The 72,089-nt window shown below is 32.6% G+C and overlaps 1 protein-coding gene, 1 long non-coding RNA gene and 1 other non-coding gene across 3 annotated transcripts; 1 reads left to right on the top strand and 2 right to left on the bottom strand.

Annotated features, from left to right (window-relative positions):
* Positions 1 to 1,435: 1,435 nt before the first annotated feature.
* Positions 1,436 to 1,541, top strand: LOC121216647 (small nucleolar RNA R71). Its single transcript, XR_005912828.1, has one exon. It is a non-coding gene; the product is annotated as a small nucleolar RNA R71 (small nucleolar RNA).
* A 40,060-nt stretch (positions 1,542 to 41,601) lies between these two features.
* LOC107948763 (uncharacterized) lies at positions 41,602 to 45,062 on the bottom strand. Its single transcript, XR_001697554.2, has 2 exons — positions 44,800 to 45,062; positions 41,602 to 42,090 (listed from the first exon to the last, which is right to left on the bottom strand). It is a non-coding gene; the product is annotated as an uncharacterized lncRNA (long non-coding RNA).
* Positions 45,063 to 48,391: 3,329 nt separating this feature from the next.
* LOC107962308 (uncharacterized) lies at positions 48,392 to 48,904 on the bottom strand. The gene is made up of 2 exons (XM_016898680.1): positions 48,727 to 48,904; positions 48,392 to 48,660 (listed from the first exon to the last, which is right to left on the bottom strand). Exons 1-2 carry the CDS (start codon positions 48,902 to 48,904, stop codon positions 48,392 to 48,394), a joined length of 447 nt encoding a protein of 148 aa, XP_016754169.1.
* Between the last annotated feature and the right edge of the window lie 23,185 nt (positions 48,905 to 72,089).

Raw genomic sequence — 72,089 nt, 5'->3', positions numbered from 1 at the left:
TACCTTCCAATTGTCTCCATTCCCTTCCAGATCTCGCCATTTGTCTCATTCTCTTGCCTTATGAGTACCTACACATGCACAACTTGAGAAATGCCTTCGATCAAGACCATTAAGGATTAAATTAAGTAACACGTAACATTCATCTCTAAGCAATTCCTCACTTTGGGAACCACGACCACATTTGAATACTTCTATTTCATCATCAATTTTTATAATAAGCTCATTTCGCTTAAGATTGATAGTAAATTTAAAAGTGGTCAAAAATGGCCTACTCAACAGAATTAGGATTTTTCGATCTTTCTCAAAGTTGACAAGAATTAGGAATCCCCGCACCTTGACTAATATATCCTCGAGTACACCTTTTGGGTGCACCAAGGATCTATCAGGTAATTGTAGCATTATTGAGGTTTTTTTGTAACTCCCCGAGTCTGAGTTTCTGATATATTGATAGGGGCATTAAATTTATGCTGCCCCCTAAATCACAAAAGGCTTCGCTACAATATTGATCCCCTATCTCTGTTGGAATCTTAAAGCTACCCAAATATTTTAATTTCAGGGGTATCTTTGTTATGCTTTGAGTTGAGATTACCAGATTAGGCACCAATTCGACTACCTCATCGATCAGCTCATTGTTCTTGTCTTTTTCCTCCTTCATGGGTTTTTCGACCTTTTCGGGAAGCTCCTCCTCTTCATGGATGGGCATGGTTGGAAGCTTCAATTCCTTGCCAGATCAAAATTTAATCATCTTTATGTGCTTCTTTCCATCTCTTTAAGGATTATTTTTCATATTGCTGGGGAGACTCTTGCCATTTTTTTTAAACATAGACATTAACGGGCTCATTTGGTTGCATAGGTTATCTATTCAAGATTTGACTCGTCCACATGTAGCTTGGACTTACCAAATGTCCATCTTCATAGTTAGCATATCCTTTTCCAATCTACCGAATCTTTATAATTTACCGCGTGGGTGGAGGTTGTTAAGGAGGATTTTGTCAGGTTTTTTTCTTGATTTGATCCTCATTGGTTGCCTCCCCACTTAAGTTTCGGATGATCCCTCTAATTGGGATTGTAAGTATTTGAATAGGAATTTCAACCCCTATTACTTATGTGACTCGCTTCCTCCGGTTGGTTCTCCCAAAGTGACTCTACTTTTTTTGTCTTGACGGGTGTTTGCAAACAGTTAAGCTTTTCAAGGATTTGTTGGAACCAATCATCATTGTTCTCTTTGTTTACCACTTTCACCATTGGAGGCTTCGATTTGTACATACATATCTCATTAGGCCACATGTATGAATCCATGGCCATATCCTTAATGATTTTGTAGGCTCACTTGTATGTATGAAACATGTGAGATCTTTTGGATGCTTTATCTCGTTTAGATCTAATGTGACCGTCAACACCATTGTCAAATATCTGGATTTGGAGCCAGGCTTGCAGTCCATTATGTGGGCACTTTCTTAATGTCGTCTTAAAACATTCCCATGCCTTATATTGAGACTCACCTTCGTATTGTTTAAAGTTGGCAATTTCTCGCCTTAGCTGAATAGTTTGACTAATTGGGAAAAATTTATGGAGAAATTTTCCGCTAGATTGTTCCATGTGTTAACGGAACCCAATTTTAAAGAGTCCAACCAATCGGCTGCATTGTCGCAGAATGATAATTGGAATAACTGAAGACGCACTACATTGTTAGATACTCTGTTATACTTGAAGGTGTCGCAGAGTTGTAGGAAACACTTCAATTGTTGGTTCGGGTCTTACACCAGGTTTCCTTTAGATTGCAGTGTGTTTTGGATCATCTGGGTCATGCTCACATTTTTTTCAAAATTATTGGCGTTGATTGTCGGCCTTTCTATGCTTCTTCGCACTGGGGCTAGTGTAGGTAGGGCATACTCACGCAACATTTGCTGAGCCATTGAGACTTTTTCCAGATTGTTAGTTTGTTGCTCTCTTGGATCCTCAAATAAAAAATTTCCCCGAGGTAAATTAATAACCATGGGCAGATCGGTATCCATTGCTGGACGGTTGTGCCTAAGTAGTTGCTTAGGATCTGGGTACGGTTCATGTAATAGCCCGTTTTTCAGTGTGTCGAAAATAATGGTTTCGGGGCCACCAAATCTAACAGGTAAGTTTGTAATGATTATATCTAATATTTACGAGTTAATTGTGACATTGAAAAGGTTTTTGATATAGTGATTTTTGTTTTATAAGCGATTTATTAAGTTTAAGTGGTATGACCCTAAGGTTGAGTGGTTTTAGAAATTGAGGTATCAGGACCTCATTTTTATAAACCGAGCCGTAAAAATTTTTATAAATATTTACAGAGTGTAATTAAGGTGGTATTAAAGTTTCATTTGAAAATTTTATCGTTTCAATAGTTAATTAAGCAAAAAGGACTAAATCATAAAGGTTGAAAAAGTCAATCGCTATTAGTTTAAATCTGTTAATTGATTAAAGAATTATAATTGGAGGGACTTAATAGGTAAATTATCCATTCTTAAGTTGGTGGACGATTAAAGCTTGGGGTGAGTAAAATCCGATTCGATTCGAAAAACTCGATAAAAAATTCAAATTTTGAATTAAATAGTTCAAGTTATTTGAGTTAATCAAGTTATTCGAATAAACTCGAATAAAAAATTAAGTCTTTTGGTTTAACTCGAATATGAATTACACAATTCGAGTTATCCGAAAATTTGAATAAGAAAAGTCAAAACTACGTCGTTTTAATAAATGTTTACCTTTACTAAAGTTAAAAGTCAAACTATTAAGTTAAAAGGTAAAATTACGTTGTTTTGATAAATATTTATTGATTAAGTTAAAAGGTAAAACAATTATATTATTTATGTAGTTAAATAATCTTGTACTTCGTCTACTAGTAAAATAATCGGTCCATGTAAACAAAACATTGAGTATAAATAATATGATTCTTTAACTCGTCTCGACTGAACTCAAAATTTTTTCACTCGATTCGATTCGATTCAAAAAAATTCAAATTGAGTTTGGTTGCTAAAATATGATTCATCAACTCGACTAACTCAAATACTTACTCGATTCGATTGAATAATTACCCCTAGTTAAAGCTTTATGTTCTTTTAATTTTATATGTGATTTTTATATTATAATGTTATTATTAAATGAAAAAGATAAAATAAAGAAATTAAAGTTAATAAAATAAGAAACAAAGGTTTTCTTCTTAATTTGACATCTTCATCACCAAAACACCATGGAATGAAGAACCAAGGTTCAGCCATGCTTCAATTCATGCATGGTAAGCCATTTTCATCCGTTTTTAATAATTTTCTTTTGTTTTTGAGATCGTTGCAACTAGGTCCAACTAGCATGTACCTTCGATTTTGAAACTATTAAAGATTTTGAATGTCGCCATTGGTAAATCTTGTGATTTTTTTATGTTAGATGATGAATTTGGAATGTTGATTTATATTTAAAATTATTTTGTTAAGTGATTTTGACGAATTTTTCGATTAGGGACTAATTTGTTAAATTAATAAAAGTACAAGGATTTAATCTGAAATTGTTGCATAAATGGGATGTTTTGAATACTATTAACATTCAGATAGCTTGGTTTTGTATTAAAAATGGTTAATTTGCATGTTTTGGGCTCAGGGACTAAATTGAATAAAAGTAAAACTTTAGGGGTAATTTTGTAAAAATGTCAAAAAATGACCAAATTGTAGGAAATGAATTTTTTTATTGTCTAAATTAATATATTGAATGAAATTATTAATTTAGATCAAGAACAGGTGGAAAATTGAGAAAAATGGAAAATTACCAAAATGCCCCTAAACCTTGGTATTTCTGCAATTTAGCCAGGTAAGTTCGTATGAACTCTATTCTGTATAATTTTGATTAAATTTAATGCTAATAGGTGATTATATTATGATTAAATCAATATATATATGTTAGTATGGGATTTATCGTGTTATAAAACGACGTAAATCCAATGACGTACGACGATTACTGGGTCCGGTTTGAACCTTAGGAATTCATATGATACAAATGACATGTAATTAGGTTTACCAATTTAATCTCGTATGAGCTTACCGTTACTCAACTCGTATGAGCTTACCGTTATTTAGCTTAGAGGAGTTTACCGTTATTCAGCTTGGAGGAGCTTACCGTTATTCAGCTCAGAGGAGCTTACCGTTTACAGCTCGTAAGAGCATACCGGTTTAGAGCTCGTATGAGCATACATGTACAGGATTTGACGAATTACAGTTCAGTACACCTCGTGTGTGTTACCTGAGTATTCAACGATATTCTAAATGGTTCAACGAGAAATGTTCTGTTATGAGACAATATGAGTTTGATACGAACTAATATAGGTATATACATGAAATACATGGAAATGATGGTACATGATATATTGATATATTAAAATGGATGATATATGTATATGAAGAAAAGGTACGAGAATGATATGTATCATGCATGACATGTACATATATGAATATCTTTGATATGTTGATACATGGAAATTATGTAAGCTGAGACGAGTAATAAACTCAAGTGTGACATGTTGAGAAAATAAGGTTATCAATATTGAATTTATATGAAACATATTCAAGTATCTAACATGTGTTGTTGTTTGATGCTTAGGCAAGTGCCAAGCTGTTGGTTGAATGATATTATGTTTACTTATAAGTTGTATTGAAACGGTAAGTGCTCAAATGAAAACATGTTTGTGCTCATGAAAGAGTGGTAAGGTTTAAATTATGCAATTTCTTATGAAATGACTTATCATTTGATTAATTCGAAAAAGGCTATGTTTAAATGCACTAGCTTGTGGCTATGGTTGAATTATATGCTTATAACTTGTGTGTTATGCATATGGAACGGGTGTGAAAAGTAATGAAATGCAAATGAAAATAAAGAAATTTGGAAGAGTTTAAAGTTGTTTAAAATCCTACTATGCTAGGGATAATTGTATAAGTGATGCTGTGGATTTACTCATTTTGTGAGTTGTTGAATTTGGTTAATGTTGGCGTATGTATTTGAATGTTGAAATGGCTATTTAACTTGGTTGAGTTTTGGTATATTGATGATATAATGGCAAAGTTTGGCATTTATGTGTGTAGCCTTATTATGGTTAATGTTTGGCTTGCTTGTTTGAATGATAAAAGATGAAATGATAGTTGAATATGCATATGGCATATGTAATTTATGAAATGTGGTATATGTGGTGATTTGGTACCTTGTTATGTATAGGTATTTTGGTTAATTGATATTAGTTAAAGAATGACATTTTGGTACTAAATGGTTTGTGTTTTGGTAAGTAAGATTTATGATATGTATGGATGCAAATCAAATTGGAAGTTAGTTATTTATTTTGACCAAATGGAGTACTTGGTTATACATGTTTGTAAGATGTATTTGAGATGCCTATGTGCATATTGGTTGAGTGTGGTTATACTATGGTTGGTATACATGTGCATTTTTTACTGTAGGTACATGTCTTCTCAGGTGAGAAAAATGGCTTGTAAAATAGCATATTTTCCTCTACACGGGCATGTGTCTCAGCCACGTGTGTCATATGGCTAGGTGACATGGCCGTGTGTCCCCTATAGCTTGTAAATGTTTGTAAGTCAGTATGTTCACATGGCCTAGCACACGGGCGTTTGGCTTGGCCGTATGACCCAAGTCAGTGTACTCACACGGGCACGAGCATGGGCATGGGCTAGGACACGGCTGCATGTCCCTATTTTGAATTCCCACATGGCCTAAGACACAGACCTTTCTCTTGGTCGTCTGAGTCACAAGGCCGTGTGACCCCTGCAGTTTTGAAAATTTTAAGTGTTTCCAAAAAATTCTCTATGTTTTCAGTTTAGCCCCAATTTGTTTCTAATGTGTATTTTGGGTCTTGAGGGCTTGTATAAAAGACATTATGTATGATTTTGATTGGTTTTTGACATGAATGCTATATGATATGAAATGTTTGATTTTATATCTATTTGATTTGTAAACTCTGGTAATGCTTCGTAACCCTCTTACGGCGAAAGATTCGGGTTGGAGGTGTTACATTTATTGGTATCAGTACATTTTAGTCGGTTCTCAGACTGAACATAGTATGTGTGAAGTCTAGAAATACATGCCATTATATAACCTGTGATAGTGAGATATCTCCTAACGCTGATGTGATTTGTTTCATTTTAGATAGAGATGTTTTCCAACCGAGCTAATTTCGATAATGTTGAAAGTGATACTCAAGTATGAGTAAAAATGCTGCTTATGATGAGCTAGAACTGATAAAGGCATGAATATAATTTTATAATATTATTTTGATGATAAATGTTATGTTATATGTTTGTATTATGATAGTCAAATTTTGAGGCTTTACGACCTTCACCCCCTCACCTGTACGTCTTATACAACGGAATTCACAAGATTTATATTGATTAAGTTCACAAGTGTGAAACCAAAGAGTTTAGTGGCTGAATGATTAATAATGCGGTCAGAGCTGAGAATGGGTTAGCAAGTAAAGACTGTTCTAGAAGAGATATCAGATTTTTTTGAAGATCATTCGGATTACGCAATTTCACTGTTAAAGAAGAAGTTAATCTCGACTAATCGACTTATTCAGGTATGGTATCTAAAGAAGGGTTAACCAGGATTTATTCTGAATTGATTTCTTTAGTGTATGGGATAATGTGGGATTATTGATGACTTGGTAATCAATGGAATAATGTTTGGATTGCAAAGATATTTGAATGCAGTGGTTATAGTCTAGTATCTTTTGACGGACTCTTTGGGGTATCTGTATGTTCTTTTATTTCTAGAGATATATACAATTGTTTATCTTCAGATGTGATTCTTATCATGTGAGAACGCTAGCTAACCATAATGTTAGACAAAAGTATTGTTAGTCTGGTTGATTATGATCGACATTGATCTATCTTTCTTTGGCATTCTATTCCATTATGTTTGGTAGAAAATTTGATGGTAAAATTCATATGATCCTATTATTTTGTTTCTACTGGTTGTTTCTTTGCTTTATATATATGCAAATTATGTTGTCTCTATCACAAATGATCCCAATGTGTATGAGCGGTGTTCTTCTTCTAGATTTTCTCTGAGGAATTGTTGAGCTCTTTATCATTCAATTTGGGTTCTATTTTCAGAAATTTAGTATAGCTTCACATCTTGGATTTCATTATCGCGGTTTTCTTATCATTCTTATTGTTTAATTCATCAAACATGGTTCATCTGTAAAGGATATTCATTGGTCAGTGATAATTATATTTATTGCAGTTATAATTTCTGGTTTGATCATGGGAACACGATGATACATATCTCAAGTTTTTAGAGGTTGTGTTTCTGCATTGGTTGTTATTGGGGCTACTTTTGGTTTTCCTGTTCTATTTTGGAGTGCACCATTGATGGTTGGGGTATTATATGTCTATACAGTTGAAATGTTGGTCTTATTATAGCATTATGGTTTTAGTTTATCTGATGGTTGTGGCTCCAGTATGGTTCAAAGCTTTGATGTTAATAATTGAAATAGCTATATTATATTCCCTTTCTAGCTTTCGTGAAAGGGTTAAGTGACGAAAAAAAATATAGTTGTGGAAGATCGAGCTCAATTTCACATGATAGTTCTCATTTCTAAAGTAATCTCAAATTATGTTAACAAGCCGAAAAAGAAATCTCATATTTTACCAAGTTAATGCAGTTTGTAGAGATCTTTGATTAGTATTCTGAGGGAATTATGATAGATGGTATATCTGGATTATCTCGACAACAAGAAGAAATAGTTATTCTGAAATGTTATTATTCGATTGATAAAATTGAATCAGTTGTTTTAATCAGAGCGGGTTATTCACTTGAAAAGTTAATTGAGTTATAGGCATTTGAGTTTATCCTTATTCCGGTGACAGATTCAGGTTAGGGGTGTTACAGTTCGATTGGAGTGTTGGAGCTTTGGGTCATAAATGACCTTAAAGAAAATAAATGAATAAATAAATAAACAAAAATTAAAAATTGTATCTATAGGTTTTAACGTTCCTACTGACCACCTCCAAACGTACTAACATCCAGAATGTTAATACTGCAAGAAAATATAGAATGACAAGGCATTTTCTGCAAGTATACGGGTCGAGTTATAATATAGTGTTACAACGAAGTAGGTGAATACTCTGAGGATTGTACCTAAGGGTGGCGAGTGCTAGATCTATTCTAACCTAAACACTAAAAGATCTAATTAGTACTTTTAAATAAATTATAATTAGAGAGCAAAAATAGGGTTTTTATGGATTTTATAAAAATAATACTAAAATAACATAAAATAAATAAAACTCAAGAGATAGAATAGTAGATTAAATCAAATCTCGATTATGGGTGATTAGCCCTCTTCGGTAATCCACATCAACTGTTGCTTCATGTTCCTCATCAATCAACTAGTTGCTACACTAGCAGGGTCTTTTGATTTTCCACTAACATAACGAGTTAGCAAGAACTACTTATCTTTCGACCTCACAGTCCAAACTGTTTTGGGGTGAAGGTGTTCACTAATTGGCAATACCAAATTTGGGTTAATTCCCACCTTGATGACTTCTCGGGGTTGTCAGGCCTAGGGTTTGTTTCACGTTCTTCTTTCCCAAACAGTTGATCCATTGAGTGACCCTACAAAACAGTTAACAGATCATACCTCCACTTGCTAATCTCCCACAGAGGGGTTAGTTCCTTATGGCTTTCATAAACAACATGGAATAGATGGAAGAATTAAACATAATGAATGAATTGAAGTAAAGTGTTTAAGAAAAGATTGATTGATATTGATGATAATTGTGAATCCATTGAAGTTGATGTCGTTCACAATTCAGATCTCTTGAAATAAAATAAAGACAAATAAACTAAACTCTAGAAAACCTAAAAAAAACAAGGAAACTAAAATAAATCTGAAGAAAGAATCTAAGCTAATGGAATGTTGTCCATAGCATGTGCCAAAAGGTTCTATTTATAGCCTTCAGGTGGCCGTCGTCCTTAACCCTAGGTTAGTTGACGTTCCCGAGCTTTAAGTTCAATTGTACAGACCAAAATGCCCTTGCTTTGTGTTTATTGTCTGTCTTAGAGTCGATGTCACAACACACCAAAACCTGTTTGTGACAGAGGTGGGAGTATACTCCTCCTTGAGACGTCTTTAAGGGTATGTCACAACAGCCTCAATCTGTGTCGTGACTTTGAAGGCAATTTTGTAGTCTCTCCATTCTACTCTCTATGTTGCGACATCAGGCCTCCCGTGTTGCGACATAGCGTCCAGTATTAGTCTAAAAATTCCTTCTAATTGTCTCCTGCACACTCAGAAGGTATGTTAGCTATCCCTTAGGCCTCCTTTGATTCATAGGGTCAATAAAAGACTCAAATTGCACATTTTATTGAAGGTAATTAAAACTAAAGAAACTTAACTAAAATATAAAGAAAATGCTTGTATTCGAGCTCCTTATATGTGAAAACTAGTTTAATCTACTACATAGATTTACGGTATATCACCTACTTATCTTATTGATTGTAAAAAAAATATTTCCACGATTTATTATTGAAACCTCCCGGCAACGAGGCCAACAAATTGACCGTCTATAAATGAGTTTTCGTTTATAGTAAAAATATAACACCAAAAAGATACGAATTTAGAATAGAGATGTTCGCAAGTGCACATGTCAAATTGTAACATAGTTTAGTACAACAAAACACTTGGAAGCATTCCGAGGATCATACTCAAGGGAGGAAATAAATTATGAAAACGTTTTTACAATAATAAGTTTAAGTAGTAGTAATTAATTCCTATATTACGATGAACCATAAAAAAGATAATTGAGATAAAAGTAAATAACAAAAAACAAATAGATAAGAAAAATAGACAAATGATAAAAATCAATAAACCAATCAAGAAGATTAACTCGATTTAGGGTTTGTAATTAACTCTGAATTAGAGTTTTATGGTGGATTAGCTATCGATTAACCAATTATTGCCTCTTGGCCTCTAATTAACTAATCAATTTGCTGATACTTGTTTATCTCCCAACCATGATAAATTATGATTTACTCAGTTCGACTTATTTCTCGACCTCGTCTAGCCTATGATAAGTTCCTAGGGTTGTTAATCCTAGTGGTTTAAGAACACATAATCTATATCAACTAATCCTCTCGGGAAAACCCTAAATCTTCCGTTAATCACACCCCCATCCACTTGTTAATCTCCTCTAAGGGATTTGGCCACTCATATTATTCATAATCTCAATTTCAATGTAACAATTCATGTAAAGAACACGATTGAATCGGAAGAGAAACGAGATTTAAATAATCATGGATTTGATATCAAATAGAGAACGAAGTAGCAAATTGACCGATTGGAATAGAGAAATAGATCGAATTTAAAGAAAAATAAACTGAAATACTTCGATAAAATAAATAAACTCTTGAATCGAAACTGATTCCAAGATGAAAAACAAATAAGTTATGAAAAGCTGAAAGAAAACTAATCTTCTCCTACTCATAAATTACTAGGGTTTTTGAGTGCGTTTAGGATGACTTAGTGACATCAAACTCTTAATGTCTTATTTATAGAAGTGTTGACAACCCAAATTAGGTCTTCGACACGTCCTAGGTCTTCGTATAAAGTTTATTGTGCGGACAAAAATAACTTCGACATACTTGGGTAGGAAGTCAACTTGTGTCGCGCCATAGCACCACGCAATGTCTATGGTGCGACAAAACATATAAATTCTACCTTGTGCCATTTTTTTCGTGCTTTAATGTCCCAAGAAACGTGTGTATCACTTGTCCCTTACCTCCATGTCGATTGGGCCTATAAATCTTCATCCTACACACTCAATTAAACATATTAGTACTACCTAAAGCCCATGTCGGTGTATTGGGTTAAAACACTTATAAAATGTGTTAAAAAACACTGATTTTACTAATAATGAATCCTAAGGCTTAAATACTAGAAATGTAATATAAAATCCAAAATCGCCTACTAAATAAGCTCCTTAAATGTGAAATATTCCCGAATTAACTACTACATTTGACGATAGGTTAATACTCCAATTGAGAAACAATATTTCCTTTATTCTTTATTAGTTGTATGCTAGAATCAAAAGGAGTCTTCACAAGGATTACATTAAAGCTAGTAAACTTTTTTAACACTTTCTCTATATAGTGAGATCGGTTTAAAAAAAATCCCTTTTATGTTTGGTTACCCTTAACCCATAAGATTACATCTACCTCTCCCAAATCAGTATTATCAAACTTGGTAGATAGAAATTTTTGTTTTGTTTTGTTTTGTTAATGACTTCTATATTAGAATTGAAAATTAACATGTCATCCATGTACAAAACTATGATGACACAATCAGAACCAAACATCTTAGAATGCACACATGCATCACTACCATTAACAATAAAGCCAAAACTAAGAATAGCCTTATGAAATTTCTCATACCATTGTTTTAGAGATCATTTGAGGCCATACAAAGATTTTTTGAGTATGCAAACTTTATCTTCCATACTAGGTGTCACAAGAGAGTATGTATGAAAATAATCTACTCCAAATTTCTGAGTGAACCCTTTTATAACTAGTCTTGCCTTATACCTTTGTATTGACCCATCTGGTCTAATTTTCTTTTTAAAGATCCATTTATTTCTAATAGGTCTAAAACCTCTCGACAAGTCCACTAGTTCCCAATTGTGATTAGACATAATAGACTCTAACTCATTATTAATGTCATCTTTCTAAAACTAGCATCTATTGATTTTATGGCTTCATCATAGGTTTTTGGATCCTCATCTATAAAAAAAAAGCATAAGCAATAGAATTACTTATCCAGTCTAAATCACTAATTTCAGTTACAAAGGAAGTAAGGAAATCAAGTCTAGAATTATGACAGTCATTTGTCTTTTACTCCTCCTAGGTTCAAAATCATTATTAAGATGTATTAGAGGAAGAAATATGCTCATAAGTGTATATCAGTACTTATGCTAGATTTCTTTAAAGGAAACACATTCTTAAAGAAAACAACATCTCTAGATTCATATATGAAATAATCATGCAAAAACATGAATATATATGGAACATTATTTAAAGCATACCCAAAAATGCAGAATCAACAATTTTAGATATGGTAGTGCTTTTTTTAAAAATAGGAAAGCCTACTTTTACTAAGCGTCCCCTATAATAACCCATTGTCAGCGGTATCGAAAATGACAGTTTTGAAACTCCATTATTCGATGATTGAGTTAGTAAATATAATTTATTAATATTTACCAGTCTATTGTAGAGTTATATTGATTTCTATATGGTAATTTTATTAATTGACTAGTAATTAAGATACAATGACTAAATCGTAGAAGTTATAAAAGTTAATTGCTATAGATTTTAATTGCTAAAGAGCTTAAATGGTAATTGAACAAGGGTTAAAATGGAAAATGGCCTACTATAGATGTTAGTGGATGGTTACGTGTGTCTATTATTATAAACAATGTTAAAATTATATTATAATTATATAATTGAGTAGCAAACCATATGTTATTAGATAAACTAAAAAGAAAAAAAAGTCATATATCTTCTCTTATGCATCTTTTTATGGTCGAACCTTGAAGAAGGAAGAAAGCTTGAGCTTCAAACATTTCTTGCTTGAATGGTATGATTTTCTAAGCTCAATTTTCATAAATTTTATGTTTTTGAAAACATATAACTCGGTTTAGCTAACCCGGGAGTTAGTTTTCAAAACTATTAAAGTCTATAAAATTGTCATTGATGGTTTTTGAAGCCTTTGATGTTTAAATGGTAACTTTTAAACTTAGAGATGAAAAAATGACTAAATTGTTAAGTTATGATAGTTTCGGTTATAGGGAACTTCTAAAAATTGGAAATTAACTGAATTATACCTATATTAGGATGGTATTAGGCTATTGAAATTAGTAAATTGTAATGAATTATTATATATTGGGATTTGAATCAATCTGTAGATAATCAAGAAAAATGAGAAATTTTGGATTAATCCCTAACACCTTGTCTGTTGTCGTATTTTCAGGTAGGTTCGTATAGAACTTAACACATTATTTTATATTATGTTTTAATTGTATGATTATATTTGTTAAATTACATGCATGTAAAATTTTAATGACTTATGACATAAAAAGAGTTAATAAGAAAATGTGAGATTTGTGATAAATACAGATAGATATATGGTATAGAATGAATTGGAAATTATTATATGAATGAATGATATGTACAAGATGATGCTATAATGTTTAAAAGGTATATGGATTTCTATTTGAAATATGAAAAGTGTATACAATTACAGAAGTAGAAATGATACGAATTCGATAACAAGCTGTGTGTTAAGATGCAAATGGCATGCTATTACAGTTTCAAAAGGGAGAATGGGCGTCGTGATCAAGGGTCATTCAATGACTTGAGATATAGCATATGTTTTGGATTCTTTGAAGCTAGTGTTAGCAACCTTGATTTGAAGCTAGTGTGTAACACCCTCACCCAGCTCAATCATCGGATCCGATTGCAGGCATCACAACAGAACAGGGCTATTGTTTAAACTAAGATCTCACTACATTAAAACATACAATGTTACCTATTTAAAACAACTTATAATAGAGTCTAACTTTTATACAAAGTATATTGTCAGAACTCTAGACATTGATGAATCTAAATGAATAAACATGATCGCCCCCCATGGCGAAGTTCCTATCTGTGCCCCCTTCCTATGTGCATAACACTTTGCTACGGAGTTCCTTTATTCAACAAGGCCTGGCTTGGTCCCTTCCCGGGTTCCTTAATCCTCAATTACTGCAACCATAGGTCAAACCCCTGTAAGTTCAAATGAACTTAATGAGTTTCTTCAGTACACAAAACGTACCCCACCTTACTGGGATTCAGATAATAATATTAATAATAATAACAATACAACCAACTCCTTATTTGTTGGGAACATTTCTCTCAATACGTCCTAGTGGATATGATCAAAAATAGGATAATATCCACAGGCGAATAGATCGTTGAGTGATTCCCTTCTAACAGAATGCACAATGATACCAATCGTTATCAAGTAATAAGTAAGTAAAAGAGTTATTGTCTCCACAGGGGCTGTATCTATTAATCAAATAATTGCAAAATTATGAATTTACAAGTTGGTAAGAAAAACAAAATATTTTGGGGTGATGGATGTTAAATTAAATTAATTAACTAAATGCAAATTAACCTAAATGCAATGAAATACAAAAAAATGCAATTAGATGGTTTAGCAGATATTTCACAAGTTTAACAACAATAACATGAATAAGATAGAATAATTACAACATTTAACTCAATTCATTTTTCATCATGCTTAACAATTTTTCGAAAAAATTCCATGGCAACTCGATCATTCATTAACTTGGAATCTAATATAAGTTCTTTCAAAATCTTATACTTAGAAAAACATGCATATTTCTATGTCCATATTTAACAAAGGATTCTTTAGAATTTATGTGAAGTAACAAGGATGAGTTAGGTTTGAAACAATTTAATCAGACAAATCTAAAATTTATTCAAGGTAATAGAGCTCTTTTGAGTTATTAAAAACCTTTAATTTAATCGGGTTAGGATCTAAATTAAGCATGCACCTTCAAATTATTGTATCCATTAATTGCTTTCTGGTTAGGATTGATCAACTAATTCTAATGCATTCAAACATATTTTAATGCATGAAATACATAAATGATTTTAATTGGAAGCATGAAAAAATGAGGCACAAAACATCATAAACATGAATCAAATGAGCTTCATCAAATTAATGCAATCATTCCAGCTAAAACAAAATTAAGTCATCATTGTCAAATGGAAAACATCAAAACAATTTGCAAACATGTTGAATAACTAAGAACAAAAATAAAGATTAAGGAAGAAGAAACTCTTGATGATTTCAACGATTCTCCAAAGACCGATTGTGGTGGCCTCTTCCAACTCTTATGATTGATCATTCACAAACTGGTCCTCAAGGTGGCCAGCCAAGAGTGATTTTCCTCAAATCAAAATGCTAGCTAAAGGGAAAATGGGGAATGCTTTAGGCGTGGAAGGGAGAAGAGAAAAGATGAGTGATGTTGTGAATGAAGGATGTATGAATGATGAGGGCTGTGTGGGAAGTGAAATGAAGGTGGTATTTATAGTAGATGGAGAGCATGGGAGTTTGCTAAAAATAACATAAACATCCCTTGAATTCCTCTTATGCATCTCCGACCATGAATTGTGGAGAGTGGGTTGATTTTTTCATGATGTTTTTGCTTGATTCTTGCTTGAATTGTGGCATGGGTTGGGTGGAAATCAAGGAGATTTTGTTGGGATAATTGTTAATTTTTTCACACATGTAGGGACATTCCTCCAATTGTTTCGAAGCTGGTTTGGGCTGCTCTTTCATCCCTTTATTAGACGATTTGGTAACCTAATTTACAAGAAGATTAATTCTTTTTAGCCATAATCTTCAGGCTAGGTCAAGACAATACTTTTGAGCCCAATTCTTCCTCTAGCTGCCCACCTGAAGTAAACTATAGCTTATTTGCATGTGAATTTTTATTGACTCCCACATGAATTAATTCAATGGTCCAATTATAACAGTAAAAATTAACACATTGCATAAAATAGTAAAATTATGTAAAATTAACACTAAATTATATAAAATAATAAAATTTACTAAAATTATGCCTAATGTCTAAATATGAACTAAAATGACTCAATTAGCTATCCACATGCTCAAAATTTCAATAAATTATAAGTAAAAATGTGCTAAATAAACCTATATAATTTAGACGTATCATTTACTCATCTTTATGGTGATGTCATAGCATCTTTCATCTATGTTCTTATTCATCTTTATCATGATGTCATAGCATCTTTCAGTTATGGTCTTACTCATTTTTAGGCGTATAGCCTCCAATCGGACCCATGGCCTAGCCATGATCTTTTATTTACTTTCCCTGTTGCCTTCCATCCATTCCTCCATTCGCCATCCTATAACTTGATACTCGAACATTGCATTGTCCCCTATGCAAGGCTCGGAGCTTCGCACATCACGGGTGCATACTGCAACACCTATAAGGTGGTATCTAACAAAATCTTACTTTTTCCCATATCTTAACTTCTTTTAACCCCTTTGGTAATTTCTTTTCCATATCATTCATGCCTAAATAGAATGGTCAATATATAAATCATGCAACCATACAACATAATTTAGTAGTTGAAGGTTTGAGTATAGAAACTTACCTGATACTTCTTCACCTTGTCTGCTTAGATTTTCCAAACATCGGATCTTTCTTTCTCCTGGTAGCTAAGCAAGAAAACTAATTCATGAGTTAAGCTTAGTAATCCCAGTTTAAAACTTGGTTTTCTAGAAACATGCAGAATCCTTAAAATGGTTTTTGGAAGCCTTAACTTTAGTTCCTAAATATTACATATAAAAAAGGACTCAGAACCTTACTCGCTTACTAGATTCTCCATTTTTTCAACTTAAACCTCATGATCATCGCTCCATGCAAAGCTTTCTTTAATCATCGTTTCCTCGAAGCGACCAAGGAAGAAGGTGAAGAAGGGAAGAAAATGAAATAGATTAGAGAAGAAGTCTCTCAATAAGTCATTTCCCCGCTATATGTAACCCTTCTCACACAATCTTCAACCATTTAGAAACGATTCATTGACAATAATTGTGTCCCCCATTAAGGAACCGACTGGTTCTAATCCAACCGAACCAGACTAGGTTTCAACCCTGTCCAATTTCAGTTACTATCTTTTCCTAATTTTTCAATAGAGACCAAAAGCTTACAGTCTCTTTCAAGTTAAACCCTAAAGGTTCCTAATATTTGAGTTTAAAGGAAACCAGGAGTGACATAGTGTTAGGAGATTTAGTATATTAGTCTATATTAATAGATGGGTGTTGTGATCAAGAATTGATTCAATGGCTTGAAATCCAATGTATGTTGCAGATTCTTTGAAGCTAGTGTTAGCAATCTTGATCCAAAGCTAGTGTTACCAGGCCAAATACATCTGTATATGTAAGTAAATCAGTTCTATGCAATTGATTTTAATTTACTGTAGCCTTTAGGCGAAAGACAGAAATGGAAATGGCATCATGTGGTAGTAAATGATTGAAAGATTGGTATGAATGGAATTATACATTTTAGAATTGAAGTGTGATTAAATTGGTATATTCTATTCAATAAACTATTATGTTCTATATGGATATATTATAAGTTTATGATAAGTAACGTACTAATCTCTGAATATTCGTTGATGTACATATAAAAATAATAGGATGCCAAAGGATTTCCATGCTTAATTTCAATATGTTTTAATTGCTTAGATTATTTGAATATCAAGGTAAGTTAAGTAAGTTTTGTATGAACTTAATAAGCATATTTAATGCTTACTCTATTTCAATTCTTGTTTCTGTAGTTGACATTTGCGAAACAAGTCCATCAGATCATCTCCAGAGCTCACACTATCCACCTATCAATTCGATAGTCTTTTGATCATTTTGGCCAATACAAGTGGCATGTAAATAGGTGTAATGGTTAATAGTTTTGTTGTGTTTTGGTTAGCTGAACCATGTACATGCATAACACCTTTGGTATTTAAGCTTGCTCCAATTGGTAAAATATGATATATTTAAGCAATTAATGTTATGGCATGATTAAAGTTGAATGGATTGTTTGATCTTTTGTATATGTTTTTCGTGTGTGATCTACCATAATTCGGTGTAGCAAATTAAACAAGTTTTCGTATTTTAGGAGCTTGAACTTGAGCATTTTAGTTAAGTTTTAATTACATTTCCTAAGTAATAATTAAGTTAATAAAATGTGCAATTTGAGTCCTTTATTGACCTTAGGGGCCGAATGAGGCTTAAGGGTGAGCTAATATAATTTATGAGTGTGTAGGAGACCATTAGAAGGTGTATTAACTCAATACTGGTTGCTAGGTTGTAACACGGAGAATGCATTGTCGCAACATAGAGAGTAGAATAGAAGAATTCCAAGTCTGCCTTCAATGTCGCGACAAAACCTAAGGGTGTAGCGACATACCCCTACAGACACTCTAAAGCTAAGCATACTGCCCTCAATGTTGTGATATAGGACTTGGTGTCTCGCGACATCACCTCTGTACGAGAAATAGTTATGAGCCAGGGGTGTTTTGGTCCATGCAATCAAACATTAAGCATAGGATGAAAGCTGACCTAGGGTTGAGGACGATGACCACCCTAAAGTTTATAAATAGGCTCATTTAGCAGATGTTATACACCTTTCATATTGTATAAATTTTTGTTTCAATTTAGTATTTATATTTTCTCTTTTATTAGGTTTTAGATTTCTGTTCTTGTTATTTACTTTTGTGGAGAAATCAAATTTTAAAATTACTGTCAACCTTTGTAAGGATTCTGCGCTTAAATTCAAATAAAAATCAGGCTTCTTCTAAACTCTATTCTTGAATTGTTCTTTATGTTCATTTTTTCAATCAAGTTTATATTGTTTATTAGATCCATGAGGACCTAATCCTTCTGTGGGGGCTTAGTGAGTGGAGGTATGAATAATTAACTGTTTTATAGGGATTTCTTAATGGTATAGCTGTTTAGGAAAGGAATACTCTAAACCTAGGCCTGACAATCTTAGGAAGTCATTAAGGTAGGAATTAACCTAAATTTGGTAATGCTTATCCGTGAACGTCTTAACCCTGAATCGGTCTAGACTTTGAGGTTAGAAGAGAAGTAGTTCTTCTTGACATAGTATTTTAGTGGACGTATCAAAAGATCCTGCTGGGGTATTAACTAGTTGATTGAACAAAGAAGCCCAAGACGACAGTTGATTATGACTACCAAAGTGAGCTAACCACCTATTCCCAGATTTGATACATATTTGATTATTTGATTTCTCGTTTTTCATTTATTTACATTTCATTTATTTCCTTTCTTATTACTTTTAGTATAGTTTATCAAAACTCTTTCTTTTAATTCTTTGTACTATAATTGGATTAAAGTATTAAGTAAATATATTTATGTTTAGATTAGAATTAATTTAGTGCTCACCTCCTTTGGGTACGATCATCGGAGTACTTACCTACTCCTTTATAACTATATTACAACCTGACCCGTATACTTGCTCATACCGTATTTTCACATATTTTGTGTAGGATTTCTACTGTAAATGTTGGTAATTCTGAAGGTGGTCAAGTTATTGGCGTCATTTCCAGGGAGGCAACGTCACTAGATATATATTTTGCATACTAATAGAATAATTAGGAAATTTTTAGGTTATAGTTACAAATTTAAATTTCATTTTTTCTACTAATTATATCATTTTGGGTTTAGTGTATGACTCGTAGTAAGGGAACACCTATAAAGCCAGTCACAAATTTAGAGTGAATAATTTGAAGAAATCATCGACAACAACAGTAGCAGTGACCAATGCATAATCAATTACCTGCTAGAGGGAATTTACCGCCACAAGAGAATTTGCTGTTCGACTAGGCTAATAATAACAATATGGAAGATTCACCACCACCACAGCTACCCACAAATATAAACATGTCGCATAACGAGAGGACTCTATGTAACACCCGTATCCCATTTTCATTGCTAGAATAGGATATCGAATGTTACCTATCAAGTTGGAACAATTAATACGATTTGCATTCAATAATCAATTCAATTCCATCATTACAAGTAATATTCATTATAAAAGAGATCATTCAGTTTCGGGTCTTAAATAGAGCTTTTGAAGCTTTAAAAATAAGTCAAAAACATTCAGGGACAAAACCAAAACAAATCAGAACTTTCAGGAAAAATTTCAAAAAATTTCAAGTTAGAGGTTACACGGCTGTGTGACAGAGTCCAACTCGTGTAGCTTTAAACATGGTTGTGTGGTTAACCTACAATCCCGTGTATGACCTTACATGCCCGTGTGCATGAATTGTGTAAATCTCTGATTTGGATCACACAGCTGTGTGTTTCCCCGTATGAGATATGCACCTATACTATTTGAAGCACGCTCTGGGTACACGCCTGTGTGGATTGTTCGTGTGCTTCACACAGCCGTGTGACAGCCCATACCTCAGGCCACGTGTGCCCAAAAATGACCCATTCCATGCACAAGATTCATCCATTTGCTTAGGTACATAAATCATTTTCAACCATACAATTTTATAGGTCATTAGACACCCCTAGTGGCATCCAAAACATATAATAGAATCAATTCAAATGCCTAACCAATGTGCCATCATTGACACCTCAATAATTTATGACAAAACACTTCCATACTAACATATACAAAGCATACATACATAATGAATTTTACTAAGCATACATACATAATGAATTTTACTTCCATTTCATCACTTACCACAATTCAATATAGGGTCATTGATTTCACTTAAATCATTCATTTCAAGTTAAGCAAACAAGCGTACTTTCTTAGTTATTCAACCTAGCAACATAAATTTAAAGATATAACTTGCAAAACTAAGAATCAATATCACACATACAAAAGCGTTCTAGTACATGCCATATATACTAAACTAAAACAAAGTCTACTAAGATCTCCTGGATTGTAACAGCCCGTTTTCAGTGATATCAGAAATAGTAGTTTCGGGACCACAATTCTGATGAGTAAGTTATTATTTTATTATTTTAATATTTATGGATATATTATTATTTTATTATTTTAATTTTTACGGATATATTAAGGTCGTATTAAAATTTTGTGAAGACATTTTGATGTTTAAACGATTAATTAGGTGAAAAGGACTAAATCGTAAAAAGTGTAAAAGATGAGTTCTATTAGTTAAAAGGGTCCAATGGCTATGAAATCTTAAAGTAAAGGACTTAAATGGTAAATAAACCATTTAATGAGTTAGTGGAAAAGCATGGATAGGTTTTAATGAAATTTTGATAGTTTTTAAATGTTAATTAAGTAATTTGGTAATTAAATGAAAATGTAATAGCCTGTTTTAGTGAAATCGGAACAGTGGTTTAGGAACCACAAATCTGAGGTCAGAAGAAAATTCATTTTAATATTATTTTATGGTCTACAGTATGATAAAAATTTCTTATGAAAATTTCGTTAAGAAATTTTACCGTTTACATGCCTAGCTTGATAAAAAGTACTAAATTGCATAAAGAGTAAAAATTGAATTCTAGTAGTTAAAAAGTGTCAAATAGCTATGGAATTTAAAATTGGAGGTCCTTATATAGTAAATAGACCATTTAGAGGAGTTAGTGGATAAGAATGATTATTCATAATTGGAAATTGGATAAAATATTAAGGTCAATTTTGGAAATTAAAGATTTAAATTAATGTTAAATAAAAGAAAAAAAATCTAATTTTCATCATCTTTTATAAAAACCATGGAAACCTTAGCCATGGAAGCTTGATTTTTAGCAAGCATATTTTGCTCATTTGGGTAAGTATTCTTGTCCCGTTTTTAATGATTTTTATGTTTCTGAGATCATAATAGCTTAACTTAGCTATCTCGGGGAATAGTTTACAAAACTGTTAAAGAATTAGGGTTTTGCAATGGATGAGTATAATTGAATTTTGAATTTTTATGATAGAAAATGAAAGGTTGTTGTTAGATAAACAACTTTTGTTAAGAGAATTTTGATAAACTTATCAATTAGGGACTAAATTGAAAAGATGAAAAATTTATGGAAAAATTCTGAATTTTGTGAAATACATGGGTTGCTATTGATATGTATGAAAATCAGCTAGACTTGAATAAAGATTAAATTGTATGAATTTCATTTTTCGAGCCGAGGGACTAAATTGTAATTAATTAAAAAGTAAAAGGGCAAAATAGTAATTTTTCCAAAGATGTGTGTTGATTAAATTGAATATGAATTATATTAAATTGAGTTAAATTCATTCGTATAGATCCGGATAGACCTAATATGAAGTTAGATCGCGGTAAAGAAAAAGTATTGGACTAGTGCCTTCGTATCTACGAAAACTTATCGAGGTAAGTTCGTGTAACTAAATTGTATATTTATATTTTTTAAAATTGAATGTTGTCGCGTGTGATTTGTACTAATTTCCATGTGTAATTATGATCACATATCCGATAATTATCGAGTCCCATTTGAACCTTAGAAATTCGAAGGATACAAATGACATGTCATTAGGGTTCCCGATATGGTTGTGATCCTGCATGTGTTGCGGACACACCACAACTCTCTTGAGCTTCCGGATACTTGTCTCTCATTAGCTTCCCAGTATTTGGCTCACAAGAGCTTCCTGAAATACAACTCGTATGAGCTTCCTGTTATATGGCTCGGAAGAGCTTCTCGTTTACATAATTGTATAAGCATACAAGTACATGAATTGATGAATTACAGATTTGTACACTTCGTGTGTACTACCCGTTTATCCAAAACGATATTTTAAATGGTTCAACGGGAAAATTTCTGATATGAAACAATATGAGTTCGAAATGAACAATTACGGGTATATACTTGAATTACATGGAAATGATATTACATGATAAATTGAAATATGAGGTGGATGATACATGTATGTGAATCTTACCTAGTGATTATGTACATCCATGTTTAATGGTTGTGGAAAGTGTTACATGGCTAACATGTAGAGGATATGTGTTTAGTCTTTTGGCCAAATTGGCTTGGTTATATTAGCATGCTTACATTAAATGTGATTAAATGGTAAGTTAATTTCCTTGTTATATGAACTTACTAAGCTTAAATGCTTATTCTGTGTTATTTTTCATGTTTTATAGTAATTTGGAAGCTCATTTTGGTTGGAACCTGGTCAGAGCAACTTCACATTCACACTATCCATCAGCCTTCTCGGTATAATTAGTAAATTAATTTTGGTTATAATGGCATCTATAGGTTAATTTGGCCAATGATGACATATAAATGTTTTGTTGGAACTAGCCATTTGAATGGCTTGTGATGGATAAATTTTGATGTGTATTTAAGTGCCTTATCATGTTTGATGTGTGTTTGAAATGATTGAATGATGGAAATCTTATAGGTATATTGATGGTTAGGTTGAATAGGTATATTTGGTAAATTAAGCATATATGTATTTGGTCATGTAGGTGAAATTGGTTATTTGATTTATATGAGTTATGTTGTCATTTAAAGAGCCTAATGACATATTGTTGGTATGTAATAGTATTACATGTTTAAGTATTGATTTTGGCTTGATTTGAATGCCTTGTTATGGCTTGATGATGTCCAAAATGTTGATTTAGGTTGATGACAAATTGGGTGAGAAATATGGCTAGGAAAATGACCTATTTTTGTCCACACAGGTAGAGACGAGAGCTTGTGTCTCAGCCGTGTGTGACACACGGTCAGGTGACATGGCCGTATGTCCCTTATATCTTTAAATTGTACAAAACAGAATGCTCACGCGACCTAGAACACGAGTGTGTGGTTTGGCCGTGTAACCCAAGTCAGAGAGCTCACAAGTTTGGACACGGGATGGGACACGACCGTGTGCCCCTATTTCAAATGCCTACACGGCCTGAGACACGGGTGTGTCTCTTGACCATGTGAGCCACACGACCTGGCCACACAGGCGTGTGTCCCCTACACCTTTGAAAATTTTTGATGTTTTCTGAAAAATTCTTTGAGTACTGATTTAGTTTGAGTACTGACTCGTACAAAGGACAATATAATTTTTGACATGAATATTATATCATATGAGATGTTTGAATATTTGGTCTGTAAACTCTGGTAATACTCAGTAACCCTGTTCCGACGACGGACATGGGTTAGGGGTGTTACAGAAAATGTTAAGAAATTAAAAGATGACAAACTAGTATCTCTCATTTTTATCTTTTCTACCCTAAAACACCATTAAAGAAGGCCTGGGTTTCATATGAACTGTAATCGAGGTTTTTCTTAGGCTTCAAGTTAGTGAGTTGCACAGTCTAGCACACTCCTTGGTACATGGGCGTGTGGGGCAACTTAGAGAGTTACATGGCCTGGCCCACGGGCGTGTGACATGGCCATGTGACCCTACTCAGTGAGTTACACGGGTGAAGGCATGGGCTGGAACATGGCCGTGTATCCCTTGTTCAAATGTTACACGGCCTGGGGTGATTTCATATAGCCTGGCCACACGGCCGTGGGACCCCTATTTCCAATTGTCGCAACTTTTTCCTAAACTGTTCAAATTGTTTCAAATTAGTCCTGAATTGCTTCTAAGCTATTTCTAGGTCCTTGAAGGCTCGATTTAGGGACGAAATATATGATAATCAATGATTTATAATATTTTTTAAAATTATTGATGGTTGTGATGTTTAAATGTTTTTGATTATACGGTAAAGCTCCATAACCCTAATCTGGCGACAGAGATGGGTTAAGGGTGCTACATGGATAGTGTGATTTCTTGTGTTGATCTGATCCTCTAGGCCTTCAAAATGTAATCTACAAAATGAGGCAAATACATGCAAGCTTGAATAAAGCTTAGAATAAGTTCGTTTGTATATATTGATAAACCTTTCCAATTAAACATAGTAATCAATTAAAATTAAATGTTGAAATTCCATAAAGCACAACCTTTATCAACAATTAACAATCAGTATATTCAGTGGATAATGCTCGTTTGAGCTTTACTCAGTATATAAGTTGTAATAGCCCTATTTTAGGCTTAGTCGGAACAGTGGTTTCGGGACCACAAATCCGACGAAAAAAAAAATGTAATGGCTTGAATTTTCAGAGGTGTCGGAACGGTGATTCGAGATCACTAAATTTAACAAATGGGTAGAAAATATTATTAATTTAGTAAGTATAAGTTAAATATGAAGTTAGGAAAATTTTTGAAATAGTGAATAGTGCACTAGAAATAAATATTAAAATAATTAGAATCGAAATGAGGTATCAAGACCTCGGGGATTTTAAACTGAGCCATAAATATTTTTATAAATATTTATGGAGTGTTAAAAAGTTAGTATTGAAGTTTCGTTAAGAAATTTTAAAGTTCCGATAATTAATTGAACAAAAAGAACTAAATTGTAACAAATGTAAAATTTTGGGAAATGATAAATAGCTTAAATGATAAAAGGAAGAGGGCTTAAAAGGCAAATAGACCCAAGGTCTATTTGGGCTGGACGGCAGAGGCATGAAATCAGCAAGAAAGTAAGGAGAATTAAGGGCAAAATTGGAAAATTGCAAAATTTGCTTAATAAAGTTAGGACCCAAGTGGAATTATCTAGATTTCTCTTCATTTTTTCTGAATTCTCATCAGCTAAAACACCATGGAAGGGCTTCTTCAAGCTGGTTCTTCATATTTTTATTACAAGTAAGTTCAATTCTTGACTATTTCTTGAAATTTTTGTATTTTTATGACTTTTACAACTAGGCCCACTTGTTAAATCCATTAGTTTTTGATTTTATGAAAGAAGTTGAAAGTTGATATGAATATGTGCTGGAAGTATATGATGATTTAGCATGAAATTAGAGCTTTAAATTGTTCATATGCTGATTTTATTGAAAGAATTGAATAGAAAGTGAATGTTTGGGACCTAATAGTAAAAGAGTTTGAAGATAGAGTTATATGTGGAAATTCTGAATTTCAATAGTTGTGTAACAACTTATGATGTCTAGTAAAGTACTAATTGAGAAAATTAGATTAATTGAGGGGTTAATTGAGAAAGGACCGAATTGTATAAACAGTGAAATTTGGGGCAAAATGGAAATCAACATTTTGCACTAAAGCAGTTTTGGACAGCAGCAGTAGTGTAACTTTGAAAAATCACCAAAAATTGTAGAGATTGAATTAGAGGATGAATAAAATATGAAACTAAAGCTTATTGAGTCTAGTTTCTTATAAAAGAAATGATGTGAGCAATGGAATTGTAAATCATGAGATATAATAGATTTTGTGAGACAAGGTCAGAATGAATTCGGGTTCCCCTGTTCTGACTTTGGAAAATCATTAAAAATTGTACAAAACTGATTATGAGTTATAGTTTATATGGTTAGAATCCTTAATGAGTCTATTTTTAGAAGAAACAAGCTAAAACATAATCTGAATTCTGTACAATAAGATAATTAATTTTTAGTGAAGAGTGGTCAGAACTATCAGACAGCGAAACAGGGGAAACTTTAAAGAATAAACTGTACTATTTGGCTGAACCAAAAATTATGAAAATTTTATGGTATGAAGATATTTGAGTCTAGTTTCAGGGAAAATTAACGGATCTTAATTTGGAGCTCTGTAGCTCCGGATAAAAATAATTTAGTGACTCTGACTCGGATAAACAACTTTGAATATACATGTTAGTGAATATTGAAATTATGGTTAATGTTGTTTAAGTGTGTTATACACATTAAGGATGTGGAATGGAGAGGAGGAGGAGGAAAATTGGGAAATATATGAATGATTCGTGTATAAATGGTCATATGTTTGATTATAACTCATAAACGATGAAATATGAATGATGCTTATTTTTGTGCATTATTGGTCATGGTTTAAGCTCATGTGTGAAAATAAAGTTTCATAGTATGTGTGTATGGTATATTCAGTATATGATTTGGCATGAAATAATACCATGAATGGTTTATGAATTAACACATGTTGGTAAGCCTGATATATGAATAAATGATCAAATTGAGCGGAACGCCGGATTTGAGTACTTCTGATCAAGTGACAAAGTGATAAGTGATAGCTTCGGCTACACTTATCTGATCAAGTGACAAGTGGAAAGTGATAAGTAATAGCTTCGGCTATACTTATCTGATCAAGTGACAAAGTGATAAGTGATAGCTTCGGCTACACTTATCTGATCAAGTGACAAGTGAAAAGTGATAAGTGATAGCTTCGGCTATACTTATCTGATCAAGAGACAAAGTGATAAGTGATAGCTTTAGCTACACTTATCTGATCAAGAGACAAAGTGATAAGTGGCTACACTTATCTGATCAAGAAACAAAGTGATAAGTGGCTACACTTATCTGATCAGGGACAAGTGATAAGTGATCATACGTAAGACCATAGTTATACTATGGCAAAGTGAAAGTGAAGTACTCAATTTTCCGTGACCGTTCCCTAATTTGATTAAGGATGGTAAGTGACAAATGGGCCCAAAAGAATTAAAGTAAATGGATAAGTGGTAGTGTATTTACATCAGGACGATGTTGTTATTCAAACTAAAGTGATATTTTCATTGCTAAATTGAGAATTTCATAAATGTGTTATTGAATGGTATAATCAATAAACATTGAGTTAAATGGTAAATACGTATTAGTTTTGAATTTGATGTCATTGAATTGTACGTGAATTAAATGGAAATTGCTAGTGATATGATTTAAATTATGAGCATGAGAAATTGCGAATTGAATGAAATAGAAATGAAGCATTAAATTGCATGAGTATGTATCGGGTCTCGCAGGCCCTAATTATTATGATTATAATATTTTGAGGATATATTGTGAAAAGTTATAGAAACATGTTAATTATTTTGAAAGTTTTAATTTTGATGAAATTTTATAACTCGGTTAAATACGTTTACAAGTGTATGTGTTTTGGTAATGCCTCGTACCCTATTCCGGTGTTGGATACGGGTAAGGGGTGTTACATTTAGTGGTATCAGAGCTACGGTTTAGTCGGTTCTCGGACCAAACGTAGCATATGTGAGCCTAGCTATACATGCCACGTTATTACTCTTGATGATGTGATATCTCCGGGCTCTAACGAAATTGCTTTGTTAAGACAGAGATGATTTTCAATCGAGCTATTTTCGATAATGCTAAAAATGATATTGAGATAAATGAAATATGCTCACGTTATGTTGGAATTTGGAAAGGTAAGTATAAAAATTTGTGATATGGATGTGTTCATGTATGAAAAGAGATGACTATAAGTTAAAAAAAAGTTTATGTTGTGACAAGCTCATCCAAGTATGTTGGTGATTATATAATGCTATGTGCTCAACATATTTGATTAAGTGAATATGATAAGCAAATTTACTTAAATAGATGGAACGTGTGTATGTACATCTGCTTGAATAAGTGAAATTAGTATGTTCATATGATAGAATCTTATGTTTAATTGTTAAATTAAAGATAATAAGATATTTTGTTTTATGTCTAAACCATGAATATTATAATAGTATGAAAAATTGAATTGGAAGTCAAATTGAGTAGAACGCAGGAATGAGTACTTTCGTTCAGTGATATGTGATGAATTGACGGAAAAGAACATGGTTTGACCATGGCAACATGTGAACATGTGATTATGTGATTCCGTGTAAGACCATAGCTGGGCTATGGCATCGGTAAGTGATATGTGTGATATGTGATTCCGTGTAAGACCATAGCTGGGCTATGGCATCGGTAAGTGATATGTGATTTCGTGTAAGACCATAGTTGGGCTATGGCATCGGTATGTGATTTGTGATTACGTGTAAGACCATAGTTGGACTATGGCATCGAGAAAACGAAGTACTCAATTCCGTAAGACGTTCTCTAATTTGGCAAATGTCGGTAAGTAAAATAGAAGCCAAGTATTGGAATTTAATTAGATATTAACGTTGAGCTTGAGTAAGTAAATTCGTTGTGTGAAATTGTGAGTGACAGAAAACATTTGTAATAAATAGATGTGTTAATTTGCTTGGAATGAATTACGTGGTTATGATGGTATTACATTGATGATGAATACAAAATCATATATATATATGTATCTATGAGAGCAAGTTGAAAGATTTATGACTTCACCATCACCCCCTTATCAGTATTGTTCTATGACGAAAATTATCTTGATGAGACAGATATGTTTTTCAACTGAGTTAATTCTAATAGTATAGAAATAAATACTAAAATGTTTGAGTGAAAATGTATTGATTATGAGTTGAAACTCATAAAGGTATGGATCAAAGAATAAAACATTTTTTTTATTGATGAATGTTATAATTATACAAGCATATGAGTTATGATATTTGGATTATGATGCTATATAGAAATTTTGATTGTGAATTAGTGATTTGAGTTAGAATTTTGTGTTGAGAACAAAAGTGATTAAAAGCAAATGTTTATTAAATGCTTTGAGAATGTGAACTTAGTAATGAATTGGCTATTTGTGATGGTATGTGTTATGCGCATTTATGTGTAAGATAAATTTGAGGCTTTACTACACTCACCCCCATATTAGTAAAATGTTACAATGAAATTTGTGAGATTTTGGTTGAATAAGCTTACGAGTGTAGTGTTACAGAAGTTCGTGTACGGGAGAATAATAATGTGGTCGGAAAAGTGAATGAACTAGAAAATGAGGACAATATAAAAAGAGAGAAATATTTGATAGTTCTGAAAACTACTCAGGTTATCAAAATGGATATCATTCTATATGGATTGTAATTTTTCGATACTTTGTGTAGCTTCAGATGCTGAAATATCGCTATCCTGATTTTCTTATGAATCTATGTGATTATCTGTAAAAGATATGAAAATCCAAAATCATGTGTGAATTTGAAATATACTGTGGAAGTAAATCATTAACCTACCATCTGGTAAGATTTTCGGGGACGAAAATCCCTAAAGGGGGGAGAGTTGTAATAGCCCTATTTTAGGCTTAGTCGGAACAGTGGTTTCGGGACCACAAATCCGACGAAAAAAAAATGTAATGGCTTGAATTTTCAGAGGTGTCGGAACGGTGATTCGAGATCACTAAATTTAACAAATGGGTAGAAAATATTATTAATTTAGTAAGTATAAGTTAAATATGAAGTTAGGAAAATTTTTGAAATAGTGAATAGTGCACTAGAAATAAATATTAAAATAATTAGAATCGAAATGAGGTATCAAGACCTCGGGGATTTTAAACTGAGCCATAAATATTTTTATAAATATTTATGGAGTGTTAAAAAGTTAGTATTGAAGTTTCGTTAAGAAATTTTAAAGTTCCGATAATTAATTGAACAAAAAGGACTAAATTGTAACAAATGTAAAATTTTGGGAAATGATAAATAGCTTAAATGATAAAAGGAAGAGGGCTTAAAAGGTAAATAGACCCAAGGTCTATTTGGGCTGGACGGCAGAGGCATGAAATCAGCAAGAAAGTAAGGAGAATTAAGGGCAAAATTGGAAAATTGCAAAATTTGCTTAATAAAGTTAGGACCCAAGTGGAATTATCTAGATTTCTCTTCATTTTTTCTGAATTCTCATCAGCTAAAACACCATGGAAGGGCTTCTTCAAGCTGGTTCTTCATATTTTTATTACAAGTAAGTTCAATTCTTGACTATTTCTTGAAATTTTTGTATTTTTATGACTTTTACAACTAGGCCCACTTGTTAAATCCATTAGTTTTTGATTTTATGAAAGAAGTTGAAAGTTGATATGAATATGTGCTGGAAGTATATGATGATTTAGCATGAAATTAGAGCTTTAAATTGTTCATATGCTGATTTTATTGAAAGAATTGAATAGAAAGTGAATGTTTGGGACCTAATAGTAAAAGAGTTTGAAGATAGAGTTATATGTGGAAATTCTGAATTTCAATAGTTGTGTAACAACTTATGATGTCTAGTAAAGTACTAATTGAGAAAATTAGATTAATTGAGGGGTTAATTGAGAAAGGACCGAATTGTATAAACAGTGAAATTTGGGGCAAAATGGAAATCAACATTTTGCACTAAAGCAGTTTTGGACAGCAGCAGTAGTGTAACTTTGAAAAATCACCAAAAATTGTAGAGATTGAATTAGAGGATGAATAAAATATGAAACTAAAGCTTATTGAGTCTAGTTTCTTATAAAAGAAATGATGTGAGCAATGGAATTGTAAATCATGAGATATAATAGATTTTGTGAGACAAGGTCAGAATGAATTCGGGTTCCCCTGTTCTGACTTTGGAAAATCATTAAAAATTGTACAAAACTGATTATGAGTTATAGTTTATATGGTTAGAATCCTTAATGAGTCTATTTTTAGAAGAAACAAGCTAAAACATAATCTGAATTCTGTACAATAAGATAATTAATTTTTAGTGAAGAGTGGTCAGAACTATCAGACAGCGAAACAGGGGAAACTTTAAAGAATAAACTGTACTATTTGGCTGAACCAAAAATTATGAAAATTTTATGGTATGAAGATATGTGAGTCTAGTTTCAGGGAAAATTAACGGATCTTAATTTGGAGCTCTGTAGCTCTGGATAAAAATAATTTAGTGACTCTGACTCGGATAAACAACTTTGAATATACATGTTAGTGAATATTGAAATTATGGTTAATGTTGTTTAAGTGTGTTATACACATTAAGGATGTGGAATGGAGAGGAGGAGGAGGAAAATTGGGAAATATATGAATGATTCGTGTATAAATGGTCATATGTTTGATTATAACTCATAAACGATGAAATATGAATGATGCTTATTTTTGTGCATTATTGGTCATGGTTTAAGCTCATGTGTGAAAATAAAGTTTCATAGTATGTGTGTATGGTATATTCAGTATATGATTTGGCATGAAATAATACCATGAATGGTTTATGAATTAACACATGTTGGTAAGCCTGATATATGAATAAATGATCAAATTGAGCGGAACGCCGGATTTGAGTACTTCTGATCAAGTGACAAAGTGATAAGTGATAGCTTCGGCTACACTTATCTGATCAAGTGACAAGTGGAAAGTGATAAGTAATAGCTTCGGCTATACTTATCTGATCAAGTGACAAAGTGATAAGTGATAGCTTCGGCTACACTTATCTGATCAAGTGACAAGTGAAAAGTGATAAGTGATAGCTTCGGCTATACTTATCTGATCAAGAGACAAAGTGATAAGTGATAGCTTTAGCTACACTTATCTGATCAAGAGACAAAGTGATAAGTGGCTACACTTATCTGATCAAGAAACAAAGTGATAAGTGGCTACACTTATCTGATCAGGGACAAGTGATAAGTGATCATACGTAAGACCATAGTTATACTATGGCAAAGTGAAAGTGAAGTACTCAATTTTCATTGACCGTTCCCTAATTTGATTAAGGATGGTAAGTGACAAATGGGCCCAAAAGAATTAAAGTAAATGGATAAGTGGTAGTGTATTTACATCAGGACGATGTTGTTATTCAAACTAAAGTGATATTTTCATTGCTAAATTGAGAATTTCATAAATGTGTTATTGAATGGTATAATCAATAAACATTGAGTTAAATGGTAAATACGTATTAGTTTTGAATTTGATGTCATTGAATTGTACGTGAATTAAATGGAAATTGCTAGTGATATGATTTAAATTATGAGCATGAGAAATTGCGAATTGAATGAAATAGAAATGAAGCATTAAATTGCATGAGTATGTATCGGGTCTCGCAGGCCCTAATTATTATGATTATAATATTTTGAGGATATATTGTGAAAAGTTATAGAAACATGTTAATTATTTTGAAAGTTTTAATTTTGATGAAATTTTATAACTCGGTTAAATACGTTTACAAGTGTATGTGTTTTGGTAATGCCTCGTACCCTATTCCGGTGTTGGATACGGGTAAGGGGTGTTACATAAGTAGATTTAGCTCGACTGAGCTTCTTCAATATATCAGTGGATAACGTTCCTTGAGACTCATTTAGTATATCAGTAGATTTTTTTACTCCCTATAGCATTCTTTTCAATAAATTCAATAGGTATGACTTAAGAGCATATACGCTTAAGTAGATTCAGTAGGTATGACTCGTCTGAGCACCAATCAGTATATCAGTAGGTAACGCTCGCTGATCTCATTCAGTATATAACATACCATTCAATAACAGTATATTAACAAGAGTATAAGGATTATTAGAATCATAATTAAATGTATGAACTTACAAAATTAATTTACAGTAACAACTCATAGTATCTCAATCAATGATCAATGTCATTTCAATTCCTTATTTCCATTTCCAATTGCACACATCAGTATAATCCAATATTATGCAATTAAGTTCCTATAATACACTTAAAAATGTAGTAAAATTAAACCGTACGAACTTACATGACTAAATTCCAGCAATGACAAAGGTACGGAGACTATTCAATAATTTAACTTTTCCTCGATTTTCCACTCGTTCCTAATCTAAAATAATATTTCCATTCAATTATCTAATTCCAACAGTAAAATTAACTCATTTTATGCAATTAAGTCTTTTTTGGCATTTTTACAAAATTTTTGCCAACATTTTATTTTTATTCAATTTAGTCCTTAATCCCTAATCATGGAAATTAACCATTTTTATTTAAAAACATGCATGGCCAAATATTCAATGACCTCAATACAGCCCATATTTGTAATTATTTCTCATCAAGTCCTTGTAACTTTATCACTTTAACAATTTACTCCTTAAACCTTAAAATCATTAAAAACTACTTTACAAAATAGTCTTATCTAACAACCAAAATCAATAATCTTTCATAAAGTTTCAAGAATAACACAAACTCAACAATGACACAATCCAAAACATTTAATATTTTTACAAATTAGTCCTCGAGTTAGCTAGATTAAGTTAATACGAGCTTGGAAACATAAAAATTACTAAAAACAAGTGAGATTTCACCTACCTATTATGTAACCAAGCATGGCCAAATGGTTTTCTCCTCTTACACTAGGATTTCAGGTCAAAATGGAGAGAAAAGTGAAGAAGATGATTAAATTTAATCTTATCTTAATGAAATTTAACTTATTAACATAATTACAAATTTACCCTTTAATTTCACTTATTATTTTAGCAAAAAGGAAACCAAAACAGTCCACTATCCCTGGAAATGGTATATTTACCATTTAAGGGTCTTGTCTTACATTCCCATTATCATTTAATGCCTTTAATCTATAGAACTCCACTTTTATAGTTTTTATGATTCAATCATTTTCACTTAATTAACTATCTAAACGATAAAATTTCATAACCAAAATTTAACACGACATTAATAACCCTGTAAATATTAAATAATTAATATTTATGATCTGACACATCAAAATTATGGCCCCGAAACCACCATTTCTGATCATACTGGAAAATAAATTAATTAGTAAGATTGATTAGTAAATCCTCAATTAATTAGGAATTAATTGAAATTTACCAAAATCTAGATAATTTCATATCCTTCTATTATTAGGTCATTTAAGGAGGGTCCAATTACACCATTAGTCCTTCAATTATTTTAAATTTTACTAAACAAGCTTATTTTCAATTTAATCCTAAACTAATTACGACAAAATGAGAAAATAGCCCAAAAGTTAGCGGATTTAATCCATGCCACCACCGCTTGAACTTGTTGACCATGGTTTAATTATCATTTTGGTCCTTTTACTATTTTAAATCTATAGCAATTAACTTTACCTCTTTTACAATTTAATCATTTTTCCTCAATTGAGAAATAAATCATCAAAATTACCAGACCCAAATTCAAATCACATATAATACGACTCTGTAAATATTTAATAAAAATATTTACGGCTTTATATTATAGAAACGAGGTCCTAATACCTCATTTTCAATAACCACTTGACTTTTAAACCCAATCACTTATACTAACTTTTAATTCAATTGCTTAAAATCATCAAATCAAAATCAAATATAAAAATTGCTATTAACTCGTTGGGTTGTGGTCCCGTAACCACTATTTCCGGCACCATTGAAAAATGGGCTGTTACACCCTAAGAGAGTATACGCTACCAAATCTGGATACGGCTCAAGGAAAGAGATAAGCGGACAAGGTGGAGTGCCACGATGGGGGATGGACTAATACTTATAGAACTGGAGAATCATCCATTTGTGAATTAATAATGCCATCGGATGAATCCGGTAGTAAAACTTGAATTCTTTAAACTAATATTTAAATTTTTGTAAATTTTTGTATATTTAGCTAACAGTTTAGTCTAGATTTCAATTTTTATTAAACTTATGTTTTATAGAAACCCATAACACTTTAGAAATTAGAAATTTGGGTGAAAATAGAGCCAGTGTCGCAACACAGTAACCTCGTGTCACAACATCAAAGGCAAAATTGACAACTTTGGGAAAATCATCTCGATGTTGTGACACAGACTTTGTGTGTCGCGACACCAAAACAAGTATACCCAGAAAACCAAAAATTTTTGAGTGTGTCACGACATCGAACCCCTATGTCGTGACAACGACAAACTAACAAGGATGTGCGACACAGAACCCCTGTGTCGCGACGTCGCTGCAATTTTCTGCAAGGTTGACCTGACCCGATTGCGCACCCGGCAGATTAATCCTCAATTATACCCGATTTTTAACCCGTAAAGCATTAGTTTGAACCTAAAAACACCTTAAACTCACTTTATACCCTTTCTTAAAAACCTAAACTCCTCAAATAATCTCTCAAACCCAAAACCCTTTTTCATTAAAATTCCTAAATTTACAAACTTTCTTTGCTATTTAAAACATTAAAAGTTGAGGAAGGATTGCTAGCAACCGGGGGAGAACGAAGCAACAAGAATCTCAAAATCAAGATTAAGGGTTCTGAAAACTTCTATTTATTGTTACATTGAATATATTGTTTGAATACTTCATTTATAGATTTTAGATTAATATGCTTCCTAGAAAGCTTAAAAAGTCGATTGTGAAAGAAAAAGCAATGGTTTCGAATCCCTTAAAATTTCAAAATCAAAATGCTGAGAATTATTATCTTAAACTTCAAGATAAAACATTTATCCAAGAACAAAAAATGGTTCTTTGCAAAGAAATATGGTCGTTAGTTCCATACCATAGATGGGAATACTTTTGCATAAACCCGAAAGAAAACGCTGTTATTCCTCTCATCCAAGAGTTTTATGTTGCTCTTAGGGATGATGAGATGCGAAGACCATATAATCTTTGGTGGAATACAGTAACGGTAAGAGGTAAGGATGTACCATTCAAACCAGAAGCTATTTGTGAATTCTACGATGCTTCTTATTATGAAACTAATTATTTAGAAAATAGTGACTTAAATAAATTTGAAGATTTAGACATGGAAAGTATTGTAAATATTTAACTTAGAATCGTGGCTAATGGAACCTCCAGCTGGATACAGGACTTTCGACCAATTTTTATCAGGCAGTCATGTTTCCAATAGCTAAGATCTGGATGCAATTTTTCTGTCCTAGGATAGCACCTGCATTAAATGTCTCTAATCTAAATACTTTTAGAGCTATCTTATTATACGGTATTTTAAAGAAAAAATAGATATGCATTGGAGAGTGGATCTATCAAAACATGAAGGTTGGGATTATCTTTCCTCATCTAGTGACGACACATTGTAAAAGAGCAAATGTACCTATGGAGGAGAACGAGCAATTTATGCGCCCAACAAAGAGTTTGATTGGTGATTCTATGTATACTCAGTATGTGGATCTCAAATGAAAAAAAAATTAGGGATTGAAATCAAAGGAGAAAGGAAAAAATGGATATGCCCCCTCACTTAAAAGAAAAGAAACGATTATGGCAAGAAAAATGGGTGCAGGAAACAGGCCCAGTTCTTGAAGAATTCGCAAGGTAAAACAACATGAGAGTTCCAAATTATCTATTGGATATGTTTAGACCAACACAAACCCATCAAGAAGGGGAAGAGAAAGAAAGTGATGAGGAAGGAAGTGATAAGGTAGGAGACATTGAGACAACTTTTGAGGAAGATGATTGAATTTTGGGTTTTTTTTTTAAAGTTTGTATTAATTTGGGAGGATTTTTAATTTATTTAAGTTGTTAGGAGTAGGAGTAATAGTAGATTAGTAGTTGTTTTGTGTTAAATTTTCTATGTAGGAACCCCACATGGAAGAGGCACCCACCAACAGCTTATGGAACTATCATGATCAATCGGGTAACTTTTTCAATTTTTTTAGGGGCTACACATTGAGAACAATGTGTTATCTAAAGTGTGGGGGGTGGCATAGAAAATTTGTTTTAAATTTCTATTATTTTCTTTAATTTTCTTGTCAATTGTGTGCTTGAGCTTGTAGAAATACAAGTAATTGGTTAAGAGTGTGTATATAGGTTGCTTGTATTTACAATAAATTTGGCATGAAGATATATTACACTGCATATATTACACTATAAAATACAAGTGAATTTAATTTCTTTATTTTTAGACTAATAAGTTCTATATATTACACTGTAAAATAGGTATTAAGCAATTGAATGTACCAAATGATATAGAGAATACAAAGAAACGAGCATGTTGGTATGAATGCTAAATTGTTAAATTTGTGGTTGTTTGGTTGATTAGAGTTGTGAATATTGAGATACCTAGGGATGACTTAAGGAATTGTTTGGTATACACCTAGAGCTAGAAAGCTAACCCTGTTATTTATCTTTAGTACCTATGTTTTTTTTATGAACCTTTGTACCAAACCTGAGCCAAAAAATCAATTTGTACTTACCCTTTTGCTTTGGACTTGAACTGCACGACTATAGACGTATGGTCATAAGTATTAAGAGTTAAGTAGATACATTATGGCATATTTAAAAAAAAAAAGAGTAAAATAGGAGGGATTAATGTGATATAGTGATTATAGGTTAGCCAATATGTGCAACCAAAAAAAATTCAAAAAGAAAATCAAAACAAGTTGAAAAGGTTACCAAAAAAGTCAAAGCAATTGTGAGTGAGATATATTGAAAAAGGAAAAACATGAAAAGTCACAAAAGTAGAAAATTTTGATCATTAGTACACAAAAACTCATGAGCTAATCGTACTTGTTATATTATGTTATGACTTCCTATGTGGAGAAATAAGAAAGTTGAGAGAAGGAGAAATAAGGCAGTGGGCGAGAAAGGGTTACAAAGAGGGAGAATAGGGGACAATATGATGTGCCAAACTATTTTCGTGCTTGAAACTATTTGATGCTTACTACTCTTGAAATCCATACCTGCCCTAAGCCTCAAAAAGTTACAAGCCGAAAAGTCTTATAGGATCTAAGTAAAGTTTTTCATAATTTGAAACCATACTAAATAATTGCATTATTGACTATTTGTATTATGCTAGGATAATCAAATTACTAGTATAATTTATTGATGGAGTCATACATTTGAGACCCTTAATGCTTGTATGCTTTGTAATATACTGAACTTAGATATTTGACATCGAAAATGGTAAGTCAGTTATATCTCATGCCAAGATTATGTGTCAGTATGAAACTCTTATTCATGTGCTCAAAGCTAACACTTGAACCATACTTGTTTAAGGGTCGTCTTTTCATTAATTATTTTTGTTTGTGTTGCTTGAGGACAAGAAATGACTTAAGTGTAGGGGAGTTTGATCTGCCATAATTCGGTGTATCAAATTAAACTAGTTTTCGCACTTTAAGAGCTTGAACATGAGCATTTTAGTTAAGTTTTAATTACATTTCCATAAGTATTAGTTAAGTTAATAAAATGTGCAATTTAAGTCCTTTATTGACCTTAAGGGCCGAATGAGGCCTAAGGGTGAGCTAATATACTTTATGAGTGTGTAGGAGACCATTAGAAGGCATATTAACTTAATACTGGTTGCTAGGTTGCAACACAGAGCATGCGATGTCACAACATAAAGAGCAGAATAGCAGAATTCCAAGACTACCTTCAATTTCAAGACACAGCCTGAGGATGTCGGGACATACCCTTGTAGAAATCCTAAAGCTGACCATACTGCCCTCGATGTCACGACACAGAACCTGGTTTGTTGCGACATCAACTATATACGAGTAACAGTTACGAGCTAGGGGCAATTTGGTCCATGCCATCAAACATTAAGCATGAGGACGACAACTGAACTAGGGTTGAGGATGACGTCCACCCTAAAGTCTATACATAGGCTCAATTAGCACATGTTATACACCTTTCATATTTTATAATTTTCCCTTTAGATTTAGTCTTTAGATTTTCACTTTTATTAGGTTTTAGATTTTTTTTCTTGTTATTTAATTTTCTGGAGAAATCAAATTCTAGAATTACTATAAACCTCTGTGAGGATTCTACGTTTGAAGTCAAATACAAATCAGGCTTCTTCTAAACTCTATTCTTGAATTGTTCTTTATGTTCATTTTTTCATTCAAGTTTATATCGTTTATTAGATCTATGAGAAACTGATCCTCCTGTGGGGGATTAACGAGTGGACGTATGAATAATTAGCTATTTTGTAGGGATTTCTTAATGGATTAGTTGTTCTGGAAAGGAAGAATCTAAACCCTAGGCCTGACAACCCTAGGAAGTCATCAAGGTAGGAATGAACCTAAATTTGGAATGGCCTATTTGTGAATGCCTTAACCCTAAATCGATTTGGACTATGAGGTCGAAAGATAAGTAATTCTTACCGACTTAGTATTTCAGTGGATGTATCGGAAGATTCTATTGGGGTATTGACTAGTTGGTTGAACAAGGAAGCCCAATACGACATTTTATTATGACTATCAAAGCGAGCTAATCACCCATGCCCAGATTTGATACATATTCGATTATTTGATTTCTCGTTTTTCATTTTTTTTACTTTTCATTTATTTCCTTTCTTATTAGTTTTAGTATAGTTTATAAAAAATATTTCTTTTAATTCTTCGTACTATAATTTGATTAAAGTAATAATTAGATCTATCTATATTTATATTAGAATTAATTTACTGCTCGCCTCCCTTGGGTACGATCATCGAAGTACTTACCTACTCCGTTGTAACTATATTACAACCTGACCAGTATACTTGTGGATACCTCTTTTTCACATATTTTGTATAGGATTTATACTTTGGACATTGGTACGTCTAGAGGCGGTCAGTGTGCTATAGATGTTGAATTTTTTTTTTGTTAAAAATTTGAATGTGTTATGGTTGAATTTCAAAAATAAATTTTTCATTGTCGGACTATCTGTGAGAGAATCTACAGTTTGTTGTTTGCATGATAATCCGCCATTTGTATGTTTGCATGACTGTCCGCTACTTACGGTTTGCTAATTAGTCCGCGGATGATTTGTGTATGTATGAGTACGCTAAGTCAAATTGCTATAATTTTATCCGTGAGATTATCCACAATATTTATATCTGTTGGTGCTACCCGTCATATGTCTTTACGCAGAGAATAAATGCACCGTAATAGGAATGTTCATGAAATGTTTGTACGCGAGGTTGTTCATGTTGTATCTAACCACAAGTCGACTTGAAGAGTCATTTTGAGAACTATGCAGTGTGAAGGTTGACATAATGCGAACTGTGTCAGTATGTGAACTACATCTTAGTCGTATTGTATCGATGTGCGCGCTATATTAAATCTATTATAATGTAATTGTTTTGTGTATGCGATTGCTCTAGTGACTATGGTAGCACCCTGTAACTTAGGTCCAACGATCGAACCGAGTAAGGGGTATTACACCCCCACGCTTTCAAGTATTTCAGATTAGGGGCATAACCTTTCCACAATTCATATGGGTTACAGACTAAGTTTTTTATGAGACACTCTACTAAGAATATGGTTTGCAAAAATTACGGCTTCCCGCCACATAGTGTTAGGTAAACTAGAACTTAGTAGTAAAGCATTCATCATTTCTTTTAGACTTCTATTTTTCTTTTTAGCTATGTCATTCTGTTGTGGGAAAAAAGGAGAAGAAAACTCATGTATAATGTCGTGTTTCTCACAGACCTATTTAAGGAAATTATTTTCATTTTCACTACCTCTATCAGATCTAAGAGGTTTTATTCTCCTATCAAATTGGTTTTCTACTTCTGCTTTATGAAGAAGAATTTTATCTGCTTCATCTTTTGATAGTAGAAGATAAACCTTTGTATATCTAGAGTAACCATCTACAAAGGTGATATAGTAGCGTTTTCCGCTTTTACTCTCTATGTTTTAAAGTCCACTAGATCAGTATGAACTAGCTCTAAAAGTTCAGTCCTCCTATCAGTAAGTTTTTAAGGAAGGTCTAGCATGCTTGGTTTCAAAGCTACTATCATCTAGATTGGGGAGTAGATTCATTTTTATGAGTTCTTTTAGATAATAAATATTCACATGACCTAATTTAGCATGCCACATATCAAGGGATCAACAATATAAGAAAAAGTGGTCGCTTTATTATTATTAAGCATAGTCCCAATCACAAATAAACCTCTACTCAGATAACCTTTCCCAACATAATCTCCATTATAGGAAAGTACAAGTTTATTGGATTCAAAGACTAATTAATGTTTGCCTTATTCAGTAATCCACCACTGATCAAATTTTTACTCAAGACAGGTACATAAAGAATATTATTCAATAAAAATGTTTTGCCAGAAGTAAGTATGAGTAAGATTGTAAGAATATAGCTAACCTAATTGACCAGTCTGGGTACCGAGTGTCATATCAACCTAAATAACTTAACAATTTACACTCTTAAACCATATCATGTTTTAAAGCATGAATTCTATTATAGTTGGTATCATACGTGTTTCAATTCTTTACAAACTTCCTAACTTAATAAGTTAATAGACGTTTCAAACTTTATGGTAAGACTATAATATAGGTGTATCCAACTTGACCCCCGAGGCATAGCCTCTAAAGGTTCCCCTCTATACAAATGAATAATATGTCATTGACTATTCCTAGGGTTGTACTTAAACAATTGAATGGGCGGTAAAAAAATCAGATTTATACCATGGAAATTTAAAACTGTTAAGTATCATCAAAATAACCCCAACTCGATGAGATTTAACTCATTATTTGGAAAATATAATTCCAAACCATCACCATCATTTACAACCAAATAAATTCAAAATAGAGTACTAAGGAAATAATGGAAGAACGTCAAGAAAACAGCTACTGTTGGTCCACACTATAGCAGCACAATCCTATGCTGACCGAGAGGATGACTTTCTCTTCCACTCGAGATCTCTTACTCTTCTACTTCTCTCTGGGATGCCTTTTGAGGTTCTCTTCATCGTCCTTTTATAGATAGAGTTCAGCCAATCAGTTTGTGTTAATCTTCTCCTCTTTTTTAGGGTGATTTATCTAGTACTAGTTTAAATTTCAAACTGAAACAGCTGCGCATGAAACGTTTGTCTTAGTCTTACTAGCATTGCTGCGGCACCAGCGCTGGCATATCATCTGCACTTTGCCTTAGCAAAACTTCACTTTTTTTATTTCCTTTCTTCGAAAACTTGTTCCTTTCCTACCACCACAGAAAATGCACCAAATAACTCAACATCGTCCAAGTCCGAATGCAATATAACAAATGCTAATTAAAATGCCCTAAAATGCAACAAAATGTACCTAAGTACAAGTAATTAGCTAGGTCGAAAGGAAAAAAATATAAGTCTTTTCAAGAGTCATCACACCCCCAAACCTAAGCTATTGCTTGTCCTCAAGCAAAAATTTCCTATATGTACTAATGCAAATATTTTGCCCTGGCATGAAACCCTTCCATACTGCTTATCTATCCAAAAAATAATTTATATCTCAATTCTTAGTAATTTTCTCTATCCTAAAGTTTGTTTGAGTGGCTAAGGTTTTTCTAGCAAGGGTAGTGCAAAAATATCTCCTCAAAACAAAAACTCCTGAATACTCACCCACTCTCCCCTTCTGCCGTATAGCAAATATCTTCTAACCCATTTAGTTCATTTTCCATCTAACATCACTTATTTATTATTATTCCAAATTTTTCTCTTTTTTTAATGGGTTGGGGAATTTAGCATGTCACAAGATTTTTCTACCCTGAGAATCCTAGTGGAGAATACACCAAATTGCTGAGGCATTACATATGTCAAAATTTAAACAACAAAACATTCATGAAGCTAGGGCCTTTGACTAAAAAGATGGATGGAGCATACAACTACCTCCTTAGCTACTCAATACTTAGCTACAGTGGAAAGTCCTCAACAATTTTTACTACACACTCGTACTTAGACCCACCTTTCTAATCAACAGCACAATGGAGCAAACAAAGTGGTGCTGACCTACTTAGCGATGCTGAAGCATTGGAGTGCCTATTGTCCTTCATTTCAATAATATGTCATAGCATTGCTAATAATACTAGGTTGTAGAATCCCTAAGGCATTAAAAGATACTCATTATAATTCGAAAAAAAAACTGCTGAGTGTAAGGCATCCTACTTTTAGAAATAAATTTCCAAGCAATCTAACCTCAACAAAACTTACCAAATCCATTTTTACAAATTCAGGCAAATCAAAAAATAATATTTATAATCATCATTGAACATCATGAATAAAATTGTAGTTTGTATAGATAAAAAATAAATCAATAGTCACAATGCTATGGCAAAATACTCCTATATGCAACAATATGGATATATCCTAAATACAAAATGCAGCCTAGAGGCACAATACACCCCCAAACCTAAGGGATGCATTGTCCCTAGTGCATGAAACAACACAAACATAAGTGTATGCATGGATATAGAAAAAAAATAATATGCAATGTATTAAGAAAAGAAATAAGGAAAGAAAAAACTTATCAAACTTAGATTGGACTATAGGTGTATCATTCAAGTCATCTCACAGTCTTGCGGGATTTGACTTTGTAACTCATTTTTTGTTTCAAAATGGTACTCTGACCAACTTCCTTATTATTTTCCGTCAGACCATCGATCAATTTATCGATTTCTTTGTCTTGCTCAGTCACAAAAGCCGGTGAAGACACGGGTACAGAAGTTTTACCCTTATCAACAGTAGTGGTAGTAGCTTGCTCATCTTTCTGTCCTTATTCTCTTTGGGCCTTAAATGCAAATTTTCCCAGCTCATCCTCAGCAGCTTTCTCATTAGGAATGGTTTCTTATTCCACAGAATCATTGCTAATACTAGGTTGATCTGGCTCCTCCTCAAATTCATCAGATGATAGCAAAGTCGATGGAAACACAGGAAATAGTGGCATGGGTTTTGAAAAAAAATCTTCTGAAAAGATCTTTGTAAGGCCAAGTCCTGATTTTTCGCATACGCCAAATATTAAGCCTAATGTGCATTGAGTTGTCCCAACTCTTCAACAAGATGGTACTGCTGGACTTTAAAAAGGGACAACCTTTTCTCTAGTTGAATCAAAGAATGTAAGATTTTCTGGTTAAGAGAATCCGAGAGTCATGGGACATTGCTATGGGAAATTGCTTGGCAGGTGAAGCTTGATGGTGTTGGGATGCCGCAACAAACTCAGATCCTCTGAGTTTGACAAAAATAGCTCGTGTTATCCCACCCTTGTTGGGGGTAACATCATCAACATCACTTAATAGCACATTTGCTACTTCACATAGGGCTGAGATAAGAGAAGGAAAGTTTAAACTGCCAGCATTCTTATCTGTACACTTATGAACTTCCTGGAATATAATTATCCCAATATTTATCCTTCGGCCTTGAATAATAGAATAGAAAAATAGTATTCTCTCCTTTGAAACCGTTGTATTATGTGTTGATGGCATCAGTCTACTTCTCAAGAACTGATACCAGACCTTCCCTACTAGCTTCAAAGTAACGCACTCAACAGTGTAACAGTCGTGGCTTGAAATATTTGATGTGTTCCTTTAACACACAAATCATTCAATACTCGTGATAATCTTGTTGGTGTAATATTGTAAAAAAACTTCGAATGTTCATCTTCAACCTCCCCGAGACCAAAATGGGTATTTATTTGGTCTTCATCAAACAGAATAGATTTACCATTCACGTAGATGAATGGGGAATGTAGGGAGTTAACATGAGCATAAAACTCTAGCACCACTTTTCCCAAAACATCTTTTGGATGTAAACAACACTTACTTCAGTTGTGCTTTTTGATAACTAACACCATCGATTCATCATATCCAAAATGGGGTTCATCTTTCAACAAAAATCCCTGCTCAAAGAAAAACGGTCGTTTGAAAATGTTAGATGTGTACCTTGTAGCAGCGGCAGCATTGAAGAATATCTTCGAATGAGAACCCTCAGCACGAGAAGATTTTACCATCTTTGAAGTACTCTTTGCACGGGCCATAAAGGAATTTTGAAAAGAAATTTAGGAAAAGTACCCCGAATGTGTAAAGAGTAACAGAGGAGTTAAAGAAGGAATTAGTGTAAAAATAAAAATTTTATCAGAGGTAAGAGACGTGAGCGGTTGGAAGAAAAAGGAATTAAAAGGGGATAATGATGGAGATTTTAGGAAATGGGAAACGTGAGGAAAGGGGTTATGACGTAGGGAAAAAATAAAAAAAGAAATAAAGTTTTGTAGGGAAATGAAATATTCGGGCCCTTCATTTAGGGCTTCTATTTTAGTTTCCCAAAAGGGTTTGCCAACAAATCTTTCTTTTGGAGTTTTCCAATTGATCAAGTTTTGACACCTCATCACTTAAATTGTTGTGGCATCATACTCCTCTCTAATGCTGTGGCATTATTATTCAGCACTTATTAGCAAATCCTGATCCTTTTATTCTACTTCGATTTAAACTGTAAATAAAAAATTATTAATAACAAGAAAATATAAAAGAATTTTATAATTAATTAAAATTAAAAAAATTGCTTGTCAGGTTCAACAGGAGCACCCCAATAATGCTTCAGGCATTGCTCCTGCTTCCAAATTTTTGACAGTAACAGCTCTATGTGAAAACACTTTAATTACTTTAAAAGGTCCTGGCCATCGAGATTTTAATTTACTAGGGAATAACTTGAGCATAGAGTTAAACGAACAACACCTGCTGTCCAGGTTCAAATTGCCTTGGCAAAATTCTGCTATAATGCCATCGCTTGGTCTTTTCCTTATATAAACGAGCATTTTCATATGCTTAAGCCCGAAATTCTTCCGTCTCATTCAACTTTAATAATCTTTTGTTGCCAGTAATGGCCCAATCCATATTTAGCCTCTTAATTACCCAAAATGCCTTATGCTCAAGTTCAACAGGAAAATGACATCGCTTACCATAAACAAGCTTGAAAGGTGACATCTCTTATGGTGTTTTAAATGTTGTTCAGTATGCCCATAGAGCTTCATCCAATCTGGTAGACCAGTCTTTTCGAGAAGGATTTACTGCTTTTTCCAAAATTTTCTTAATTACTCTATTAGAGATTTCGACTTAGCCATTGGTCTGGGGATGATATGCCATGGCAATTCTGTGTTTCACCCCATATCTGTGCAAAGCATTGGCCATTAATTTGCAATCGAAATGGGATCCTTCATCACTGATGATTGCTCTAGGTGTCCCAAATCTTGTGAAAATGTTCTTATGTAAAAATTTCAATACCGACTTAGCATCATTAGAGGCTAGAGCTATTGCTTCTACCTATTTAGACATAGTCTACTGCCAAAAGTATTTATAGCTTGCCTGCGGATGGTGGAAATGGACCCATAAAGTCTATTCCCCATACATCAAATAACTCAATCTATAATATACAATGCAACGACATTTCCTGTATTTTTGAGACATTCCTTGTTCTCTGACAATGGTCACATGACTTATAAAATTCATGAGCATCCTTAAATAGGGTCAGCCAATAGAATCCTGACATGAGTACCTTTACAACTGTTTTTATTCCTCCTAAATGTCCTCGATAAAGAGCTGAGTGGCAATACTATAAAATGCTAAGCAGATTCTCGTTAGGGACACACTTCTGAATTATCTGGTTTGCACAATGCTTAAATAGGAAGGGTTCATCCCAATAGTTCTGTTTAGAAGCATGAAGAAATTTCCATTCCTTGTGCGTATTGAATTCAGGTGGCATTACACCACTCACCAAAAAGTTTATTATGTCTGCGTAAAGTTAGTACCTTGGCAATAAGTAACTGTTCGTCTAGGGAATCCTCCTTAATGCATTTTGTGCAACCATCTTCATTTCTAGATTCTATCATTATTAAATGGCCAGCCACTTGATTTTCAGTTCCCTTCTTATCTCTTATTTACAAATCAAACTCTTACAGAAAAAGTATCCACATAATTAATCTCGACTTGGCATCTTTTTTGCGTATCAAATATTTGATAGTCGAGTGATCTATGTAAACTCTAACTTTGGTCCCCACTAAGTAAGATCAAAATTTGTTGAACACAAAAACTACTGCTAGCAATTATTTCTCTATGCTGGTGTAATTAAGCTGAGCTTTTGTCAGCATCCTACTGGTATAGTATATTGCGTGTAATACCTTGCCCTTTCTTTTCCTCAACACTGATCTCACTGCAAAATCACTGGCGTCGCACATGAGTTCAAAGGGCAATGACCATTTTAGAGCAACTACAATTGGTGCAGCTACTAGTCACTCCTTGAGTAACTCGAAAGCCTGCAAACATTGATCATCAAAATTAAAAGGTTTATTTATTTCAAGCAGAGTACATAAGGGTTTAAATATTTTTGAGAAGTCCTTGATAAAACTTCTGTAAAATCTTGCATGTCCTAGGAAACTTCGAATACCCTTTACATTGGTGAGAGGTGGTAATTTTTCAATTACTTCTATTTTTGCTCGATCCACCACAATTCCTTGCTATGACACCTTATGTCCTAACACAATGCCTTCATAGACCATGAAGTAGCATTTCTCTCAATTTAACACAAGATTTGTTTCCTCATAGTGGCAGAATACCATCTCTAATTTCTTTAAACAATCCTCAAAATCATTCCAAAACACAAAGAAGTCATCCATAATAACTTTAAGGAAATTTTCCACCATGAATGAAAATATAGCCATCATACAACGTTGGAAAGTTGTTGGGGCATTACATAACTTGAACAACATCCATCTAAACACAAAAGTGCCATATGAATAGGTGAATGTGGTCTTCTCTTGGTCTTCTAGTGTTATGACAATCTGGTTGTAACCAAAATAACCATCTAGAAAACAATAAAAAGCCTTACTAGCTAATCTATCCAACATCTGATCCATAAACGGACAAGGGAAATGGTCCTTCCTTGTTGCCTTGTTAAGTTTGCAAAAGTCCATACACACCCTCAATCCTATAATGGTGTGAGTGGTTATGAGCTCATCATTGTCATTACTTACCACTGTGACACCTCCTTTCTTGGGTACGCATTGCACAGGGTTTACCCACGAGTTGTCAAAAATGGGATAAATAATGCCGATTTGAATCCACTTGATAATCTCCCTTTTGACAACTTCTTTCATAATTGGATTTAGTCATCTCTATTGTTCAATGGAATTGTTGTGGCAATCTTCTAACAAAATCTTATGCATACACAATGTTAGGCTAATTCCTTTTATATTAGCAAGGGTCCATCCTAATGCCCTTTTAGATCGCCATAACACTTCCAACAACCTATTTTTTTGCTAAGGTGTTCACCTTGTAGAAATTACAACTGGCAAAGTGTTGTTATTCCCAAAGTATGCATATTTCAGATGAGGCAAAGACTTTAACTCCAATATAGTGATTCCTCCACAGAAGGTTTAGGAGGCTTAAAGGATTTTCCAGATAAATCCAGGGTCTCAAATTTCTTCCCTGGCCTGTCCCTTATTTGCTGAGCTTTCCTAAATTCACCAAGTTCTTCAAATCTTAATTATTCACCTTGCTCCATCAAGTAATCTTCGCTGTCAACACTACTATAGCAAAATTTTGCAAATTCGTTTACTGTTATTTCTATCACATCAACCATGTGGCATTCCTTACTCTCATCCGCATAGTTCATTGCATTAAACACTTTGAAAGTGGCCTGCTGATCATTCACTCTCATAGGTAGCTCACATTTATGTAAATCAATTAGAGTCCTATCAGTAGCAAGAAATGGTATTCCAAGAATAATTGGAACATCATGGTCAGCTTCACATTCTAAAATAAGAAAATCTGTGGGAAAGATAAATTTATCTACCCTTATCAATACATCTTCGATTTTACCTTCCAGATGGGCATAAGATCTGTCAGCTAATTGCAACGTCACTATGGTAGGTCTTGCCTTCCCAATTCCTAGCTTTCTGAAAATAGATATAGGCATTAGATTTATACCTGCGCCTAAATCACATAATCTCTTATGTACATAGAGATTTCCAATTGAACAGGGGATAGTGAACTCCATGGGTCTTTTAACCTCAGAGGTAACTTATTCATCAATATTTTTGTGCACCCTTCAGTGAGAAAAAATAGTCTCAAATTCTCTCAATCTGCGTTTCTTCGACAATATGTCCTTCTTGAATTTTATGTAGTTGGGCATTTGGTTTAATGCTTTGACTAGCGGTATGTTGATATGGAGTTGTTTCAAGACATCTAAAAATATTTTAAACTGAGCATCTTGCCTAGAATTGATACGAGCAAAGGAGGTGACACTCAAGGGGTTGTTTTTCCTAGTGGTCCAATCACTCGAAGCAAGGCACGACAATTAAAATCAAAGATGAATGCTTTTGTCCAAGACTTTGTTGCTACAAATTTAGTTCATCATGTTCGTGACGTTGACATATACGGGAATGCAATTCACTGGACCAATCTTGGAATAGTGAAAGCCTATAAATTGGTGGATTAATCTTTTATGTATCTTATTATTATTTACTTAATTGGGACACATCACTTATGAGTTTTAAGTAATTTTATTGGTTAGGTTATTATTTATTTATTTTCTTAGATAATTTTAAAGAGTTTTATTAGGGTTCAATTACTCTTGTATTTTGCCTATAAATAGGCTTGTTTTCTACACATTGAGAGGGGGTGGTCGAATAAAAAGAGAGTATTTGTTTTCTTCCAAATTTGTGTGAGGCAAATTTTTGAGAGTAGAGTGATTCTTCTCTTGCTATTTAGTTTGGAGTTTGTTACTTTTGAGGGTATTTCAGAGTTACACATATTCAAATTTCTTTCCTGTTCATCGGTGTTTCTAGAGGTTCATCTTCTAGGGGTTTCGTAGGGAGCCGCTCAATCATTGGCGTTTTTGGTTACAAGTTAACCAAGGGTTCCGTAGGGCAAATCTATCCCTTTTTTTTCTTTTTTTATTATTTAACTAATTTTATTTATTCTCGTTTTATTTCTAACTTGTGTTTCTCTTGTGTCTAGATCCGGGTTTTTGCATCAGTTGGTATCAATTTCAGGCCATTCGGTGTTTTTTTTTCTCCTCTTATTCTTTAAAAAACGGAAAAAAAAGTAAAAAGCGCAAAAAAAACCTCAAAAAAAAGTTGCCTACCTTTCATACGTAGGTTTCTTCTTTTCCTATTATTGTTATTATTTTTATTTTTATTTTTCCCAAAATTGAATTTCTTTTCCTTCTTCTTTTCTTGACTCAAGTATAATTAAAGCTTCAATTTTTGAAAATCTTAAGACACCAAACGTTTCCGATTTTTGTTTTTTTTAAATTGGGTAGAGTTTTCTTAAGTGTTCTTCTTATTAAAGCTTTTCTTTGACTCTAGAGTTAGGGATCGTTGCAGGTCTACGTTTTTTTGTTTCTCTTATGCTTTCTAACAGTTTGTTTCTTCTTATGTTAGCAGATATTAAAGGCACGCACAATTCCTTCATCCGTGTAGCCTCCATTACAAGTTGCCTCGCCAAGTTTATTGGCCTCTTAGAGAAATTAGGGTCTTCATTGTTTCTTTGAAGTTTGCACCTCCGTTATTTGATCTTGATTAGTAACCCTCTCCAAACATATTTACAAGTTTTGAATCATTCAGAGAGTTATTCTTTTGAGAGCTAACGAGTGAGGTTATTATTTTTTTTCTTTCTTGTTCCTGTTTGTTTGATCTTTCACAGATACCATGCCGCTCACTAGATCCCAAACTAGTAAAAATGAAGAGGATGAGCAAAAAAGAGAAAACGATCCTTTGGTCGAGTTGTCACAAAAAGAGATGAAAAAGTTGCAAACTCAATTCGAACATCGCATGACCCAGATGTTACAAGAGCAAAGGGAGTTTCTTGATACAAAACTTACAACTCAAGAGAGATATATTGCCGATAATTACAAGAAGTTGAACGAAGCCTTTATAAGCCGATCAAATTCATGAGATTGAACTTTTAAACGAAGGGAGGACCATGTTTTTGATGATGACTTTGAGTCCGAGTATGTACCTAAAGAAAGGTTGGAATGAAACAATGACACCCCCAAACTAAAATTTCCTTCTTTCTCAGGGAAGAATGATCCTGATGCTTACCTTGATTGGGAGGAAAAGATGGAAGCCGTCTTTGCTTGTTACAATTACTTTGATGAGAAAAAGGTAACATACGCTGTCGCTGAGTTCATTGATTATGCACTAACATGGTGGAATAAATTATGTAAAAGCAGGATTCTTTATAGAGAGCAACCTGTTACTACTTGGGTTGAAATGAAGCGCATCTTGCGAAAACGGTTTGTTCCACCACACCATTATCGAGAACTCCATCAAAGACTCCAACATCTTGTTCAAGGAGATAGATCTGTGGATGACTACTACAAAGAGATAAAGACTATTCAGATTAGAGCCAATCTTGTTGAAGAGACTGAGGTGACTATGGCTAGGGTCCGTGCTGGCCTAAAGCCTGAGATTGCAAATCGAGTTGAGTTACAACACTACATAGATGTTGAAGAGATGCTTCAAACCGCACACACCATTGAAAAGTAATTACGAAAGAAAGGGACACCGAGGGGTGCTAGTTCAGTTTCTAATCCTGCTTGGAGAGGAAATTGGCAAAAAAAAGATGATAGATTGTGGAATGGGAGAGATGCGCGGTTCAAACCAAATAAGCCTAGAACTTACTCCAAAGATAGAGGTATGCCTAATTCATTTAAAGGTTCTACTTCTACTAATCGAGCTCCATCTTCTTCTTCTACTTCTCCTAGTGCCATTAAGCAGCCAAAAGATATTACCTGCTTCAAATGCCAAGGAAGGGGTCACTATGCTCGAGAATGCCCTAATAAAAGTCATTGGTGATTCGAGAAGATGGCGAGGTTGATTTTGAGTCTGATAACGAAGATGAGATGCCTCCTTTGGAAGATGCTGATGATGTGCATACTCATGATGAGTATGAAGAATACTTGGAGTATGGTGAGAAAGCACGTGTTGCTCGAAGGGCTTTAAATGTCCAGTTTAAAGAGGAAGGGCACGAACAAAGAGATAACATTTTCCACACGAGATGTTTAATTGGTGGACAACCTAGTTCATTGATCATCGATAGTGGAAGTTGCACCAATGTGGTGATTTCTTCCCTTGTTGAGAAACTTGGCCTACCTTGTGTGAAGCATCCAAGGCCATACCGCTTGCAATGGCTGAATGATAGTAGGGAGGTAAAAGTATCTAAACGATGCTTAGTTTCATTTTCCATTGGTAGATACTCTGATAAAGTTTTGTGTGATGTTATTCCAATGCAAGCTGGGCACATATTACTTGGGCGGCCATGGCAGTTTGATCGACGAGTAAATCATGATGGTTTCCTTAACCAATATACCTTTGTGTTCCTTAGAAAGAAGTTTACTTTGCTCCACTTCCTCCTCAAGAAGTCTACAATGATCAACTCAAACTTGCTAATGAGATGGGTAAGGGAAGTGAGGTAAAATCATTGAAAAAGGCTGAGAGTAAAGAGGCCCTTAGTGTTAAAAGTCAACTTAAAGGCCCAACATTGGTGAGTGATTGCACACACAAGTCACGAGATGAGAGAGTGAGTTTATTCGCTAGGTTTCGAGATATCAAATTTGCTCTTTGTACAAAACAAACATTTGTAATTATTAGGTTTAGGGAAAATTTTGTTTTGACTAACCCTAATACACATTTGCCTAGTTGTTTTGTTGATCTTTTGCAAGATTTTGAGGATGTATTTCCTTCTGAAATGCCTAAGGGATTACCTCCTTTACGAGGGATTGAACATCAAATTGACTTTGTGCCTGGTTCGAGTATTCCGAATAGACCAGTCTATTGAAGCAATCCTGAAGAAACTAAGGAGTTGCAAAGGCAAGTTGAAGATCTCTTAGAGAAAGGGTTGATTTGTGAGAGTCTAAGCCCTTGTGCGGTCCCTGTACTTCTCGTCCCAAAAAAAGATGGTTCTTGGAGAATGTGTGTTGATTGCCGTGCTGTCAACAAGATTACGGTAAAGTATCGACATCCAATTCCTCAATTAGATGATATGTTGGATGAGCTTAATGGTGCATGCATTTTCTCTAAAATTGACTTAAAAAGTGGTTACCATCAAATAAGAATGAAACAAGGTGATGAATGGAAAACTGCTTTTAAGACTAAGTATGGCCTATATGAGTGGTCAGTCATGCCATTTGGCTTAACTAATGCTCCTAGCACATTCATGAGATTAATGAACCACATACTTAGACCTTTTTTAGGAAAATTTGTCGTTGTGTATTTTGATGACATACTGATTTATAGCAAAACTTTGAATAATCATGTTAGGCATGTTAAATTAGTATTTGATGTGTTAAGGCATGAACGACTCTTTGCTAATCTTGAAAAATACACCTTTTGTATGGATAAGCTTGTTTTTTTGGGTTTTGTGATAAGTTCTACAGGAATCCATGTGGATGAGGAGAAGGTAAAGGCAATTAAAGAATGGCCTATCCCTAAAACTGTTTCTCAGGTAAGGTCTTTCCTTGGGTTAGCCGGTTTCTACCGTAGGTTTGTTCGTAACTTTTCCACAATTGCTTCGCCTTTGACTGCACTTATTAAAAATGATGTATCTTTTTATTGGACAGATAAGCAAGAATTAGCATTTAATGAACTTAAAGATAAATTGTGTAATGCTCCTATTCTTGTTTTACCTAATTTTGAAAAGACCTTTGAGATTCAATGTGATGCTTCTGGTGTAGGTATAGGTGTCGTCCTCATGCAAGATAGTAAACCACTAGCCTACTTTAGTGAGAAACTTGGTGGAGCACATTTGAACTATTCGACCTATGATAAAGAGTTGTATGCCTTGGTAAGGGCATTAGAAGTTTGGCAACATTACCTTTTACCAAAGGAGTTTGTGATTCACACTGACCATGAATCACTTAAGCACTTAAAGGGACAAGGTAAGTTGAACAAGCGACATGCGAGGTGGGTTGAATTCATTGAATCTTTTCCTTATGTTATAAGGTATAAGAAAGGTAAAGATAATATTGTGGCTGATGCTCTATCAAGGAGGTACACCTTAATTAGTACATTGCATACTAAGTTATTAGGTTTTCAGTATCTCAAAGATTTATATGGCACTGATTCTGATTTTGCAAGCATTTATGACGCATGTGAACATTGTGCATTTCACAAATTTTATAAGCATGATGGCTATCTTTTTTCAAAATAATAGACTATGCTTACCAAAGTGTTCAATGTGAGAATTGTAATAGCAGGCTGATCTGCTTCGAAATTGCTGAGGAAATGGTAGAGGTGGTCATCTTTCAGGTTGTTGATACTATTTTGCTATGGCATTTTTGTTGGCAGCCTGATCTGGTTTTGCCACAGCATTCTTTTGCTTATCCTTTTCAAGTGTAGTATGTTTTTCAAAAGGCTCTAGGATCTTTACCTGGTCACGTCTTGAGTCGTCCTCTTCTGCCGCAGTGTTTTGAATGAAATCATCTACCTGAGTCCCGCTTTTGAGAGTAATAGCCTTGTATTGCTCCTTGCCTTGTGTCCTCAAATTTTCGGTGTCAATGGGTAATGCTCCCTGCGGTCTTGTGTTCAAAGCATTGGTTATTTGACCTTCTTGATTCTCAAGAGCAACTGAGTGATCTATGATCTAAGCGGTGTTACCAGAATCTCACTTTGTTTATATCAAGTGTAAAGAGTAATCTTTAACACATCTTTGCTTATAACTCTGAACTGACAACCATCTAGTCGAAAATCAATACTTAAAGATATTGTAGTTCCCTTTTTCTAAATAATTAATTCATCTCTATAAAATAACAACCACTGGTTCATCATGGTGTCTCTGATATGCTATCTGAAATCATTATGCAATTCTCATAATCATAGTATTATTTTCCCAAATTAGACATTTGTTCATATGAAACCTTTATCAACCAACTCTTGTAACTCTGTCTTTAACTTTATCAATTCAATAGAAGTCATTTTATACAAAGCAATAAATATCAGAGTAGATTTAGGCATGATCTCAATAGTAAATACAACTTCTTATTTGACGATAATCTAGGTAATTCTTCAGGAAAAATATCAGTAAATTCCCTATCTGTTGATAACTAATCAATCTTAGACTTTGATTCTCATGAATGTAGAATGTAAACTAATAATGCTTAACATCCTTTACAAACCATTCTCTGAGTAAAAATCACAGATATAACATTTATAACACAATCAGTTCTGTCTGACTCAACAGTAATTATCATAAAATCTGATATCTCAAATCGATTCATTTCTGACTACAATTTACTTCATTATCATGCAGATCAACCAGCTTATACTCGGTATTACCTAAAACTCATGAAACGATAATAACATTAGCTCGGCAAGAAAAATTCACAACTCTAAATTCTCAGTGGACATTTTATACAACTCAATTTAACTATGGCATTCTAATCCAACGGTTTAATTACTTTATCATTAAATTCAATCTATATTACTAGTATGCTCTTTTCAGATGCTAAAGTAGTTCAAAAATAATAATGAATCGACCCAAAGTCTATCAACGCATATACATTAACATAAAAAAGATAGAAAAATATTGGTTAATATATCTGGGTTAGAAGTCTCTTCTTTGGCTCGAATGGCTTAAGTTTTAGTATTATTGCTCTATCCTAGTCGTCTGCCTACTTGAGAGACGGATATTTGTGAAACAACTTGGTTTTTTTAAAAATGTCTGACTTTTTTGATAAACCCTTCATAAAATGTTCAGTAGGTCCACATCAAAAATAGGCTTCGGTCATAACTCGACGCACATCCTTGTAGAACTTTCCACAATGATCACAAACAAATATATCATTACAGATACTGGCAATACTGACTACCGGTGTCTACTGTAGTCTTGAATCATTCTATCTCAACTTATTTCTTCCTATGAATCCGAATGATATGACATTGTGGCTAAAAGTACCTCGGTTTATTTGAGAGTGGAGCTGAAGACAATTTAGATATACTTCTTTTGCTAGAGTCATGAAATTTCATTTTAATCTTTTTTTTATTAGTACTGATCTCTTCCATTTACTGCGTTTGATCAGAAAAAAAACCACGAATTCCCATATTTTCATTGTTTCAGCCAACATTTTATTTTTACCAATCAATCCATCTTCACAACAAACACACATCTCATTTTCCAGTCGGTACAATCTCGCGAGTATACTAACTAAACTGTACAAACTCTCATTCATATTCTAACATAGACTTGTTTTCCTGTTTTAGCTCGAGAAACTCTTTCTTTTCTATTCCAAGTATCATTTACTGGCATATTTCTTTCTAAATTTAGTTTGGAAAAGGTCCCAATTAACTTTCTCGTTCTATACAATGGCTAATAATGTACTACCACTAATACACTTTATCTTTCAATAATAATACTCTAAATATTAAGTAATCATCAAGTGAACATGCCAATTCATCAAATATTCTCTGACCATTTTCTAATCAAAATTAAGCTCTAGCTGTATTGTCATTTGTCTTGCCTCTAAACTGATCGGCCCCACATTTATGAATCTTATCTATAGGAAATCTAGATACACATATAGGAGAGGAACTTTGAGAACCTCGGGGTTCCGTGGTAAGCACAATAGGGGGATGAAGGTTGTGGAGCAACCGAATTGATTCGTAACAACTTTATTAATACAATAACCTATTAAGCTGAAAAAGACATTCTTTACCATATTTTCAGAAATTTGCAGAACTAACATGCTATATACTTGCTCCTTTCTCGGGAGTCGAGACATTGCTTTCGATTTCATCAGTAACGGCACAATTAGAATCGGCCAATATCTTTTAAATAATAAAAAATAGGGTTAGATCGGATCAAAAGCATCACACCGTCATAGGTATATGTGGCATGCATATACTAGACTCAATATGAGCTACGTTATTCCTAGAATCAACTAAATCGTAGCTCTGATAACACTAAATGTAACACCCCTAACTTATCTCCATTAACAGATTAGGGTTACAGAGTGTTACAAAATACATTCAATTTAATGACATCATAAATTAATCAAATATTAATATCCAATCCACATATTCAAAATAGCATATATACACATTTATAGGCTTTAAATCGAGCTTATGGGACCTTAAAAATACTTTGGAAACAATCAGGGATTAAAATGAAACAAATAGAAAAATATAAAAAATTTTGAAAATTTTGGAAATACGAGTCACACGGCCATGTGGCAGAGCCCCGATCGTGTGGCTCAGAAACATAGCCGAGTGGCCAAACTGTGCACAATTCAAAATAGGGTAACACAGTCGTGTAACTCACTGTGTCCATGTGGACAACCTGCACCAAAAATTAATAAGACACACGGCCCTGTGGCAGCCCGTGTCCCAAGTCATGTGCACCTAAAATGACTTCTAAAACAAGCCAAACCATTACCAAAATCTTAGGTTCTTAAGTGCAAACAGAAGCACCGAAGTACAATCCCATACAATCGTGCATTCTAACCCTATTGGCATGCCAATCATATCCTAAATGTTTACTACATTCAAACGGGCATTTTCAAATGAGCATTTTAACAAATTTTATACAATTATAATTCAGAGGCACTTCCAGAAGCACACTCGTATATGTGGTGTCAATCAATTAAGTTCATTTCAATATCATATAACCATATTGTCCCAAAAGATCAACAATTACCGAATATTCATTTTCTCACCATGTACTTAATTGTATGCATTTTTAAATTAACAACTTAATATCAAGGTTCAACATCAATTACAATTGAACCAAAACATATTAACACAAGTCATAAATACATATATTTATTTATACTATGAACTTACCAAAGATATGCTAACAGTTGATTTATAGGGACTAATTTGTTGTTTTCCCAATTCCCTGGTTATCCTCCATACGATTAAATTCTTGATCTATATAATGATTAAATTCAATTTATCAAATTCAAATGCAATATTAAACTCATTCCTATGCATGTAACCCTTAATTTTTATTTTTACATGTTTTCCCTAAACTTTTACATTTCTTTCAATTTAGTCCCTAAAGCTAAAACTATTTAAATTTACACATTTCATCCCTAATATTTAGGACCATACATAACATCACCCTAATATTGTCCTTAAACAATAAAAATTACAATTTAATATGCTAAATTTTACGAAATTTCATATTAGCCCTTAGGTTCAAAACTATCAAAAATTCCTTTACAAAATAGTCTTAAATCAAAATCAAGTTTACAAATCTTTCAACTAGCTCCAAGAAAAACTAAAATTCATCAATGACAAAACCCAAAATCTTTAATAATTTATAAAATAGAGATACAGGTTAGATCAACCTAGTTACAATGATATCAAAAACATAATATTTACAAGAAACGAAATAAAAATACACTTACATTCATGAACCGAATGTTGGCCAAACCTTAAGCTATCAAACATGGCTTCTTAAGATTTTGTTTCTTTTATTTTTGGTGGTCAATAGCTAAATGGAAGATGATGGCCTTAATTTTTAAGTTTTTTACTTTATTTTAATTATTTTAACCTTTAATTAATGAATAAAACCAAATCAAATGCTCACTAACTGAACCTTCACATACTAATATATAAACTCTGTAAATATTTAAATAAAATATTTATGAGCTCGATTTACAAAAATGAGGTCTTGATACCTCATTTTCGAAAACCACTTGACTTTCAGAACAAACCACTTTTACTTAACTATTTGTTCAATTAGCAAAATTTAATCAAACTAAAATTATGTTTAAACTATATTTGACTCACATGAATAAAATAATAAAAAATTTGGATTCATTAGTCAGATTCGTGGTTCCAAAACCATTATTTTCGGCACTACTAAAAAACGGGCTGTTATATGATGCCATAGCCAAGCTATGGTCTTACACCTTGTAACCCCATGTTTAATGTCATGTTGGACTCTTTATGATTCCATAGTCGATCTATGGTCTTACACGTTAAACCTCTTCTGAGGTGTTGCCTAGAAAGTGTTGCGAAATATGTCCATATTGTAGTAAACATGTAACTTTTTTCTATTTATTTGAACTATGAATAAATAAATAAAGTTAATTTCACATTTTACTATTATGTCTTTTTTATTTTTGTTTTTTATATTTTGCATGCATAGCGAAATTGTGACAAGAAAATATTTGCTCATTGATTGTTTAAGTTCAAACTGAAGATAAGTGGCATTGTAAGAACATTTACATTGCAAGAAACAAAACTTACTTCAATAGGTAATCTAAATAAGTCTGTAATCTCGTAAAAGAATCGAAGGGAACATTTGATTCAAATACTGAGAAGGATTATTATGTCGTTTGCAGTTCCAATTGGAGATATGGCTAGTCTTGGCTATTGGAACAGTTGACTCTACGGGTAGAGACATAGATGTATTCATTGGTAGAATGATACATTGGACTGGATCTAAGAAGAATTACTTCTGAATCCCTTTGTGAATTAATTCACTTGTGACATTCATGGTGTGATTTACCTAAATCCTGAGTTAGTCATAGACCATGCGTATGCAACTATGTGTTTTGATATAAGTTGAGGTTTATGCTCTAAATATGATTGAGCCCATAGCCGGTATGTTGGGTATGACATGTGTATGACATGTCTTTACTAGCAACAGTGGAATTCATAGCTCAATTAAAGAGTTAATGATATTCTCTCATTGGCATTGTGTGGATTGATAAATATGGAACATGACCATGGGTTGCTCATTCTCAAACGAGCAATTTATCACAGTCATTTGTTGCTAGTGATCATATTGATCATTAAGAAGACACAATGATGACAATGAGATAAAATAAGATTGTATTGAGTGGACGAATTTAACTCAAAGGAATCAAGGATATCATATGAGGGTAACACACACTTGACGAGGTCATTGGACAAAACAGTTGGATGAATTGTTTTCGTAAATAGTATACAATAAGGAGTTTCCAATCATGGTACTTCCTGTGGACTAATTCCATAATTAAGTAATTGTGAATTATCGAAACAATACTTCTATATATAATTGCAATTACTAGAGCCTAATTGTATATGTCTAATTGGTCCCTCTGCTAGCTTAAAAAAGCTCGATTGGACTGCATTTGAATCAGAAGAAAATTCTATGACTTTGGAAATAATTTAATTGAGTCGATTTATTCGATGTAGAATTAAATTAGGTAGTCGTGAGAATTGTTCAACTAGAGAATTTGATTAAAGAATTTTCTTGAAACATTAATTTGTAAAATCTAAAAGATTTTTGGGAAAATTAATTTTGATCAAGTAAAATTAAATCAATCAAATTAATTAAAATTAATATGATATTTTTGGAAACTAATTTTCAACTCGGACAATTGGCCCAATGGGTAATTGAACTTGAAAATTGGACTTGATATCGTAAATTGGGCCCGGGAGCCCAAAATTGAGACAAAGACCCAAAAACTGGTCGGATCGGGTCTGGTATGTGAAACTAGGCCTACGGTCCAGCCGGTGGCTAGGGACCAGTCGGGTTGTCACTGACCCAAACTGAACCAGCACGAGGTGCTGTAAGGGTGTCGTGCACCTGCTTCACTGGACACGGTGGTGCCGACGGCTGCAACAATGACGTCCTGGTGGCTGGCGACGGTTGGTCTTTAGTGGTTGAGTAGTGGAAGAGTTACACTCCTAATAGGACTCTACTAGAGAATTTGATTTCAGATTAACTATTCTAAAAATAATATTATTTTAATAGTTTAATATTAAATTTAAATTAATATTTATCTACAAGATAAACATTCTATTATTTAATACGATTGAATATTAAATTTAATCTAATATTTATTTTGATAAATATTATATTAATTTTATATTAAAGTGATTAAGTTTAATCATAGTTGAACTCTCTAAAATCTACCTATATAAAGAAAGCCTTGGGTCATTATTTTACACACACTTGAATTCAAGAGAAAGTTATATAGAGAAAATTCTCTAAAGAGATTATTTCAGAAAATTTCTAGAAATATTTTTCTGATTTACATCGTGACCCAAACATTTAGAGAAATTGTAAAATTACCCCACTGGTAATTATTGTGAAAAAATTTCTAGTTAGAAGCGAGCCCACACTCGGCAGACATGAGCTTGAGGATAGCGGAAATGACTACTAGATCAAAGCGCTCATCCTAGACAAATCGAAAAGGTACAATTTTAATGAAGTGTTTATTACTTTAGATATCACAACCAAGATCTTGTTTTAGAAAAATTTTTAAAACTCTAGTTTTTCCCTAAATTTATCTTCCGTTGCGTTTTCCAAACCCATTATTTTTCTAATAGAAATACCTTACTACAGTTGTGGTGTCACCCCATAGAGCCTGCTGACCGTTGTCGCAGTGTTGCTCTGTGGTACCAAATAATCATCATCACAGTATCACCCCGAAGGACTAGTTGATACCATTCAATTTCACATTTAACCTGATGCTTGAACATCACAGTGCCCCCTTCGCAAGTCCCGGAGCTTCGCATATCACAGTTTGCACCCAGCAACACCAGATTGCGAAATCTAACGGAAATTTAATTTCCTTATCCATCCACTCATTCCTCCATTTCGCCACTTTTAACATTGATGCTCTAACATCATAGTGTCCTCTTCTCAAGGCCTGGAGCTTCACAGATCACAATTTGCATCTAGCAATACCGGATGGCGGTATACAAAATCACCATTTCCCAATCCTAACTTAATCTAACTTGTCAATAATTTCCCTCTTCGTGCTCCACAATTTATAAGCACGTAGGCGCAAACATATAATCACATAACATAATAACGTGGAGCACTCCAAACTTATATGTAGTACCATAACCAATTCATGTATAACAACAGTTTTAGACAAACTTAGAACAACTTAAACACAGACCATTCAAACATTGCATTGTAAACAACCATTCAGAAGTAAAGCACTGAAACTCACCTTGCTTCCTTATTCTTGATAGCTTAGCTTGCCTAAATGCCAGAGCCCCCTTTGTCTTGGTAGCTAAGCATAACAACTACTTATCAAATAACTCGAACGTATTCAAACCTTAAAACCCTGAATCCATAATTATACAGAAGCTTTAGGAGTCCTTACTCTACTCCTTTCTTTAATCCATGAGTTTAGAGGGATAAGAAAGCTTACCAATTCCCTATTCTCTACTTCCAAACTCCAAATCACACAACGGTTGCAAAATGCAAAGCTTCCTTCAGCTACATCCTCTTCTTCTTCGGAGTGGCCGAAGAAGACTATACTATAAAGGGGGAAGAATTTGTAAATATAATCTAGAAGAATTCTATTTCCTCACACACCATATATATATACTCTATGGGAACGGTTTCTATAGACCAAATCAACCACTAAACCCTAATCATTTTGTCTCCCACAATAGAACTAACCGGTTCTAATCTAACTAAACTAGAATCAAAATCTAATTACTTCTCAACCAGCCACTTATGTTTCTAAATATTTCAGTAAAGCCAAAAAATTCAGGTTTCTATACAATCAACTCCCTATTTTTTCTTTAAATTCAAGTCCGTAGGAGAACCAAGTGTGACAAAGATCATTCTTTATCGAGTACTTTTGAACTGCTAGAATTACCCATGTAGACTTGTTCACATTTAGTTGCACTTTCAAACTCGGTGAACATTTCTCTGTTGGCACAAAAGTGTTTGGAAGTGCTTGTGTCTATAATCCACTCAGCATTGTTCTCAACCAGGTTCATCGTGACAGACATGTTTAAACAGTAGTAGAGTTTGCTTCTAAATTGTTGGAAATATACAACTGCAAAACAAAATAGTTAGCACTGACAGGATAAATAAACTGAGCATAAATAAATAAAATAATCATTGTACCATGGAAGAATTACTGCTTTAGAAGCAAATCCGCCCTGATTGGTGTAATCGTGTAGTGGATGTTACCCCCCAAGGTTAACACAATACTTTAATATTTGTATACCCAAATAAAGAATGTGGAACACAAATGGTATTGGTCTTTTCAAAAGGTGAAGGGACAAAATGGTAAAATAACAGTGTCAATTTCCAAAAATAATCGAGGATTTTCCTCAACTGAAAATATTCTACAACAACCAGAAGATTTCTGCAACTGAAAAAATATTCTGAAAACAAAAAAAAAATATTTCTGATAAAAGGAACATAAATTTTATTCAAAAAGAAACACGTGTTGTACGTGTTGATATGAACACAAACCGAGCCTGGCTATAATGCGTTTGTGTTGAGCCTTAACCCCCAATTACTCAATCAAGGTAGAAGGGAAGACTATATTTAAACTCTCTTAGAAGAATTTCATCAACCAATGTAGGATTACCCACTTTGCATTACCAACAACCTTGGTGTTGAGAGGAGACATTTATAAAGGGAGGTTAACTTGGCATGGGTCCCAACTATCAAGTACTGTATTTCATAAGTGCGGGTAATTGAGTGACAGATTGTTGATTAGGAGCATTGTTGGAGCCAATATGAGAGGACTATGTGAGATGAGTGATGGGAGCATCATTAGGTTCAAGGAAGTACTGGATTGACAAGTGCTAATAGAAACTTTTATATATATATATATATTTAGAGATTGTGTGGTCTATCTTATGGTGTTTTGGTGAGGTTGGAGGCCAGACTTCTTTAAATTTCATCTTTAACATTAATATGGTGAAGGTAAGTGTAAGAACCCATAACTACAAATAATGGCATAGCTATCCTCATTCTACTATATCTAATACAAGTAAAATATATAGACTAAGATTTAATTAGTTACCACAATTCACAAGCCTAAGAATTAGTGTTAGTTAACTCGACGATATAAAGATTAGATCCATGAAATTAAAGCTCCTTTATTAAAAAGTAAAAAGGATATCATATCCAATAGCTAAAAACCATGTTAAGTAAAAAAGAAATTTTAATATATTTCAAGTACCGACATTTGTTGGCTAGTTGATAAAGAATGGTTAATGTAATTTTTAATATAATTAAATTCACTTTTATACTTCTATTTTTCTCATTTTACATATTTTCTCATTGGATATTTAGATTTGTAAAATTGTAATAATGTGACATTTTAATGTTATTTCATGATATTATTGAAACTTTAAAATATATATTATTTTAAATTTTATATAATTTTTATTTTAATTTTCAAGTGATGACATGACACGACATAATATTAGAGTATTACATCATTACACTTTTAAAGAATACAAATTCAAGTACAAAAGTGAAGGGGAATACAAATACCAAAATTGACCTAATTACACTCTTTCCCCACGATTCTTTCTTCTCTTGTAATGCATTTTTTTAAAATGGTTAGATAACATTTCTTTGTAATCCTCTTACCATGTTTTTACTAAGCTTCTTCCCGGTATTTGAATTTCATGCTTTATCTGGGTTTTTTTCATCCTAGAGATTCACCTAACATTAACTATTTTATGCAAAGCATATAGAAAAGAACGAAGAAAACTACTTTTAGAAAAAATAATACATGTGTTTTATTCGGGATGAGAAAGGAATTGAAATCGAGGTTTAAAAATAGAATAGAATTTTTCATTATTAGAGTTATTGAGTGAAGAACAAAAGAGATGAATATGTAAGTTTTTTTAAGGAAATAAGTTTTAACTTTTTTTTTGTAAATTTTTAATTAAAAAATTACCACGTGTTACAAAATGATTGGCTAAGAGAATTTTTTTAATGGCTGAAGTAATTTAGTTTAGATACCACATTGAGTAATGAAGTATAGTTTAGGTATCACTAATAATAATAAAAAATGTTTAAATACCAACTTGAGATAAATAAAAAATCTAGGTACCAACTTGAAATAAAATATATAGTCTAGATAGATAATAGAGTATACTTTAGTTACATGGTTTAAAATTGTTATTTAAATAAATATTGGTAATCCAGAAGCGTTGAAAAATGAAAAACATTTGGTGATATTTGGATGGAAGATGACCAACTTTTATAACGTACAGCAATCACCCTTCTTTTGTGGGTTTTTTTTCTTTTTAAATGGAAAATAAATCAGTAGATCAACTGCTTTTTATCTCTTCATCCCAAAAATCTAAAAACACTTGCTATTAATAGTTTAATAAAATTTGATCCATTTTCTGTACCGTCTTTAAAAACATCATCATGTTGAGGAAATCAAATAATACAAGATCAGTGACAATCTTATGTTGGTTGGTTAAACCATGCATTAATCACCTTTTACTTACTGCTGCATGAATATTACACCAACTTCTTAGAGGAATATGGGCACAGGAGAATGAAAAAAAAAAACATCTGGGCTCAAACTACATATCATAGAATAGAGAAACGAAGCAGAAGATGGTTGGTTGGTTGGGCTAGATGGAATTGTGGTATGTATGTATGCATTAGATTCATATCGTAACTTTAAGGCCATGACTTGTTCAACAGAAACCCTTTGCTCTTGCGGATCTTCCTCCACACTCAGATCTTCTGACTCTTCATGCTTTTTTCCACCTTTCTCAATGGTTTCTTGACAGTAAAAGACATTTAAGAGGTGGTGGTAGGCGGCTGAGTTACAAAAGCGAAGTCTGGTTCATGGCGGCGAAGAAGTTCGGACAATAAAAGTAGAAGAGAAGCCATCGAAAGAAAAACCAAAGATAAATTCTGAGTTTTGTTTTTGTCGATTGAGCACTATTTATATGGAAATTAAACATGGAATAAAAAACAGTTGGAAGTTTAATTACGTAGTATAGCATAGGTAGCTCATTGTTTTTGTAAGCCGCATTTAGTACGCTAGGTAGCAGTAAGAGGAAAAACTAGACGAGGGCCATGCAAGCCCCCTGGAATGTTGGTGGTTATTTAATTGTGGGTACAGCCGGTGGAAAGAAAGGTTGGCTTTTTTATGAGGAAGCTGTCAAAGTTTCAAGGCTAGCGAAGCTTTTTTTACAAGGAAACCATGAGGCAGGGGCACCAGCCTAGCCTTCCCCCTGTTTTTCATTCCAAACTTGTGATACTAACTCAAAATAAGTCCTAAAATTGTTGTAAAAAATACAGATCAAAGTAACACTAATTCAAAATAAGAGAAAAGATTACATAAAATTGTAATTTCATGTCATTTTATATCTTTCCAATAAAAAAATGATAAATCAAATTTTTTCTTCAAATTTCTAATTCAATTTAAAAATAGATATGGAATAATCTTTTTTTTAAAAATACCCTTTACTTTCAACAAAAATTACAATTCGTCCAAAACCAAGCTTTCAACTTCCCTCGAAAAGGGAAAAGCTTTCAACTATATATAGAGATTTTGATAAAAACATAGCGAGAGATTGAAAAGTGCCTACAATAAGCAGCTAAACTATGTTAGGAGTAGACATCAGCTTACGCTCGAAAATTCATTCAAAAAGTGAAAGGATTTGAGTAAAAATATAAGTCTAAAAATTAAATTTTGACAAAAAATAAAACATGTTTTCTAAATGGATTGGACTTGTAATAAGATTTTTTGTCATGGCCTAGCCCGGCCCGAATTTGTCTTTTTTTTTTTGCTATTGTTTGCTATCATTTTGTTATTATATTGTCATTATATTGTTGTTATTATTTGAATATTATATAACTCTTGTTTCATTGTTAATTTTGCTACTATTTTAGAGGCATTTGTTTGCTAAGTTGCAACTATGTTTGTGTTATTTAAGTATAAAGATTTTTTTAATGTATTTTCAATTTGTTGAGAAACATTTATTTTAATATTTTTAGTGTATTTGATGTATAATATTTTTTAAATTTATTTTTATATTAAAAAGTAATATAAAAATTTAATATGGGTGGGCCGAGCTGAGCTCAAGTTTAGCATTTTTTATCTAGGTCGGAATTAGAAAAAATTTTAGGTCCACTTTTCAGATCAGGTCGAGCCCGAACTTAGAATAAGGGCCTAAAATTTAGCATCAGCTCGAACCTGATCCAACCTGACCCATAATCAGGTCTAGTTAGGAGGCACAAAAACTATTCCATAATTATTACCTTTTCCTCTTTCTATAAATTATCATTGTCTAAGGTGAGGTTCGTAAGTTACTTCATTTATAATTTATTAGTATGGATCCTACCACACTTCGCATTAGATTAATTATTGATTTTTTTTGTCAAACTTTAGAGTAAACCTTTAAATATTAAAATATACTTTAAGTATCTGTAATCTCTATATATTTGAAATTTAATATTTGTACTTTTATTTTTAGAAATTGAGTTCATCTATCTTTCAAATTAAAAAAATTTAGATCCAATTATTAAAATCATTAAATTTTTTTGTTAAATTCGTTGGTGTAACCTTTTGAAATTAAAAAAAAAAACTCATTTAGTACCCATATAACCAAAATAAAAAATAAAAAAAATTGGCATTGAAATGAATTTAAATTTAACAAATAATTTTAATAGTATTAATAACTCCTAAAAGTTACATCAACATTTTAATCAAAACAAAGTATTTGAGTTAATAAATGATATTGTAAAAGATTGAAATACCAAATTATATCAAAAAGTTGAAATATAATGACTAAATCTTAAATTTGGGTGTAACACAGAAATCAAAATTGGGTGTAAAATAAGGACTAAAATTGAAACTTAATCATATTTTCTAAAAATCTTTAAAAAAAAAAAATTTCACGTGTGAACATGAGGAAGGTCTTTTGGACCTTCGTTTTATATATAGTTTTAGAGAGCAGTAATTGGAAACTTGAAATGTTATCGAGTTGATGAAACAAGAAAATCAATATTAGAAATATAATTATTAAAAAAGTTAATATTGATTATAATTGTGTGGAAAAAAATTTACATAAAAAAAATTCATTAAGGTAAGGCTTTGATTAAAATAACAAAAATTTAAATTTAAGAGGTTTGAAGTTTAAATTCTATGGTTAGTATATCTTTTTTTCTTAATTTTTATATAAAGCTATGAAAATATAAAAGTGTATTATAATAATGCTTAATAATTGTTTAAAACATAATTTTTTAATACTTTTTTTATTAAATTGATGTCAAGTTAATTTGTAATACCGAATCAATAATACACTTAAATAAAAATATTGATTAATTGAAATTTTATTTTTCATTTAAATTTACAAATAAAAATAAAAATAAAAATTTATATAATAAAAAATTAACTCAAAAAATAATATTCAAATACTACTACAAGCAAACAAATCATATCATGACACAAAAAAAAATGATTGTAAATATGATATATGCCTCTTTTTTAATCTAATGTTGTTTCAAAATGTAATGGGCAAGGAAAATAAATTTTCTTGATAACATTAAAAAAATTTACCATCTACTAATTGTTTATTCATTAACTTCAAAGTTATTTTACCAATTAAAATACTTAATATTTTGACCAAATTCAAATATGTTACAAATTATTTGAATTTATATAAATCAATTTGCCAATGTTATAGTATATTATATTCTTGCCTGATAAACATGAGTTGATTGTATATCTTAAATTTATCTTATTTTTTATTTAAAATTTTTAATGAGTTTATTCAAAAAAATCATTATTAAATTTAAAAAATAATGTAATTAATTGTTTAAAAATATATTTAATTAATTTAGAATTATTTATATTACTATTATTTAATTTTTAAAAATACTTAATATTAAAATAATATAAAAATCATCATGGTTTGAATATTAATATTAATATATTATAATTTAAATAAAATTATTAATAATTTCTTATAGGTTTTTTATTATATATATTGTTAAATTAATTTATTTTAATATCAAAATTATAAAATTTCAATTTTTCTAATTTTATATTTATCCTTTTTTGAACTAAAAACCATTTTATATTTATATTTTCTCAAATTTAATCAATTAATTTAATTAACTATTATTATATTTAACAATATAAATTTAATTTGATAAATATGATTAATATGTGTCTTTTCTTAAACTATATTTTAAATTTAACAATTTGGTATTCATTTATTTTAATATGAACATTAAAAGTTAATTCAACTAAGTAAAATCTTAAAATAAACTTTATGTTTAACATAAAAATTTGAAAGAAAAAAGACATAGAATAACTTAAAAAATTAAAAAGGCAAGGAATAAAAAAATAATTTATACAAATTGTAAATAGGTGCTTCAAATGAAGAATGTCAAGTATCAAAAAAATATAATGTGAATATAATTATTTATTTCTTTTTTGTATCCTCGTATTGCTATAATATATATGATTATTAATTTAATTTATTTTTAATCTCCTTCATACATTAATCATAGAAAAATAAATTTAATAAATTTGAATAATATTTTTCCAACAATATATCTAATATTTTTATAATAACATAGTTACAATACCAAATTTTAAATTTGACATATTAAAGAAAAAACAATAACTAATTATATAAATCATTACAAAATGTTGCATTGCAATTAATATTTCTAATCAATTCATTACAATTTATAATAATAAAATAATTTAACATAACATATTAAAATAAATACAAACCATCAACTTGTGTATTGGATGGATATATATATATATATATATGTATATTATATTTTTACTACTCCTTCAAAGATATGTTACTCATAAATTCTTGGTGGAATTATTTTTTTTACCGGTAGCATATCAAATTATTTTTTAAATATATATATACACATTTAACAATAAGAATAAATGTATCTATACTATATTTAAAGGGTTTGACGTCACTAATTAATCGAATTCCAACTCAAGTGAACAATTACCTAAAACTCATCTTTTTATAAAGTAAGAAACATTGCTATGAAGAAGGTAGGTAAAAGTACCACAAAACTCCTATCCTATATCTTGAATTGCATTTTAGCCTCTCTACTGAAGAAATGGATAAATTAGCCCTTATACATTAGATGAGTGAGAAAAATGTTGGAAAAATCTAGTTTAAAAAAGGCTTTCTGTCACAGTGGAAAATTAAAATTTTGAAAATCGAGTCGGTTTGTGATAATTATAGCAATAATTTTTTTCTCGAAAAAGTACTTGTGCTTTGTGCGAGACAGATCCTACATGTTCTTGGCTTTCAACCAATTACCTTCGCTATTATCGTACTGCAAATTGCTTTGAGGGTGGGCTCAAACAATCATAAATCAAACACAGAACCAGAAACGATTTATTACTTTCAATAGGAAAATATTTTTCTCTCAATAGAAACCGGCAGAATTGTTATTCCTAGAAAATAGAATTTATACTTAGGAAATAATTCTTACTATTTTCTTACAGAATAACAATATTGAAAACTTGTATGAACTCTTGTAAATAGCTCTACTAGTGTTATCTATTTATAGAGAGATATAAGAGAATCCTGGTTGAATTAGTAAAATAAAAATACCACTAAATATTAGATATATGCAAGTTTAAAAAGAAATTAGGGTTTCGGGCCAATTTTTGTGATATTTATGGAAAACAAGACCAATTTTGGAGAGAGAAATAGAAAATGTGTCCTGCTGGACGCATTTTCAGCTAAAAGCGCACCCCATAGGCGAATTTTTTGACACGCTAGCTCCTTTGATCATATGGTTAAATGTTAGTGATTTTGTCCTTGAGTCTCAGGTTTGATTCCTCTCCTCACATTTGTATTTTTTTACTTCCTGTTGTTTCAAGCTTTTTTATTTTTATTTTTAATTAACATTTTTAACACGTAAGCTCATTTGGTTAGATGATTAAATAATAGTGATTTCATCCTAGAATCCTAGGTTCAATTTCTCTTCTAAGCACATTTGTAGTTTTTATTTCATGTCTGTAACATCCCATATCCGGCCCGGCCGTCGAGCTCGAGTAATAGGACTCTACACCACCGTATCACGACATGTGCAACAATACAGTTATCAAATTTCATGCGATCATTTTTTTCATGGCATTCATATGAGTTTTATAACAAACACATGATGATTATCAATAGGACATGTTAATTATACTTCAAACAAGCTTATAACATCAAATAATCATGCTTTAGGATCATTTAGCCATTTTTACAAATATGTCACGTATGTATCGGTACCGCTGGGAAAATCGTTACCAAACTAGCTTATTGTTTCTCGTTCGAAAACCCAACTATCAGAAAATATTGGTACCACTGAACATGTATCAATAATTTCACCCCGGGTATCGATACTCGTGATAAAATATCGATACCAACTAGCAAAATTGACTTTCTACACCTCAAAATTTTTAGAGGTATCGTTTTTAACATACGAATAATGATACCTATGCTTCAGACAAGAAAAATACAACATATATGAATATCCTAATTGTCCATACTTATACCAAATCAACATGCAGCGGTTATAACTCCTAAAAATCATCATAACGTCTATATAATCAGTTCAAAACATCAAATCATATCCGTATAACCATGCGATTAATCAAGCACCAAGTCTCATAAATATGAAAAACATTAACTCTAAAGTAACCACCATAATAACATAGCAAATATCAACATATCTCCACCACATTGCCTTATTCCCCAAAACATGTTCAACAATTAAACACCTATTAAAAGAAAAGACTTGCTTGGGTCACCCCTCAGAAAGCCACACTGCCCACACCTACACACAACTAATCTGCAAAGTTTAAGAATGAAGTGAGTGAGCTTAACAAGCTTAGTGAATGTTCAGAATAACCACATTGTACACACAAAGTCAAAGGTTCATCAAGAGCACACTACAACTCATTCACAACCATATTCCATTCAAGTTAGAATTACATATTCATGCTTCATTAATTCATTTAACAATAATTCATCAAGACTAAAACAACATATTCATGCCTTTAATAACTCACAAGTTTAACTTATATATTCACAGGCATTTACAAGTTATATGAAAATGACCCGAACCACAATTACATACGCAATTTTACTATGAGAGCGAATTAGCATTTTCATGAAACTTTAATAAACTCATTTAGCATATTATTCACATGTTATTGCATCTATCAAATTGTATTATCACAATAAATCAGATCACATTTAAACAATAATTTGACATAGCAACCACATCCTCATTTAGGCATACATCACATTACATATATATACATTTTGAGATAGTTTGGCACTTGAGGGTATGAAAGATAAAAGTGAGCTCTATCATCACTCATCGGATACACGGATTTCCAACACACCAGATGACTCATAAATTCGAACATATCCAAAAAGTGAAGTATAAAGCTAACACTCTTCAACACACCAAACATGTCCCATTGAATGGAGCTTAGCTCA

The sequence above is a fragment of the Gossypium hirsutum genome, chromosome D04 (assembly GCF_007990345.1).
Source record: "Gossypium hirsutum isolate 1008001.06 chromosome D04, Gossypium_hirsutum_v2.1, whole genome shotgun sequence".
Taxonomy (NCBI): domain Eukaryota; kingdom Viridiplantae; phylum Streptophyta; class Magnoliopsida; order Malvales; family Malvaceae; genus Gossypium; species Gossypium hirsutum.
Note: the sequence above shows the minus strand (reverse complement) of the source record. Positions and strands in the feature narration are given on the sequence as shown.

What these genes read in the sequence shown, in the direction of transcription:
- LOC107962308 (XM_016898680.1), bottom strand. Translation starts at nt 48,904, where the DNA reads ATGGAGTTCACTATCCCCTGTTCAATTGGAAATCTCTATGTACATAAG. An exon ending in ATCTTATGCCCATCTGGAAG is followed by an intron (nt 48,661 to 48,726) that starts GTAAAATCGAAG and finishes TTCTTATTTTAG; the next exon opens with AATGTGAAGCTGACCATGAT.